Raw genomic sequence first — 72,089 nt, 5'->3', positions numbered from 1 at the left:
GTTTGTTGATGTCTTTTTTAAAATGTGGTGCCCAAAACTGGACACAATATTCCAGATGAGGTCTGACCAAAGAGGAGTAGAGGGAAATAATGACTTCACGTGATCTAGACTGTATGCTTCTGTTAATACATCCTAGAATTGCATTTGCCTTTTTTGCTGCTGCATCACACTGTTGACTCATATTCAGTCTGTGATCTATTAGTATACCCAAGTCTTTTTCACATGTGCTGTCACTTAGCCCTATTCCTCCCATTCTATATATGCTTTTTCCATTTTTATTGCCCAGATGTAGTACTTTGCATTTCTCCCTGTTAAAAACCATTCTGTTAGTTGCTGCCCACTTCTCCAGTTTATTTAAATCTTTTTGAATCCTCTCTCTCTCTTCTCTAGTATTAGCTATCCCTCCTAGCTTTGTGTCATCAGCAAATTTAATCAGTTTACCCTCAATTCCTTCATCTAAATCGTTGATAAATCATTGACTTGTATCATTCAGGCTGCTTCCTAACAGTGAATGGAGTGAATACATGCAAGGTGGATCAGTTGATTACCATTTGGATATATTGCAGCAGAAATGACAGCCAGCAGAGGTGGGGAGTTGTACCATTCAGTTTGCTTGCTAACAGTGAATGGAGGGAATACATGCAAGGTGGATCAGTTGATTACCTGTGTGAAGAGAAGATGAATGTTAATTCCTTGCCATGGATAACTGCCGTTTTCATAATGCTTAGCTTCTGTGATGCTTTGCTTATGGGATGCTTGCGTGCTGCACCCCACACTGCATCTGCACTCCAAGCTGCATTAATGATATTAAATTTATTCTGAAGTTTACACATCAAATTACTCAAACACATGTTAATTATTTGGATGTTACCATTACAGGTGATGATCATGTGGAGAAAATTTTTTTTTTCATGCCATATAAAAAACCAACGGATAGCAACTCTATTTTGGATGCTAAGTCATGCCATCCCCCACACATCTTACGTAATATCCCTGTAGGGGAATTAATTCGGATAAAAAGACATTGTTCCTCTGATGAAATTTATCTTTCTGAAAAAACTAAAACTATTAGTAGATTACAGCAAAGGGGATATACTAATCCACATTTAAATAGAGCGACATTGATTGTGGACAATATCAATAGAAATGATCTATTATTGGATCGATCTGGAACCGCAGACAATGATTCTTTTGTTACTTATTCCACCGAATATAGCCCTCAATATAGGAATATTATTCAAATTATACAAAAATATTTAGCCATATTAAATGAAAATGAAAAATTGTCTGAAGTTCTAAAGCGATCTCATATTCGCTTTGTAGCTAAAAAATCGCAAACTGTGGGAAACATTGTTTTGCCCAGTTTTTTTCCTGAACCAAGTGCATCCACACAACCCACATGGCTTTTGCATAAAGGTTTCTATAAATGTGGACATTTAACTTGCAAAACCTGTGAACATGCAGACTAAAACAAGCGCAATTTTTTTTCTTTTGTTACTAAAAAAAGTTTTTTGATTGGTAGTTATATTAATTGCAATACTACTGGTGTAATCTATTTGGTCGAGTGTGTTCATTGCATCTTACAATACGTGGGTTGCACCACTGGTCCATTAGAAAAGCATATTAGAAGACATATATCAGACACTAATAGTCTGCCTGCGTTAAATATTTCTGCGGTTTCCAAACATTTTAAATATATGCACAATGGAGATACTAGGTGTCTTAAATTCAAAGGTATAGAGAGGGTGAGAGGGTGTTCAGACCCATGAGAGGAGGAGATCACAAAAGAAAAATCCTCAGTAGGGAATCGTATTGGATCTTTAAACTAAATACTAGGGTCCCATTGGGTATGAATTCTAGACAAGATCTAATATTGCAATATTAATATATGCTTTTTCGGTGTCTCGTTTTTATTATAATATTTTTCCTGGTTGTATATATGCATGTTTATTCTATTATTATGTTTTCTGTCTATTTTTCTTTCTTTACCAGGAAGGGTTAATTTCTTGATGTGTGATTTGAAATTGACCTTCCACCTGATGCACTTTACTGCAAAGTATATACTGTAACTAAGATGACTTTGTGTATGTGTATACCATTATTAAGGCATAATTGCTGAAACGCTTTGGTTATAATTCTGCTTTTGGTGTTACCCACATTGTTTTTTCATGTTTTTAAGAAGTAAATAAAAAACTTTTTTTAATACATCAGTGGATTGTTTCATTGCTGGAGCACATCTTTTCTGCTGAGTGTTACTCTATGGGGCAATCCAGATCATTGCATTTTTTCTCAGGCATGTTTGGCTTGCAAAATCATAGCAGGCTGTGCTGTATGCATATATCGTCTGAGTTAATAAGTGGCTCAGGAATTGGTGTAGGAAGGAGGGGTTTGGGTTCCTGCAGAACTGGGCCGACTTCTCAGTTGGCTACAGGTTCTACGCTAGGGACGGGCTGCACCTCAATGGGGAGGGTGCAGCTGTGCTGGGGGAGAAAATGGCTAGAAGGTTGGAGGAGTGTTTAAACTAGGGACAGTGGGAAGGGTATTCCTTTTATAGGAGGGGAAGACTGTGCAGATAGAGACCTGGGCACAAATAATGAAATTGGGTGTGGGGTTAGAACAGTTAATAATTTAAGAAAGAATAGAGGTACAGAGAGATACATAAAGTACATGTATACTAATGCCAGAAGCCTCGCCAACAAGATGGAGGAATTGGAGTTAATGTTGTTGGAACATAATTATGAAATGGTGGGGATATCTGAGACATAGCTGGACGAGAGCCATGACTGGGCGGTTAATTTACAGGGCTTTAGTCTGCTCAGAAATGACCGAACAAATAAGCGAGGGGGGGGCGTGTGTTTATATGTAAAATCATCCTTAAAACTCATCCTTTGTGATAATATATATGAATCCAACGAAAATGTAGAGTCTCTGTGGGTGGAGATAAGGGGAGGGGGGAAAAATAATAAATTACTGATAGGGGTTTGTTATAAGTCTCCAAAAATAATGGAAGCAACAGAGAATATCCTCATAAAGCAAATAGATGAAGCTGCGACTCAAGGAGAAGTCATTAATATGGGGGACTTCAACTACCCTGAAATACATTGGGGAACCGAAACCTGCAGTTCCAGCAAAGGTAATAGGTTTTTGACAACTATGAGAGACAATTACCTTTCACAACTGGTTCAGGACCCAACAAGAGGGGGGGCACTGCTAGACCTAATATTAACCAACAGGCCAGACAGCATATCAAATATTAGGGTTGACGGTCACTTGGGTAATAGTGATCACAAATTAATAAGTTTTCATGTATCCTTTAATAAGATGTATAGTAGAGGGGTTACAAGGACACTAAAATTCAGGAAGGCAAATTTCCAACGGATGAGAGATGATCTTGGTGCAATTAACTGGGATGATATCCTGAGACATAAAAATACGCAAAGAAAATGGGAGACGTTTATTAGCATCCTGAATAGGACCTGTGCACAATATATACAGTATGGGAATAAACATGCTAGAAATAGGAGAAGACCACTATGGCTAAATAGAGCTGTAAGGGGAGCAATAAGAGATAAAAAATAAAGCATTTAGAGAAATAAAGCAAGTAGGTAGTGATGAGGCATTAAATAAATAAATACAGAAAATTAAATAAATTCTGTAAAAAGCAAATCAAAACAGCAAAGATTGAGACAGAAAGACTCATTGCCAGAGAAAGTAAAAACAATCCCAAAATATTCTTTAACTACATAAATAGTAAGAAGCTAAAAAATGATAGTGTTGGTCCCCTTAAAAATAGTCTGGGTGAAATGGTGGATGAGGATGAGGAAAAAGCCAATATGCTAAATGACTTTTTTTCAACAGTATTTTACAAGAAAATCCCATGACGGATAACATGATCAGGGATAAAAATTCTCCATTAAATGTCACCTGCTTAACCCAGCAGGAAGTACGGCGGCATCTAAAAATCACTAAAATTGACAAATCCCCTGGCCCGGATGGGATACACCCCTGAGTACTGCAGGAGTTAAGCACAGTCATAGATAGACCATTATTTTTAATCTTTAAAGATTCCATAATAACAGGGTCTGTACCACAGGACTGGCGTATAGCAAATGTGGTGTCAATATGCAAAAAGGGGACAAAAACTGAACTTGGAAATTATAGGCCAGTAAGTTTAACCTCAACTGTGGGTAAAATGACTATGGAACTCTCTGCCATATGATGTTGTAATGAGTGATTCCCTAATAAAATTTAAGAAGGGACTGGATACCTTTCTTGAAACGTATAATATTACAGGTTCTGCTGGTGCAGAGAAGAGCGACCAAGGTTATTAGGGAACTAGGGGGTCTGCAATACCAAGACAGGTTATTACACTTGGGGTTATTTAGTTTGGAATATTGAAGGCTTAGGGGTGATCTTATTACAATGTATAAATATATGCGGGGACAATACAAAGACCTTTCTAATGATCTTTTTACTCTTAGACCTGTGACGGGGACAAGGTGGCATCCTCTACGTCTGGAGGAAAGAAGGTTTAAGCATACTCACAGACGCGGATTCTTTACTGTTAGAGCAGTGAGACTATGGAACTCTCTGCCATATGATGCTGTAATGAGTGATTCCCTAATAAAATTTAAGAAGGGACTGGATACCTTTCTTGAAACGTATAATATTACAGGTTATATACACTAGTTTCCTTAATATTGCGTTGATCAAGGGAGCTAGTCTGATTGCCGTATGTGGAGTCGGGAAGGAATTTTTTTCCCCAATGTGAAGCTTACTGTTTGCCACATAGGTGTTTTTGCCTTCCTCTGGATCAACACGTTAGGGCCGGTTAGGATAGCATATGGGTTGAACTAGGTGGACTTAAAGTCTTCCTTCAACCTTAATAACTATGTTACTATGTTACTATGTTACTTGCCAATGTAAGCCTATGGGTGTGAGGAAAACTCGCCACACGCACCACCAACAAATAGGCACACATTTTCCTGAAGCCAGGAAATTGCATCAGCCAAGAACAGGAAGCATGGCATGCAGATTGTCCTGGCAAACTCTAAAAATTCAGGGACATGCCTCCACAGATCAACAATCACTGGGTAAGGCTCCTCAAAACGTTGAGACAAGACGCAAAGTAAAAGAACTCACTCAGTTGTTTAAGGTTAGCCTGTCACACATGTTTTTCACAAACCATGACAAGCAAGACACTAGCAGGAAATATATTTGAAAGCTTTGAGGAGTACAATTCTTGTTGTCCCAATGTATAGTATGTCCTTCTTCATTAGGTTTTTATTAATTTCAGACCATTGAACCAGTTAATTTAATGGGATAGTACATAGGGAAAATAAGTGAAAAATATAAAGCCATAAGGGTGTCATATGGATAAATGGCTGAGAGAAAATTGCATCATCGCACTACAAGCGTATTACACACGGATGACCGTAACGAGAACACTTGTGCGACTCTCGAGAGTGAGAATTGAACCATTTTCTTTATATCCTTAGGTCACATGCACACATTGAGTATGTGGTGAGTTTTTTACCCTAGTATTTGTAAGCCATAACCAGGAGTGGGTGAAAAATGCAGAAGTGGTGCAAATGTTTCTATGATGCTTTTCCTCTGACCGTTCCACTCCTGGTCTTGGCTTACACATACTGAGGTAAAATACTGACCAAATACTCAATGTGTGCACATGGCCTTAGTGTGATTCCAGTCTAATCCAGAAAAAAGGTCGTGGGTTTGGTTGGTGAGAATATGGTTATTTTTTTTTTAGCACACTGGGCACATTATTAAGGGGGTAGTCAACTCCTTTAAACCCTTCTGAATTTCATGTGTACTGCACTTCAGAATTAATGGTGTTTAACAATAAAAAAAATAATGATTAATCAGACATTTATACCTCAAAAGCAATATGTTTGATTAAGTATTGTTGTAAGTCTGAAATGATGATCTGCACTTTTGGGACATATTAAGTATTTATGAAAACGCTGTTCACATATAGTGGAGTAAGTTATTTGTATATTATAAAGAAGCAAGTTATAGCTCTTCCTAGAAGCCTAGAAGTGTTCTTAAGCCCACACTGGTATTGTGAAAATTTCATTCTACAGAATATCACAATTATAGATAAACTCTCTGTAGGTGGAAATCATTTTCCAGTTTATATATATCAGGTCCCTGAAAGAAACTTTCTTTTGAATTAAGTGAAATGAAAAACAAAAGAGTGAGGCATATGAAAAGCTCATCCATAATACTGACATGCACAGCAATTCGCAAAGATAAAATTACTATCCCATTAAATCACAAACGTTGGTGTTCTTCATTTTCTTAAGTTATGCATACAAAGCTGTAAATGCATCCTGTACAGTATTACTATTCAGAACTGGCAAGGTACAAGTGGACTTTCTGGTGCTAATTTGGAATGTCACTTTCTAATATCATTACACAGGGTTTAATCAGATGCATTCATAGTAACCATGGTGCCCTATAGCAGAGGTCCTAATGGACCTCTTCCCTGTCATGATCCAGGATGGGGTTTCGCTTTGGCCCGTCCTGTTCAGACTGGGGGTTAATTCTTCCCCTCTCTCTGGCAGAGGGCAGCTTTTTAATGCTCACTGGACCTAGGTCCGGTGTCAGTTATACTCCTGCCCTCAGCTGAGTTAGTTGTCCTTGTGCGTACGTGTGCCTTGTGCCTGATATCTTGCTTGCTTGTTTGGTTTTGATCCGGTTCTGTCCCTGTTACGAGTTCTGCCTGCCCCTCTTGTACTGCGCTACCTCTCGTGCATGACTCTCTGCTTGTGACCAGACTTCTCTCTGCTCGTCCCCTTGGTACCACGTCACCCTATTGTGTATGACCTTTGGCTTTGTCTGACTACCCGTCTGTTTGTCCCTCCTGTGCCTCGTTTGCCCGTACTGTTGCGACCTCCGTTTTGCCTGACTCTGAGTTGTTGTATGGTGTCCTGTCATATCTGAAAGCAGGACGCTAAGCCCCACCCCCTTGCAGTCACCTGACCATAGGTCCTGTGCCGGCTTGCTAACTTCAGTGTCCGCAGGTCCTGTGCCTCTTTACTTTCCGGCGCTGACTGGACCCTGACACTAATAGTTTGAAACACGCATTGTCACCTCTGTTGCCCTGCTCCACAGGTATCTTTTAGCACTGTTTCTGTACTCAGGACACGCGCACTGGCTCTGTGAGCGAGTGTAGTGCGGTGTCTCTGACATTCCCCAAAAAACAATAATTAATACTTGACTGGGTCACAGAAGAGCATATCTCACAACTTTTCAGCCCTTACAAAGTAATTTTGCTCATATAGAATAATGATCCCATGCACTAAAATACATCCTTCATGACCCACATAAGGTATGATGCCAACAAAATTGCCCTCAAACACAGCATGATACCCCCAAAGTGAATTCTTCCATAATACCCTCCACAATCACAATATGATGACCTCACAGTAACAGTAAAGGTGTTGATGGATTTACATTTCAAAGACCTGCATATTCATATATGCGGCGTGTTTGGAGGAGGTGGGTTGATGTTACAGGCAGATTCCCTTTAAGTGATCAATGGGGGTTGTAGGGCAAGAACCCAAACTGATCTGCAGGCAATTAAAGTGTTTGCCATATATTAAAAGATTTCCTGAAAGTTTTGTTACTCTGAACCAGAATAACAGAAAAGCAGCACTAAACCTATAACCTTCCTGTCCCCCAAGAAAAGAATAATAAAATATTAGGAAATCTTAATTTGTCTCATATTACAATTCAAATTTAGAAACATATGGAAAAAATCTTCATGGATGGTCCCTATTCTACATCCCTCAGTTCTGCATCTGACTGTTAGGCTACGTGCACACGCTGCAGAATGGGGTGCGGATTTGGCCACTCGGATTTTGTAATCTGTAATTTGTAATCGGATTTTGTAATCTAATTTTGTATCTGCGGATTATCTTGCGGTTTGGCCCTGCGGTTTCATCATCTCCACAATGGTGGAGATAGGAAACCGCTGCGGATTCCGCAGAAAGAATTGACATGTCCGCACCGTCTGCACTGCGGTTTTGTATTCCCTTAGGGTATAATGGTACTGTACACCGCAGCAAAAACTGCTGTGGATCTGCAGCGGCCAAATCCGCTGTGGAACCGCAGCAGAATCCGCAGCGTGTGCACACACCCTTAGACAACTGACTGCAGCAGAAGTCTTCTCCCCTTCTCTGTTGGAAGTAGAACAAGAATAGAATTAGCCCTGCTCTTTAGCTAAGCCCCACTTTTTCTAGCATTCCTCAAAAAAAGAGATCAGAACAAAATTATACACTAAGTTCTCTCCAGTGTTTTTGCAAGACTTTTTGTATCGGGAATATGCAGAAAATCCTGTAAACTGGCAAAGAGCACACATTATTTCTTGTCCACTTTTATCATTCATTTCCAGGTTAAGAGTTTGTTTAAATGATTCCATAGTTAATGTATTATATGTGTGAAGATACTGTACGTAGGCAGGCAGCAGAGTGCGTATGCAAATAAAGCATATATACAATGTACACAATATAAACATATATAATATACCCTTTTCTGAATACGGCACTTGTCTTATAACAACAATGCAAAAATTCAAGGATCAATACAAATAATGACATAAGATAGATGGATAGATATGGGATAGATAGATAGATAGATAGATTTAACAGTTTCTTGGGCATGGTGACAAAATGACATTCAAAGCTTACATCAATATTTGGGGAAGAATTGTAAAAGAGAAGAGGTTGCTTGAAAGCAAAAATAAGAAGAGGGCAATCTAACTTAACCCCTTCCTGACATGCATCATACATATACTGCTTTGCGGGAGCTGCGTTCCTGCAAACCGCAGTATAGGTACAGTACTGCGATCGCGCGGCCTCACACTAAGAGCTGCGGCAATCGGGTGCGGGTGTCAGCTCTGCGCTAGAGCTGACACCCTACAGCAATGTCCACGATTGGTGCTAGCACCGATCGCGGGCGTTTAACCCCTCTGATGTAGCTGTCAATAGCTCCAGCGACATCGAGGAGATCACAAAGAGAGAGGGGGCTCCCTGTGTGCTCTCATCAGAATAACGCAATGCGATCGCGTTGTTCTGATGGTCTCCATGGAGACCATGGCTCCAAGATGGCCGCGGGGTCCTTCTGGGTCCTGCAGTGAAGGTGGCTTGTCAACGCCTGCTGACAGGAGATGCTGACATGCCTCATTCCCTGCCTATCAGATGCTGATGTGATACTTTGCTGTGCAGAAGCTTTGCAGAGCATCAGATCAGCGATCAGATTCCATATAGTGATGTCCCATCCTGGGACAATATAAAAAAAATTAAAAAAAAATAATTTTAAAGTGTAAAACTATTTTAAAAAAATCCCCAAATAAATTACAAAAAAGAAACAAATATTATCCAATAAATATATTTATGTAGAAAAAATAAACAGTAAAAGTACACATACTTGGTAACACCTCGTCCGTAACAGCCCGCTCTATAAAACTGTCCTGCAACTTAACCCCTTCAGTGAATGCCGTAAAAAAAGACACGAGGCAAAAAACAATGCTTTTTCATCATGACGCTGAAAAAAGAGTGCAATAAACTGCACTCAAAAAGATAAAAGTAAATAAAAATGGTACCACTGAAAATGTCATCTCGTCCCGCAAAAGACAAGCTGCCATACAGCTCTGTCAGCAGAAAAATAAAAAACTTATAGCTCTCAGAATAAAGCGATGCAAAAATAATTATTTTTTATATAAAAGTTTTTATTGCCTAAAAGCGCCAAAAGATAGAAAAAAATGTAAATTAGGTATTGCTGTAGAATCCCTTATTTTACCATACGTGGAACGACAAAAAACCCCACAAAAAACAATTTCTGAATTGCAAGGGTTTTTTTTCGTCCCGGAAAAATCAAGCCATAATATGACACTTTTGGCTAAAATATGAAAAAATAAATAATAGCTCTCAAAATATTGGGATGTGAAAACTAGTTTGCAATAAAAAGCATATTTTAGTGTGTGACAACAGCCAAACATAAAAACGCAATTTAAATCTGGTATCGCTGTATTCACAGAGACCCAAAGAATAAAGTTGCCTTATACCGCCCGAGGAACAGTATAAAAAAAATAAAACCAATTCTTCACCTGCTGTTGATTTGTTTCATTCTGCCTCCTAAAGATCGCAGTAAGGCTAGGCGCACATTTATCCTGCGCACTGCGGTGAGCGCTTACCCCGGGGTTTCCATGTAAATCTCTGAAATACGCAATTCAGACGTAACTTCTACCAGAAGATTCCCAATAATGGGACAAAGGGAGGCACTATGGACACCATAGGACCTTGATCTGGCAGTGTCCGTCTTTTTAGGATTGCATAAAAGTGCCGTCGGCAACAGTTTTGTGCACTTCCAAAAAGGACAATGCGGCACAGAGGCCAGACGGAGTCCAGAGTAACTCTGCTGCCTCATTATAGTGAATGGATCCCTCTGGGTTTCCTCTGAATCATGTCACTCAGAGATTTAGATGGAAACCACAAAGTAAGTGCTCACTATAGTGCACCAGATAAATGTGATCCCAAACATTATGCAAAATGTTTCCAATAAAGACTTCAACTCAATCGCCCAAAAAAGCAAGTCCCCAGTCAGGTCTGTAATCTGTTAGCAGAAATATGGGGGCTTCCATGTTACTGGTAGTAAAAAGGTACTGGAAAAGCAAAATGGCACTCACCCTCCAAAAGAAATTCAGCAAATCCAAATGCCCCCTCCCTTCTGAGCCCCAGTGTGTCTGTACTACCTATAGCGCCCATATGTTTGGCATTTCTGTAGTGATGAGAGCCTGCCTAATTTTTGGGTGCATGTCTCCAGAAGCACGGGCTGGGCTTAATGTACTGGTGACTGCATTGTACTGGTCACTACAACGTAGTGGTCACTACAACAGGAGTTTGCAATTTTCAGCCAGCAGCATCCACTACTGCTTGTTTCTGGAAAACACCAATGGAGTCAAAACCGTCACTACACCTGTAGATAAATTCCCAAAGGGCTATCATTTCCAAAATGGGGTCACTTGAGGGGGAATTCTGCTTTTCTAGCTATTAGGGGCTCGGTATGTGGAGTCCGCAACCTATTCTAGGAAAATCTGCATTCCAGGAGGCAAATAGCACTCTGTCCCTCCTGAGTCTCTCCATATGGCTAAGCTGTAATGTACAGCCATTTGGGGTATTTCTACATTCAGCTGAAATTGTGGGACAAATTTTTTTGCCATTTTTACCATTTTCCCAGTGTGAAAATGTAAAATTTGGAGCTAACACACAATTTTGGAGGTAAAAGTGTAAATTATTTTTTCTACACTGCCCAATGGTATAAAATTCTGTGGCACACCTATGGTGTCAAGATGATCACTGCACCTTTAGATGAATTCATTGAGAGGTTCTGCTGTTCTGGCACCTCAGAGGCTCTGCTAGTGTGACATGGCACCTTCAAACCAAAGCAGCAAAATCTGCACTACTTCCCTTCTGAACTTTGCACTGTGCCTCAAAAGTAGTTTTTGACCACATATGGGGTATCGATGAACTCAGGAGAAATTGCACAACAAATTTTGAGGTCCGTTTTGTCATGTTACCCTTGTGAAAATACAAAATTTTGGGCTAAAAAACCTTTTTGTGGGAAAAATGGGATTTTTTTTATTTTCACAGCTCAACATTATAAAATTCTGTGAAGCACCTTGGGGTTCAAGGTGCTCAATACACATCTAAATAAGTTCCCTGAGGGGTCTAGTTTCCAAAATCGTGTCACTTGTGGAGGGTTTACACTGTTTAGGCACATCAGGGGCTCTCCAAATGTGACATGATGTCCGCTAATTTTACATTCAAAAAGTCAAATGGCGCTTCTTCCCTTCTGAGCCCTGTTGTGCACCCAAACAATTGTTTTCCCCCACATATGGGGTATTGACATGCTCAGGAGAAATTGCACAGCAAATTGTATGGTGCAATTTCTCCAGTTGCCCTTCTGAAAATGCAAAGTTTGGCGCTAAAAATAATTTTTGTGGCAAAGATGTGATTTTTTATATTTTCAAGGCTCAACATTATAAACTTCTGTAAAGCACCTGGGGGTTCAAGGTGCTCAATGCACATCTAGATAAGTTCCCAGAGGGGTCTAGTTTTGAAAATGGTGTCACTTGTGGGGGGGTTTCTACTGTTTAGGCACATCAGAGGCTCTCCAAATGTGACATGGCGTTTGCTAATTATTCCAGCAAATTTTACATTCAAAAAGTCAAATGGCACTCCTTCTCATCCAAGCCCTGTTGACTGTTGTGCACCCAAACAGTGGTTTTCTCCCACATATGGAGTATCGACGTACTCAAGAGAAATTGCACAACAAATTTTATGGTGCAATTTCTACAGTTAACCTTACGACAATATAAAAATTGGGTCTAAAGGAAAATTTTTGTGAAAAAAAGTAAATTGTTTATTTTTTCCTTCCATATTACATAAATTCCTGTGAAGCACCTGAAGTGTTAATAAACTTCTTGAACGTGGTTTTGAGTACCTTGAGGGATGCATATTTTAGAATGCTGTCACTTTTGGGTATTTTCTGTCATATAGGCCCCCTAAAGTCGCTTCAAATGTGATGGGTTCCATAAAAAAATGATTTTGTAAATTTTGTTGTAAAATAGAGAAATTACTGGTCAACTTTTAACCTTTAGAACGTCCTAATAAGAAAAAATTACGTTTCAAAAATTGTGCTGATGTAAAGTAGACATGCACGAAATGTTATTTATTAACTATTTTGTGTGACATGACTGATTTAAGGGCATAAAAATTAAAAGTTTGAAAATTGCAAAATTTTCTAAATTTTTGCCAAATTTCTGTTTTTTCACAAATAATCGCAAGTCATATAAAATAAATTTTACCACTATCATGAAGTACAATATGTCACAAAAAACAATCTCAGAATCAGTGGGATCCATTGAAGCGTTCCAGAGTTATGACCTCATAAAGTGTCATTGGACAAAATTGAAAAAACTGGCCTGGTCAAGAAGGTGAAAACAGGTTTGTGTTTAGTAGCTATGTGGGAACATTTCGGTTACAAAAGTATGAACCTTTTTCAAGCCTTTTTTTTCACACTTTTGAACTGAAACGTGAGCAATTGTTTTTCATCTTTTTATGGTGTGCTGCCTCCATTATTTTCTGGACTGTGTTGAAGAGTTGGTATATACCTGGTAGGCCTGGTGCCCTGTTATGCTGGTGCTGCTTTTGTCCTTTTCTTTTTTATAGATAGATACTGTAGATAAATAGATATGATATATACAGGGTGGGCCTTTTCTATGGATACACCTAAATAAAATAGGAATGGTTGGTGATATTAACTTCCTGTGTGTGGCACATTAGTATATGGAAGGGGGGGACTTTTCAAGATGGGTGGTGACCATGGCGGCCATTTTGAAGTTGGCCATTTTGTATCCAACTTTATTTTTTTCAATGAGAAGTTTATGACCACTTACAAAATGTGTTCAAAGTGCTGCCCATTGTGTTGGATTGTCAATGCAACCCTCTTCTCCCACTCTTGACTTGAACACATTTTATAAGTGGTCAAAAACTTGTAAATAACTGATGAAAGAATAAAGTTGCGTTAAAACCAAGCACACCATTGTTTTTCTTGTGAAATTTTCAATACGTTTGATGTGTCACATTACCCTCTTCCCATTGGTAATAGATAGATAAATAGATACTGTAGATAGATAGATAGATAGATAGATATACTAGAGATAAAAGATAATAGAGACTGAAAATAGATACACTGCAATGTGATTTGTAGAGCATACTGTACATTATGTTCTATATAATAACATCATCCATAAAGATTAGCTGTTAAATTAAAAATAAGTTTTGACGTGATTCTGACATGTCAGATGTTTGTGTCAGCAGGTGTCTGGTTGCTGAGACTGCATAGATCTGTGTAGTGAAGGGGTTCAAGAGCTTTGCTGAATTTTACTCCACTTGGGTTGTTGGATTACCTGAAAATGGCCCCCACTAATCAAACCATGTTACAAGGCGAAAGTTTATTAAAATGAAAGTCGCTCTTTATGTTAGATTGCCATCTTCTTTTTGCTTTCAAGCAATCTCTCTTCTTTTAGAATTCTTCCCCAAATATTGTTGTAAACTTTGAATTTCATCTTGTCACCATGCCCAAGAAAGTGTTAAATTATTTATATGATAGAATATTTTGCCTTATCTAACAGTGAAATGTAATACCTAATTGTGGTGTAATCCCTTTAATTCTTAATTTTATATGTTTCCTTTATTCCCTAAAAAGAGACCACAAATTATTAATCTTATAACTAGTGTTGAGCATTCCGATACCGCAAATATCGGGTATCGGCCGATATTCGGGGTATCGGAATTCCGATACTGAGTTCCGATACTTTTAGCATATCGAATACCGGAATCGGAAGTTCCCATAATGCTATGAGCCAGTTTGATTTGATTCAGCCAATGACAATCCTCAGAAGTGTGGGCACATCCTGTTAGGCATGTAGGCATGTTAAGTAATGGCATGGCTGTGATTGGCTGCTGAAATTATGTCATGATGCACTATAAAAGCCGCCGCCGCCGCCGCCATTTCAGGTTCACTCTGCTGTGAATTCAGTTAGGGACAGGCTGCTGTTCAAGACTCTGAGGGACAGTTAGAGATAGCAATTTTCCAAATCATATTGTGCTTTACCCAGGCTACATAATCAACCACTGTAGCTTTCTTTTGCCTTGCAGCAGTGTTCACAGCTGTCTGCAAGGTCTGTGTGAGTGCAGCTCACGCTGTGTAGTGTGTCTTGCAGCCATGTCTGGTTGTAGGCCGCTCAGCGTGCGTCACTGCCTCATACATATTTTTCTTTTATTGCTGCTCATTTTTCATTCTCCTATTAGTGTGCATCCATCCGTATCCATATACGTTGGTTGCAAACACTATAGGAGTAGACAGCGGAGTCTCTCTGCAGCCTTTCAGTGCTAGTGCCCAGTTTTCTGCACTGTTCACGGCTGTCTGAGAGGTCTCTGTGTGTGAGTGCAGCTCACGCTGTAGTGTGTCCTGCAGCTACGTCTGGTTGTAGGCCGCTCAGTGTGCGTCACTGCCTCATACATATTTTTCTTTTATTGCAGCTCATTTTTCATTCTCCTATTAGTGTGCATCCATCCGTATCCATCTACATTCGTTGGCTGCAAACACTATATAGGAGTAGATAGAGGAGCCTTTTTTCTGGTTTGTGCCCTTCAGCTGCAGCCAGATTAGTATTACCCTATTTTTTGGAGCCTCATCTTTTGCATTGTAGGTTACCTTCCTGCATTGTAATAGCTCCAAAAAGTTTGTGATACTATTGCTTTCAAATCTTTGGTCACATCCTTTTTGTTTTGTTTTTTTGAAAAGAAAAAACAAAATAAAGTTCACCAAACACTCCATTTGACAGTTGTGTAGCCCACATTAGCTCATATTAAAGTGTAGTCCACACACTTTATAAAATTAGTGTTTCTTATACCTGTTAGCAGCTGTTCAGGAATAAGCACACTAAGCCCCCCTTTGTACTTTTCTGCCTATTTTTATCAGTCTACCAAGATGAAGAAGGCAGGGAGTAAGGCACGTGGGCGTGGGCGTGGAGTTTCAGCAGGGAGAGGACGTGGGGATTCTGCAGGGAGAGGACGTGGGGATTCTGTGCCTGCTGCGGGCACCAGTGAGTCAACATCCTCCAGTTTTACCAGGCAACAGTCCTTTATGCGCAGCTTTGTAGGACCTCGCCGTACCCCACTGCTGCGGGAGGAACAAATTGAAGCCGTTGTCGGATGGATGGCAGCTAACGTATCGACTTCATTGACTTCCACATCCTCTCAGGGCCAGAGCACTGAAAAGCAACCATCTGTCTCTTCACCACCTGCCAAATTGCCCAGGCAGTCAGAGAGCCCTGTACAGGAGCCATCACAGTCTCTACTTCTGTTCTCTGAATCTGTTGGCTTGGAAAGAGGGGGCCAGCCAAGCAGCATTCAAGAATGTGAAGAAGAGGGAGTATGCAGTGATGCGCAACTGCTTTGTCCCTCTGAATCTGAAGAGGCGGGTGGGCCAGTGCCTATGGTCAGCACACCTCAGTACGCATCAGATGATGACGAGACTCAGGTGCCACTTTCTGGTGCGTACGGTGCTGGCGAGACTACCCAGGAGAAGCAGGTGTTTGAAGATGGGAGTGTAGATGATGAGGTCCTTGACCCATCATGGCGTGAGGAACAGGAAGGTGGTGGGAGCAGCTCTGTGGAAGAGATTCCCCGAATGGCCAAAACAGGAGGGAGAGGGATGGGGCAGACTTGGTTGCCTGTAGCCTCCACTTCGGCACCCGTTAGGAGCATTCCTCTTTCAAAAGCCAAAACGGGCGCTCCCAAGACTTGCAGTGTGTGGTCCTTTTTTGACACAGTTGCAGATGACATTTGCTTTGTCAAATGCAAGCTGTGTCATCAGAAAGTCAAAAGAGGGAAAAGTGTCAGCAACCTCAATACCACAAATATGTGGAAACATGTGCGGACCAAGCACGTGGTGGAGTTACAAAGACACACTGAAGACTTAGGCCAACCTACAGCACCACCTCTTCAGCTCGTGTTGTAGCTTCTTCCTCCAGCTCACACACAGCTGGTTCGGCTTCCTCACAGGATTGCCATAGAAGAACCTCTTGCACTGTTGTCCAGAAACCTAGTGGCATTCCACCCACAGCACCACGTTCCCGTTCATCTTCACACTCCCAGGCCACTCTACAGCCATCGGTAGCACAGGCATGGGAGAAAAGGCAGCCATACTCGGCAAACCTTCCCCGAGTACAGGCTCTGAATGCTGGTATTGCCAAATTACTGGCCCTTGAAATGCTCTCATTCAGGCTGGTGGAGACTGACACCTTCCGGAACTTCATGGCATTGGCAGTCCCACAATACACCATGCCCAGCCGCTTTTATTTCAGCAGGCAAGCCGTCCCTTCCCTGCAAAAGCATGTGGTGGGAAAAATTAAACATGCGCTACTAAACGCCGTCAGTAGCAAGGTCCACCTGACCACCGATGCGTGGACCAGTACCCATGGACAGGGACGATACCTTTCCCTCACTGCCCATTGGGTCAATGTTGTGGAGCTGGGTACAGATCTTGAGAGTGGCGCTGTACGTGTTCTGCCAACTCCATGGATTGCAGGAATCCAGTCTGTACACATTGACTCCTCCTCATACTCCAGTTCCTCAGAATTAGCACTGCAGGAGCCTGTTACGACCGATGTGAGCACAGCTGTGGCCAAATGTCAACAGGCCGTACTGAAATTAATTTCTTTGGGGAATCAAAGCCACACAGCGCAGGAGCTCTGGAATGCCATCAAGCAGGAGAACGATGTGTGGTTTCTGCCAGCGAATCTTCAGCCAGGCTTGGTAGTGTGTGACAATGGCCGAAATCTGGTGGCAGCTCTGGGCCTAGGCAACCTCACTCACATCCCATGTCTGGCACATGTGCTCAACTTGGTCATGCAGAGCTTTCTGAGGGACTATCCGGATCTTGATGCACTGCTGCACAAGGTCCGCATAGAGTGCGCTCACTTGCGGCGTTCCAGCACGGCAAGATCGCGCATTGCAGCTCTGCAGCGCCGATTACGCCTTCCGGAACATCGCATCATATGTGACCTACCCACCAGGTGGAATTCAACGTTACATAAGTTGGAGCGGTTGTGTGAGCAGCAGGCAGCAGTCATGGAGTACCAGCTGTATCAGGCGCAATCAAGTCGCACTGTGCGCCGGTCACACTTCAGCACCACTGAGTGGGCCTCTATGAAGGACATCTGCCTCGTCTTGTGTGCCTTCGATGATTCCATGTGGATGGCGAGAGCAGATGATGCACTAGTCAGCATGACTGTCCCCCTTAACTGCCTGCTTCAAAAAACACTGCAAGCACTAATGGAGGAGGTTTTGGAAGAGGTGGAGGATGAGGAGTCACAAATGCCATCTGCTTCTGGACAGTCTGCGCTACGTGGTTCCTCACAAAGGCCTAGGCAAGGGATACTTTGTGAGGAGGATGAGGATTAGTCAATGGAGGAGGAAGACATCACTCCAGAGGAGGGAGGTACACAATGCTCTAGTCAGTATGTACAGCGAGGGTGTGGTGATGCAGAGCAGGCAGAGATGACACCTCAAGCAGGGGACAGCGTTTCTTGAGCAGTTGGGAGTCTGCAGCACATGGTTGATTTCATGCTGCAGTGCCTGAGAAACGACCGCCGCATCGCCCACATTCTCAAAATGGCTGATTTTTGGGTGTACACCCTCCTAGATCCTCGCTACCAGGACAACTTACTAAGCCTCATAACACCATTGAACCGAGAGCGTAAAATGCGAGAGTACCAAGACACACTGGTGCAGTCCATCATGTTCTCCATTCCAACTGACAGCAGTGCTGCTAGTGCTTTACAAAGCAGCTCTGTGCGTCGAGGCAGTGGAGGAAACTCTGCACAAAGAGGGAGCAGAGGCAGCGCCTCAGCACAAGGCAAGACCAGTATGGCCCAAATGTGGCAAAGTTTTGTGTGCCCGCCACAAATATCTACACCATCACAGACGGCTCCAGTCAGCAGGAGACAACGTTTCCGTCAGATGGTGACAGACTACATGTCTTGCCCTGTCAGTGTACTCCCAGACGGCTCTTCCCCCTTCAAGTTTTGGGTCTCTAAGCTGGATACATGGCCAGAGCTTAGCCAGTATGCATTGGAGGTGCTGGCTTGCCCTGCTGCCAGTGTATTATCGGAACGCGTCTTTAGTGCCGCAGGTGGTGTACTAACAGACCGTCGCACGCGACTTTCCTCCGATAACGTTGACAGGCTTACTTTTCTGAAAATGTACAAGGCCTGGATCTTGCCAGAATTTGCCAGTCCTCTTCCAGAATAAATAATTGTTTGGCAACAGTATCCAGGTCTCCTGTTGTGTTCATGTTTCTACCACCTGAACTGTAATCCTTGGGCTTCGACACAGCCAGTTGTTGCTCAGAAGTGCCATCTGCACAGAGAAAAACACTAGCTCCTGTGTTAGTGGGGTTCAGTAATGCCAGCTGCTCCCCTGCTGTGTGGATAGCAATGTCTTCTGCTGCCTCCACATTCACACTACTACTGATTTCAACTAGGCCTCTGACTCCACTCTGTTTCTAGTATTTCACCTGGCCTCCAACCCCACCAGTTGCTGCTGAGAAGTGGCGTCTGCACAATCAACACTTGTTCCTGTGTTACTGGGGTTCAGTAACGTCAGCTGATTCCCTGATGTGTGTCCAGCAATGTCTCCTGCAGCAACTGGCAGTGTTGGAGGCCAGGGGAAATACTAGAGACAGAGGAGCCAGAGGCCTAAGTCGAGCACGGTTACAATCAGTAGTAGTCTACAACCTATATAAAACTTGCTTCAATTAGGCCTCAGCCTGCTCCATGATTGATCCTGGGCTTCAACACAGCCAGTTGTTGCTCGGAAGTGCCATCTGCACAGAGAAAAACACATGCTCCAGTGTTAGTGGGGTTCAGTAATGCCTGCTGCTCCCCTGCTGTGTGGACGGCAAAGTCTCCTCCTGCCTCCACATTCAAACTACATCACATATAAAACTTGCTGCAATTAGGCCTCAGCCTACTCCATGATTGACCCTGGGCTCCAACACAGCCAGTTGTTGCTCGAAAGTGTCGTCTGCACAGAGAAAAACACATGCTCCAGTGTTAGTGGGGATCAGTAACACCAGCTGCTCCCCTGCTGTGTGGACGGCAAAGTTGTTGCTGCCTCCACATTCAAACTACCTCAGATTTTCAACTTGCTCCAAGTAGGCCTCAGCCTGCTCCATGATTGATCCTGGGCTTCAACACAGGCAGTTGTTGCTCGGAAGTGCCGCCTGCACAGAGAACAACACTAGCTCCTGTGTTAGTGGGGTTCAGTAATGCCAGCTGCTCCCCTGCTGTGTGGACGGCAAAGTCTCCTGCTGCCTCCACATTCAAACTACCTCAGATGTTACACTTGCTCCAAGTAGGCCTCAGCCTGCTCCATGCTTGATCCTGGGCTTCAACACAGCCAGTTGTTGCTCGGAAGTGCCGTCTGCACAGAGAAAAACACTAGCTCCTGTGTTGGTGGGGTTCAGTAATGCCAGCTGCTCCCCTGCTGTGTGGATGGCAAAGTCTCCTGCTGCCTCCACATTCAAACTACCTCAGATTTTACACTTGCTCCAAGTAGGCCTCAGCCTGCTCCATGCTTGATCCTGGGCTCCAACATTGCCAGCTGTTGCTCAGAAGTGTCGTCCGCACAGAAAAAAACACTAGTTCCTGTGTTAGTGGGGTTCAGTAACGTCAGCTGCTCCCCTGCTGTGTGGACGGCAAAGTCTCCTGCTGCCTCCACATTCAAACTACATCCGATTTTCAACTTGCTCCAAGTAGGCCTCAGCCTGCTCCATGCTTGATGCTGGGCTCCAACACAGCCAGTTGTTGCTCAGAAGTGCCGTCCGCACAGAAAAAAACGCTAGCTCCAGTGTTAGTGGGGTTCAGTAATGCCAGCTGCTCCCCTGCTGTGTGGATGGCAATGTCTCCTGCTGCCTCCACATTCAGACTACTACTGATTTTTAACCGTGCTCCAATTAGGCCTCTGGCTCCACTGTCTCTAGTATTTACCCTGGCCTCCAACACCGCAAGTTGCTGCTCAAAACTGCGGTCTGCACAATCAACACTTGTTCCTGTGTTACTGGGGTTCAGTCACGTCAGTTGAACCCCTGATGTGTGTCCGGCAATGTCTCCTGCTCTGTCCACATTCCCACTACTAGTAGTGGGAATGTGGACAGAGCAGGAGACATTGCCGATAGGACAATAGGACAAGCACCCCCTGTAAGGACGGTGGGTTTCGGTAACTGCGGCCGGCTCACGGCCTTGCAACTTTGTTTTTCATGGGTACCTTCTGCTACCCATCTGGATTCCAGCATCGTCAGCTGGTTCTCGGCAGTGCTTTTGGCCTAGGTGCCTCCTTCTCGGTATCCGAGTTCCAGCAACGTCTGCTGGTCCATGGTAGTGCTTTGTAGCACAGGTACCTCCTGCTTAGTAACCGTGTTCCAGCACCGTCAGCTGGTCCACGATTGTACCATTGGCTCTTGTTCCTTCAGCTGCCACTCTGGGTTCCATCACCGTCAGCCGGTTCTCGGTAGTTCCATTGACTTTTGTGGCTTCTGATACCCATCCTGGTTCCAGCACCGCCAGCTGGTTCTCGGCACTGCCTTTGGCCTAGGTGCCTCCTTCTCGGTATCCGAGTTCCAGCAACGTCTGCTGGTCCTTGGTAGTGTTTTGTAGCACAGGTACCTCCTGCTTAGTAACCGTGTTCCAGCACCGTCAGCTGGTCCACCGTTGTGCCATTGGCTCTTGTTCCTTCTGCTGCCCCTCTGGGTTCCAGCACCATCAGCTGGTCCTTGCTAGTTCCATTGACTCTTGTAGCTTCTGCTACCCATCCGGGTTCCAGCATCGTCAGCTGGTTCTCGGCAGTGCCTTTGGCCTAGGTGACTCCTTCTCGGTATCCGAGTTCCAGCAACGTCTGCTGGTCCTTGGTAGTGCTTTCTAGCACAGGTACCTCCTGCTTAGTAACCGTGTTCCAGCACTGTCAGCTGGTCCACAGTTGTGCCATTGGCTCTTGTTCCTTCTGCTGCCCCTCCAGGTTCCATCACCGTCAGCTAGTTCTCGGTAGTTCCATTGACTTTTGTGGCTTCTGATACCCATCCTGGTTCCAGCACCGCCAGCTGGTTCTCGGCACTGCCTTTGGCCTAGGTGCCTCCTTCTCGGTATCCGAGTTCCAGCAACGTCTGCTGGTCCTTGGTAGTGTTTTGTAGCACAGGTACCTCCTGCTTAGTAACCGTGTTCCAGCACCGTCAGCTGGTCCACGGTTATGCCATTGGCTCTTGTTCCTTCTGCTGCCCCTCTGGGTTCCAGCACCATCAGCTGGTCCTTGCTAGTTCCATTGACTCTTGTAGCTTCTGCTACCCATCCGGGTTCCAGCATCGTCAGCTGGTCCACAGTTGTGCCATTGGCTCTTGTTCCTTCTGCTGCCCCTCCAGGTTCCAGCACCGTCAGCTGGGCCTCGCTAGTTCCATTTGCTCTTGTTCCTTCTGCTACCCATCCGGGTTCCAGTACCATCAGCTGGTTCTCGACAGTTCCTCAGCCTTCTTGAACCTTCTGCTACTTTTCCAAGTTTAAGCTTGTGGAAATGGTTTTTGGTTCTCACTCTGGATCTCCCTGACGATGACCCTGAAGACGACGACCCTGAAGACCACACCGAAGAAGAACAAAAAGATGACCCTGAAGAAGATGACCAAGAGGACAAAGAACATGAAGACAACCACCAAGATGCAGAACAACAAGAGACAGAAGACCAAGAAGCAGAAGAACAAAAAGCAGAAGAACCAAAAGCAGAAGAACATTAAGCATAAGACTAAAAATCAGAGCAAAAGATATTATCTACATTTTAAGCAGAAGAAGACTAAGCAGTGTATGGGGGTGAGTCCGTTCCTCCTCGTGGTGCCTCTTGAAAATGCCTGCTGCTGCAGGCCAAACTGAGCACGGACAAATCCTGTTGTAAATCTTTTGTGACAGGCAGAACGGAAGGTGTAATCTTCAAACTTTTATAGATAACAACTACAGGAATGCCTGTCACAAATAAGAATATGATGAAGAAGAAGAATAGGAAGAAGATGAAGACGTAGAATATGAAGAAGAATAATCGTTGAATAAGAAGAATATGAATAATGTACAAAAAAAGAATAATAGGAAGAAGGTGAATAAGAAGAAGAAGATGAATAAGGTGAAGAAGAAGTTGATGAAAAAGATGCTGCTGCAGCTGCTGCTGAATATCATGAAGGAGAAAGTGTGGGAGAAGTAAAAAAGAAGGTGAAGAGCATGGAAGTAGTGAAACATACATATCTGACAAAATATAAAAAAGGTTAACATTGTCAATATCTTTGTAACTCCGAATGTCTTTAAAAAAAAAATTTATTCCTGCTATTCCATTTGATTGGGCTAAACCTCTATGCCTTTAATGTCTCCTCCACCTCCCCCAATACATTCTACATTATTCTTAGTTGTTTTTCTTCATGTAGAATTAACCTACAAGGAAAGAAAGGGTTTTTTTTAATTCCGATATTTCTGTCCCATTGACTTGAATGGGACTTCCGGTATCGGAATCGGCGATACCCGATACTTTTTGGATATCGGCCGATCCAATCCGATCCGATATTTCTCAATATCGGCTGGTATCGCTCAACACTACTTATAACACATTAGAACCTTTTAAAGGTGAAACATGCATCTAAAATTTAGGTTCTCTTAATTCACTGTTGCTCACGTTTTTTCTTTTTCTTTTTACAGTCTGGTTAACAAATTACCAAGTTGTATTTTTAAAGCAATTGTATAATGAACAGTAACTGTAAAGTTCACAGGTACAAAGGCGTAATTAAATGTAATGTACCTATTCTGTTCATTTTCATCAATTCTGAACATTGATTTTGTACAATTGAGCAGGAACTGAGAAAACCTGCTGCTCCATTCTGCAGTCACAAATTATTATTAGTCTTTGTAAAACAGATCTTGTTTTCTTAAATCCTTACATAGTAACACTTTAATGCATGTTCGAAATGGCGTTGACAGCAAAGGGAAAGAAATACCGTAAATCAGACAATATATTGAACCTAAACTGTTGCACTGCCATATTTTACAACTAAATTTGTCTTTTTTTCAAAATTTTAATAAACATATTTTTTTCCAGTTCTTTCAACTTTCAAAACATAATTTTCAAAATCATTTTATTTTTACTTAAGAAGATTTTTTTTTCTCCAAGGAAAATGATGAAATTGAAGATAATGGCAGTGGCAATATTGGCGTTTTCTTCTTCCGGTTTTCTTTCTTTATTGTAGTTTTCAGCTATAAGCATTCCCACATAGACTAATATTATACATGGTAGCTGGGGAAGTCTGGTATACATTTTGGACTACGTTACATCTTTTTACCGCTGTTAGGGGAAAGAGTGATCAGAAACCTGCAATGGCTTATTTCACTTTCCTCATATGGTAGAGTTGGGAGAAATAGCTGGTGAGTGAAAATAAATTTTACTAAACTTATAGACACCTGTTGAACTGATTTTTTTTAACTCAATTGCACGAATTAATCTACCAAATTTTTCTTATTGTGTTATTAAAAATGTTGCTTTGATTAGCAGCAGGCATGCAAAAATACTACAAAGCAAATTGCTTTATGGCATTCTCTGGTAAATTGAACCGACTGGTAGGCTGATGACTTGTGTTAGGCAAAGGGGTTCTTCCTCTGTACTGAATGGATCCCAAGCTGTGTCGCCCTCTGCGGTCTCCCATTCAGCCGCAGTGGGTGCTGCTCAGCAAAGACGTCAGTCCCAGCATCTTGCTCAGACTTGTGCTGTTCGCTTGGTTACCACTGGCTCTCCAGCCAAAGTTATAGTAACTAGCAATAGGCAGTGGCAAACAGATATTCCTGGGCCTAAGTTCAGAAATCACTCTATTGAGCATGCTCATGAGGTGACCTCGCATTAGTGGTTGGTCATCAGCTGCTTGGGTGACGTGGCAGTTCTGGATTGGTCCACAAGCAAGGTCCTGTCTGATTGGACTTGAACAGGAACGTATAAATGGTCCTCTGGAGCATACGTCGGCGCGCTAAGATCGTATGTGTTTGGTGTGTTGGTGGATACGTTACCACCTTGTGTGCACGTGTGCCACTAATAACACTGCGATTGTGTTTCTAGACAAGCAGTGTAGGGTGGGAACGCCCGCTTAAACTTAGCATCTGCACCGAGTGTCCTCAGGCGTGCGTACTAAAGCACACCATGTGTAAGAGCAGGTTCAACCACCAGAATAGACTTCCTGGGGGATAGCTATCGGGATCCCAACTAGCGGGTTTACCACTATGCTCCTGTGATGTCTAACAGGGCACAGCTTAGAGTGCTCTCAATTGTTGTACTGCTCTGTGGAGTAACAGAGTCAGGTACTTTGCACTCTGATCACACCAAGTCATGTTTAACTCGGTGTGTTTACGGTGCTTGCTCACAGCTCCACTCCACAATTGTTCACATTAGCTGCAGTTTTGCATCTCTGCACGGTGGACCCCTTAATGTTATATTTTATTTGGTGCGTTCTGCAAACACTAACAGTATCTTAGCACCAGGGATTGGCTAGCAATGGCAGACGAGAAACAGCTACTGTGGAAAATCCAGCAGCTGGAGAACAGGTTTTCTGTGTTAGAGCGTGCAACCTCAGCTGTGGATTGATCCGCAGTAGTGGCGCAGGCAACCAGTGAAGCCACTACTAGGGTTTCAGCTGAGACTCCTGTTCTGCTCACTTTCTGCTTTTGACCTGCTAGGGCTCCAGGTTACTCATGATGCCCCACTCCAACTCCTAGCCTTGATGCAGTGCTCTATTTAGACCAGCCAGTTTGCTATCCGGTTTCGGACGTTAGCTTCCAAGCTGGACTGGCCAGATAAGATCTTTTGGAGGGGCCTTACAGACCATGCTAAGGATGATTTGGTCACTAGGGAGATTCCAACTACACTGGAGGATTAAATATCTATATCCACTCGTATAGACCTTAGGTATGCCGAACGAAGGTTGGAACGAGCCCAGTGTAGGCAAAAGATTTGGTTGGCACCTAGTTTTACCAATCCTTTGTGGTCTCCAACTCTGACTAATATACCAAGGGAGCCTCTGGTGGGTCATCAGCCAGAGGCCAAATCTCATCCTGTTCATCCTCCTCCAGCTTGCCAGTGTAGTGGGCAGGCTTGCCATTTCACCAACAGGTCCCCCAGGCATCAGGGAGAACGTCCATCTATAGTAGCTATTGGAGGGGGAGCTCCAGATTCATCGAAGGCATCATCCAAACTAATGCTTAAGGTGACACTGACCTAAGGGTCGACATCACTCCCTGTTGAGGTTTGCGTGGATTTCAGGGCAGAGGATAATTTTATGTCCTCCTCCCTTGCCCAATGGCACGCAATACCTCTAGTGATGCTCTTTAAGCCTGTCATGATCCGAGTGGTTAATGGTTCTGCATTATCCTCTCAAATCACCCATCAGACCATTCCGCTCACCCTTGAGTTTTCTCCAAAACTCCAGGAGATAATCTCTTTGCTGGTCATCCCCAAGGGTATTGACGAGGTATTGCTGGGTATGGCTTGGTTGCGCCACCATTCTCCTCATATTGATTGGGCTACTGGGAGTATACTGGGATGGAGTAGGTCATGCGAGGGACAGTGTCTCAGGACCAAAGTTTTGGTTGGATCATCTAATGTTCCTGCAGATCTAACTTTGCTTCCCAAGCACTACTGGCAGTATGTGGACGTGTTCTCTAAGAAGGCCACAGAGACTTTTCCTCTCCATCGCCCCTATGATAGCCCAATAGACCTCATACTGGGGGAAGAGCCTCACGGGCATGTTTACCCTTTGTCCCTTCAGGCGATGTCAGAGTATGTAAAGGAGAATCTGGAGAGGGGATTTATTAGGAAGTCAGTGTCTCCACCTGGGGCTGGGTTCTTCTTCCAGTGTCATTTTGAGGCAGAATTTTTTTTCTGAATAAATTTTTATCAGCAAATAAAATAATTAAATACATATTATACATTCGTTTATGCTGCAGAGCAGGTTCTGCCAGCGCCTGCCTGCTGAATGTGATTTTTTTTTCAATTCATATAATATTCAGAAGCTATACACATGAATACCTAAGCAGATCACCACATGAAGACCCCCCCACAGCCCCTCCACCCCTGAAACACGAGAATCTCATTAACTGAACAATGAAAAGAAGAATAAATAGCAACCACAAGACAGATTTGATCAGCCAAGGTATCATTTTAAGGCCGGGATCACACATGCGAGAAACATGGCCGAGTCTCACATGTTAATACCCGGCACTGTGCCGGCACTCGGATCGGAGCGTGCGGCCGCATAGCAATACATGGAGCCACACACCGACCCGACACTGTTTGTAGGTTACTGTGCACAATTCTGCTGACAGGTTCCCTTTAAGGGACCTCAGTATGCCTTTGAGCTATATAAAAAAAGTAAACTTTAAATTACATATGACAGACACAAACAGTATGCAATGACACAAGTAAGATAAAGACATGAAAAATGGGTCTTGTTTTCAGAGAAAAATATTTTTTTCAATAACATCCCTGTAGTACGGCTGCACCAAAATATGTATTCTGTCAATGAAGAGAAATTTGAGCAATGTAAGTGTATATAAATGACAATATATCTAAAAAATTACAGAAGGGTATTGCTGTAAAACATGGAAAATGGCTTCATACATCTCTTAAGCCAGATTAAGATGGAGTAACGCCCTATGCTTAAGTGAACAAAACAGATAGAAGGAAAGATACTGTTCTTTAAATACATTTATAAAGCAAGTGGCTTGTTTGTAATGACAGCAGATCTATTGTGTGATGAATGGAGTGACTGGTAATGAAAACTGATTGGCCCAATGTGTCCAGTTATTACATAGTATAAAGGAACAACTGCTTAGTCTAGAATTCACATGGAGATTGATTTTCTTATTTTCACAATTTGTTTCAAATTCTGCTTGCTGAATAGTACATTATGGAATTTAAAGTCAGGTGCTTCTTTAAAAAAAAGTAGACGTTACCCTAGAGACTTAAAAAGCGATGGACACACTTTTAAATTTACTTAAGCACATATTTAAGTGCAATGTTATAAAGTATTCTAATTTACTGAGAAAATGACTTTCGGGTTTTCATTGGCTGTAAGCAATAATCATCAACATTAACAGAAATAAACACTTGAAATAGATCACTCTGCTTGTAATGACTCTATATAATGAGTTTCACTTTTTGTATCGAAGAACTGAAATTAAATGAACTTTTTGATGATATTCTAATTTTCTGAGAAGCACCTGTACATTCACACACAATATTAGATATAAGTTACAGTATAATGCGATACACACTAGAGGTTGGAAGACTTGCCACTGAAGTGGGAGTCGGTACCACAGCCGAAGTGGTTTCAGTAGTCATCTTCCACCTTGAGAAGAAAAGAGAACAAGTAGAGGAATACAGCACAGCATGTGAAACAGAAAGGGATTCAGAAAAGCAGGGACTGTACCCAAGACAATATAGAATACTTGTAAGCGAGTTGGGCCAATAAAATTTTACCTTTATTCGTTCTATTAAAATTACTAATCATAAACAAGAAAAATTTCTTCTTTAAAAAAGTGCAAACGTGCAAATACAAACAATGCAAATGAAGAATAGAATGCGCAACACCGCAATGTAAATCATCATACCACCAAAAAGACCATACGTCTCCTGTCAGCAAATCTGAATTTTTCATGGTATAATTTCAAATCCTATATGTGTCTTATAGACCTTTACGGTTACCTATATTTTCCAAATTCTAGGATAGATAGTTTACACACTTAGGATTTTATTATTCTTCCCCAATATTCATGGGTATCACATTTATAACCGCAGCTTTTCCGCAGTGAAAAATCTGCAGCAACTGCACTGCGGATTGTAAATCCCATAAACTTCCATTGTACTGAACACTGTCTGCGGAACTGCTGCGGATCCGCAGAGGCCAAATCCGCTGCGGATCTGCAGCAGAATCCGCAGCATGTGCAAATACCCTCAAACAGGAAAAAATGCTTACGTGTAACAGTAATTTCAAATTCCACCTGCAAATAATCGGCTAATTCTTCTCTATGGGAGGGGTATGTTCCATCTCTCTCCCGAAATTCTTTACCAAATAATGTCTACTGCTACTAGTGGAAAAAATGGCATTATTACTAGAGATGAGCGACTTTGCCTTTTTTCGGGTCGAGTCGGGTTTCATGAAACCGACTTTCTCAAAAGTCGGGTCGAACGAAATCGGCCGATTATCATGAAAAGTCGAAGGCCGACTTGAACACGAAACCCAATGCAAGTCAATGGGGAACCAAGGTCGGCGGGAGTGGAGGACAGGAAACACACCTACAGTGCCCATTTTAACGCCAAAAACATCTATTCTTATCACTTAAGCTTGTCAACCTTAATTTACTTTATAACAATAGTTAGGCATTGAAAACTGGGGGTTATTTGGCTAAAGTTGTGGGGGGTTAGGGCTGGCTCCAGATTTTCATGGGCCTTGGGCCAAAGAGTATCACTGGGCTCTTTTAACACATGCCACAATTCATGATCCTCTGATACGGCAGAGAAATAGCGGTATAGTACAATGAAAAGTACTTCACTTCTTACATCTCATGACTGATATCCATTTTAAATTCTCCAATAGCTCCAAAAGCGGACAGTATATTACTCCATACAGTATTATGGGCACCGCATAGTGCGCTATACAGAGTTATGAGGCCCATATATTTCTCCATACAGAATCATTGGTCCCATATAATGTTTGAAACAGTATATGATGAGCTCCACATAATGCTACAGTATATGTTGGTCCCCATGGATGAAGCTCCACTGTCTTATGGGCCCAAATAATGCTCCATATATAATGGGCCCCATTTCTAATGTTCCAGTGCATAATGGGCCCTGTAAATGCTGCTCCAGTGTCTGATGTCCACCTTTGGAATGCTCCAGTGTATGGTGGGCCTCATATGTCATTCTCCAGAGTATAGTGCTCCCCAAAAATAGCTGTCCCAACATTGAAAACAATTAAATAAGTCTCCTCGCTGTGGAATCCCTGTACTAGTCTGGACTCCTCGTCGTCCCCATCTTCCATCTCACTGCACTTGGACTGTTTAGGCAGAGGGCATACAGACATGATGTCATCACGCTCTCTGACCAGAATGTCACAGTCAAGAAACGCGGAAGACGTCATGGCGGTGGAGCAGGGAGAGGTAAGTATTTCAACTTTGCAAGTGCTGTAATCCTGAGCAAGCAGGGGTGGCCCACTCATTAGTGATGGCAGTGGCACAGGGCCCCTCTAATAGTACGGTGGTGTGTGGCGGTGTGTCTGACGGCGGGTGGGGTGCCTCCCACCGGCAGAGACACTTTTGCGTACTATGAGGGGCCCTGTGCCAGTGCCGTCATCCATGAGTATGCCCCCCCACCAGCTCAAGGAATCTGCCCTTTCATCTGCACCTTCCTTTTTGTCACCGTGTAAGGTGGTATAGTATGCGGGAAGGGGAACCTGAGTTTCATCAGGGTCAGATTCTGGCTGTGTAGAGTGCGAGGGGAATCTAGTGGTCTGGGTCAATGTACCAGCAGAATCATCTAGCAGTGGCTGGGCATCAGTGCACTTGTGGCGCCCCCAGGAGTACAGTCGCCACAGTGGCATTACCTTCCTCCTAGGGAGTGTGATGTCATGCTTGGGAGCAACAAAAGATCTCTCTAGCAGTTAAACCAACACACAACACAGTTCCCACTCCAGGCCAGCAGGCAGACCTCTGAACCTGACTGCTGAGGAGCTGCTCTCTGTGGTGGGGAGGAGGTAAGTTAGGGCAGTCTGTGAAGGGAAGGGGAAGTGTGTGGACGTGAGAAGGGGATCTGGAGGATGAGCAGAGTTAAGGCTCACTCCTAGCTAGAGCACATGGTCAGGATTCCGGTCTCCGAGTTTGTAGGGACACTGACGGTCCTGCAGCAGAAACCGGAGGAAGTAGCAGCTGTAAATGCTCTGTTCCCAACTAAGGCTCGGAGGCCCCAGCAGCGACGTGTGTGAGCCAGAAGGAAAAGTCTATGGCTGCCTGCCATACGAGAAAGTTCCAAAAGAGAGTCAACGGGGAACTTCAGTGAACTCAGTACTGCGAGTATCTCAGATAAGCGCTAGAACGGAGGCCACACTACCTATCTCCAGAGAGAGAATTCCAAATTTGCTTCCAGGCTGACCAACTCCTTCTACACCTGTACTCTGGGTCCTGGACGGCACTTACCAAGTACAGGCAAAGGACCTGCACGACTGTGTCTGTCATCTTTCTCCTGCGCCTGGCGCATGGCTCTGATACATCCTGCACTGCACACCATCTACCAACTCTTTCATCTGCCCTGCGACTACGGTCCTACCTGTGCAGGGCTTCTACATCTTAGCTACACCACAACATCTGTCCCAGAGAAGCGACACTGCAGCGCGGGTTATTCACCCCTTTGCATGGATGCCCAGGCCACGGAATGTGTCATCAACACCAATGTGACACATTCCTCTGAGACACCGGCCCGTTACTGATTAGCCCCACTGCCCTGGCTGGCCACCCACACTCCATGTCAGATTCATCTTGGACTGGGGAATTCACAATTTGACTTGATAACCCAGGCATGGTATGATAGAAAGAGCTGCATGGACTAATGTGAAGTGTGGCCTGCTGCATCATTCACTTTTGGTGGGGGTGAAGGACACAAGGAAAGGGGTTCTTCCTGACCAGGAGCCAGCACTTGACGACTCAGTGCTTGCATTTTTTGAAACTTCAGAAGAGGAGGGCATATTAGCTGGAGTCTGTTTTGGCAATGTAAGCCAAAACCAGTTCCTGATGCTCCGGCTTTAAAAGCGGTTAACCTACTCCCAGAAAAAATAGCCTTCCAGGCGATCCGGAGCCAGACCATGACACAGGCTCAACACCTCCTGCCTTAGCTGCTATTGTGCTTTTGCCACTACCAGCAGATGCACCACCACCATCAGCACCAGCTGGGCCCCCTACACCCACGGCCTCTTCCACCAAACTTCAAAATGTTGCAGAACATGAACCCAAAATAACATCAGATATATGGTACTGTATCAGAAGCGTACAGCTCTATACAGTCAAAGGATGATTGTCAATCTCCCTATATATACCATCAGTCACACAGAGACGCTCACAGGCTCAGTATGGACTAGACAAGAATATAAAAAGTAGAAAAAGTGTACAGTATCATCAGATAGCAGGTATATATAGTATAGTTTAAACATTCTAAATCTCCGTAGATATTTCAGGAGGCAGACACAGACTCTCTCAGGCTCAATATGGATTATAACACAATATAAAAAGCCGTAAAACGGTAATGGATCTGAAGAGTACAGCTGGACACAGTGTAGGGGTCATTGTTTTCAATCTCAGTATTTATTTCCACAGTAAGAAAATAACTCTCACTTGGTCAGTTTGGATTAGACCAGGATATAAAAAGCAGTAAATGGGTAATGTATCACAAGCATGGAGCTGTATACACTAGTGTTGGGGTAATTTTTAAATGTACCTCTAAATTGCAGGAGTAACCCACAGACTGTCACACGCACAGGATAAGTCACACCACAATATAATAAGAAGATCCGCAAGAAATAATCACACATGTGGGACAATGTTCCAGGTGTCAATGATACACTTAGAGTGGTGGGTGGAGGAGGACTTCCTGGCAGAAAGGGTACAGTATTACCAGATGCCAGGTATATATAGCATAGTTTAAACATTAAAAATGTACGTCTATTATATTCAGGAGTAGTGTTGAGCCACCCCGCTAGTGTTCCAGTTTGTTTTGGCTGGTCGAACACGAGGCAAGTTCGTCGAATGTTTGTTGAATGTTCGAGGAACAACGTCGAACACCATTGAAAACAATGGCAGGCAAACACAAACACATACAAACACATAGAAAACAATTACAAAACACCTTAAAAGGTGTCCCAAAGCAGACAAAATGCTCAGAAGACACAAATAACATATTGAAAAGGGCATCTACATATAGAAAAGAGGTGGAGGAGTAAAAGGAGGAGGAGGAGACACAGATATAGGCATGTCATGCCCTTATGAAGTCAAGAAAGGCTGGAATAAAAATGTTAAATACCAAAAAACAGTAAAAATCTGAAATTGAAGATGATCATATACCGTCAGACTTCCCACCATAAATTAGGCCAACTCCTGATCGGGCGGAGTTATTCCCACGAACCTCCGAACAGCGTCCATGAAGGCAAAGTGTTTGGTTTCCGGGGGCAGTATGGTTGCAAAGCTGAACCTTAAAGGAATGTCCAGAAGGGCACCACCAGGAGTGGAGCCTGTGGCTTAATTCGACTCCACCCAGGAAACCTCAACCATGCCAGCTACAGAAAAGATTGACAGATTGCAAGCTTTATTGATTCTGTGGGTGGTGGTGGATGTCCGTTTTTAGTTGTGCTAGCGATTTGTCAGCTTAATTCCGTTAATGAACGAGACTCCGGCATGCCCCCGTGGTACGCGTCAAGCTTACTAGAGGGACACGGGAGGCTCTGGCACGCGAGATCGATCAATAACAGGTCTGTCATGCCCTTACATGTCCGGGGCTGCATGCGCGCTACACTGAAAGGTCCAGTGTGTGTCACTTACAGGTGCAGATAAACCGCTGAACCCCGTTAGTGATGGGGATCTGGGATTACAATTCTTCCCCGCGAACGAGGATTTCCCAGTAAGTGCGGGTCAACCGGAATTCTGGAATTAGGCCCAACCGGCATTCCAGAAAAAATGAAAAAATTAAGTGTCCAAACCACAGGTGCTGTAGCTTGCTTAACAGCTGGGCTCCTATGCTGAGTAGCACGCAGTTCTTTCATAAACAGGCGGCATAGCTTGGTTCACTGGTGGGCTCCTCTGCTGAGTAGCAGACAGTGCTACAAGGCCCAAAAGGATTTTCTGGACAAGATGTGGTAAAAAATAATTTGAAACACACACAGTGTAGCTCCTTGACAGGTGTACTACACCGCTTGCTACCACACACCGCTACTATGACATGAAACAGTCTATTAACATTGAAAACCATTATTAATGTGAAAATGAAGTTACGCTTTTGTGAACGAACCGTTCTCGAACGGAGCCTCAAACAGCCGAATTTTAAGCAAAGTGTTCGAGTTCGACGAACGGCTCGAACAACGCCCAAAACAGCTGGAAGATTGTACAAGATTGTACAAAGTTGAGAAAGGGTACAGTATCACCGGATAACAGGTATATATAGCAGAGTTTAAACATTAAACATCTGCGTGTACATTTCCGGAGTCCGACAAAGACACTCACAGCCTCAGTATGGATTAGACAAGAATCTAAAAAGTAGAAAAAGGGTTATGCATTCCAAGCATACAGTACCCCAGTATACACTGTTGGGGTATTTTTCAGTCTTCATATATATTTCAGTCTCAGTAAGACAATCCAGACTCTCCGCAAGAGGAAACGAGATGGATACAAGTACAGAAGGAAAGTCGACTGATTGCCGAAATGTTAGAATTACTCATCACGGTAAAAACTCCCAGGAGAATTCTCAGAGGCGATGCTGACCCTCAATTACTTTGTTTGTGGAGACAGCGAAAACAGTTCTTGTGAAGAAAGGTTTGCTGTATCGCAGTACAGTGGAACCCATCACCGTTACTCATCTCCATCAAATTGTGATCACAGGGACAGATGTAGACATTGTCCTCACTGCCTATCATGATCTGTCAGGTAACTTTGGAGTGCAAAAGACACAAGCCACAGGCCGTAGGCGATTCTATTGGATTGGCATGAGAGGACACATTTAAAAATGTGGGCAGGAATGTCACACGTCTGTGAGTCGGAAAACCGTGAAAGCTGATGATAAACCACCACTGCATCTCATTGTGAGTCGACGTCCATAACAAATGGAAGCCATTGATCATCTGAAGATAGAGCCCAGCAGGAGAGGGCATAGCTACATCTTATCCACCATCTATCATTTCACCAAATTTGTATTAGCAGTCCCAGTGAAGTATTTAACAGGCCAGACTACACAGTGGTGGCGCAAGGAGAGGTAAGTATTGCAAGTGCTGGTGCTCTGAGCAAGCAGGGGGGCCCACTCATGGGCGGCGGTACTGGCACAGGGCCCCTCATAGTATGATGATGTGTCTGACGGCGGGTGTGCACCCCACCATCAGAGACACTTGATTCTACTATGAGAGACCTTGTGCCAGTGCCGTTGCCAAAGAGTGTGCCCACCCACCTACCCCGGCCCTGTGGGGGGAGGCAGCCCAGTTAGGGAGGTGGAAAAAATGGCATATGTTGATGTTGGACATTCAGCAGCTGCAAATGGAGTAATTGGAGAAGTCCACGGAAGAGGAGGACAAAAGCAAGCCTTTTTTCTGGCAACCTACGTGTCAGCAGGAGAGGGTGGGACAAAATCCTTTGAAACCCATGAATGGTTCATTTTAATGAAGGTTAGATCATCCACATTTTGGGTCGACAGACGGGTCCTTTTTTCTGTCAGGATTGATCCAGCAGCACTGAAGACTCGTTCAGATAACACACTAGCAGCAGGGCAAGCGAGCTCCTGTAAGGCATATTGTGCCAATTCAGGCCAGGTGTCAAGTTTACTGGCCCAATAGTCAAAGGGGAATGACCGGTGAGGGAGAACATCGATATGGGAGGAGAAGTAGTTTGTTACCATAGTTGACAACTGCTGTCTCCTGTCACTTTCGATCGATGCAGTATTACCAGTCGAGTGAGTGGTGCTTGAAAAATCAGTCCACAACATGGTCATGAAACCCCTGTGTCCAACGCCACTTCGGCTGTGTGCACCACGAACACCTCTTCCATGTTGCCCCCTACTGCTTGTTGGAAAAACATCACCGCCGCTGTGTGCTGGGAATGCTTCAAACAAACGGTTTACCAGAGTTGCTTGTTTGTTAGCCAATATTAGCTCTAGGTTCTCCTGTGGCATAATGTTTTGGAATTTGCCTTTATAGCGTGGATCCAGGATGCTGGCCAACCAGTAGTTGTCATCGTTCATCATTTTGGCAATGCGGGGGTCCCTTTTTAGGATCTGCAAGGCATAATCACACATGTGGGCCAATGTTCCAGGTGTCAATGATGCACTGCGAGTGCTGGGTGGAGGAGCACTTTCTGGCAAATCAACATCCCTCCAGTCACGCACAAACCCTGTACCTGACCTTGCCACGCCAACATTTTTTCTTCCCCCCTGAGAAGCATCCTCCTCCCCAAAATAATCATCCCCATCATCCTCCTCCTCCTCTTCTTTCTCCACCTCGTCCACGAGGCTTCCCTGAGCAGACAATGGCTGACTCATCAAGGCTTCCCTCCTCCTCTTCCTCCTCGGCTGCAGACGCCTGCTCCTTAATGTGCGACAAAGTTTGCATGAGCAGACGCATAAGTGGGATGCTCATGCTTATGATGGCGTCGTCTGCGCTTACCAGCCGTGTGCATTGCTCAAAACACTGAAGGACTTTACAGAGGTCTTTCAGCTTCGACCACTGCACAACAGACAACTCCATGTCTGCCTGAAAACTGCCTGCCCGTGTATCCTCCCACAAATGAATTACAGCCTGCCTCTGTTCGCACAGCCTCTGAACCATGTGCAGGGTGGAGTTCCACCTTGTTGCAACGTCGATAATTAGGCAGTGCTTTGGAAGGTGGAGCAATCGCTGCAGTTTCTGCATACGACTGGAGTGTACGGGTGACCGGCGGATGTGCGAGCACAGTCTTTGCACCTTATTGAGCAGGGATTTTAACTCAGGATAATTATTGAGGAAGCACTGCACCACCAGGTTCAAGGTGTGAGCCAGGCAAGGTATGTGTCTGAGTTTTGAAAGGGCTATGGCTGCCACAAAATTTCGGCCGCTATCACTAACTACCTTGCCTGCCTCAAGATGTAGACTGCCCAGCCATGACTCAGTTTGTCGCTGCAAGTAGTCGGCCAGTACTTCCGCGGTGTGTCTGTTGTCGCCCAAACACACCATCTTCAACACAGCCTGCTGACGCTTACCACTAGCTGTTCGATAGTGGGACACCTCGTGTGCAACACTAGCAGCCGCGGATGGAGTGCTCGTGCGACTGCGCTCTGTGGACGAGCTTTCGCTTCTGGAGGAGGAGGGTCGAACGCCTACAGCCAACTGTTTCCTATACCGTGGGCTAGGCAGCACTGTCCCACCGCCGCTGTCCCCTGTGGACCCTGCATCCACCACATTAACCCAGTGCGCAGTGATGGACACGTAACGGCCCTGGCCATGCCTACTGGACCATGCATTTGTTGTGAGGTGCACCTTTCCACTCACTGATTGCTTGAGTGCATGGACAATGCGGTCTTTCACATGCAGGTGGAGGGCTGGGATGGCTTTTCGCGAAAAGAAGTGCTGACTGGGTAGGTCATAGCGTGGTACTGCGTAGGCCATGAGCTCACGGAAAGCTTTGCTTTCAACCAACCGGTAGGGCATCTGTTGTGAGCTCATTTTCTCGTTCACCTTTGATGTCCGATAAACTCCCTCTGCTGGTGAAAGGAGGTGGTGAAACTGATTTGGATGGGAGAAACCTGTCACCTGAACAGGTGGATTGCGATTAGACATCCGGAATCTCTGAGTGGATATAAGGCAGCCGACGCCCTGTAGGGTTGCTGGTGATTTCTCTGCTCTGAGCTCTGGCCTCGAGTTCAGTTCCTGTCTTCTAAAGCTAAGTTTTGCGCTGTTTTTCTTCCATGAGATTTTGTCTGATTTGCTTAGTTTTGTGTTCTGCCAGCCCAGGCTGGGGCTCTTCTGAATTTCCATTTTTATCCCTGATCGGTTAAATCTCTTTTGCTCTGTCTTCAGAATATATCGGAGTGCTGATATAGGGATTTTGAAGTCTAGTGACTTCAGGGCCGTTTTTCCTATCAGACGTGTTGGGACATTTTTGGTAGGGTTTTTGTGGATTGTAGCCAGCTTCTTTTCTGTCCTTTCCTATCTAGTTAGTTGGGCTCCATCGTTTGCTCTGCCTGTCTTTCTGTCTGTGTTTGTGTTTTCATCTGTTTTCACAGGCAATACATGTTGGGGGTTGTCTATTGCTTTGGGGTCTGCTCTGGGGCAGTTTAGATTTCCCCTTTCTTTCTTTAGGCTTATTTAGTTCTCCGGCTGTGAAGAGGCATCTAGGACCACCGTAGGAACGCTCCACGGCTACTGTTAGTTGTTGTGAATAGGATCAGGGGTCTGCAATCTGCTAGCTATCAACCTCTCCAGTTTTCTGGACTTAGCTTGCATTTTTGTTTTTTCCTCCTCCAGTGACTCATTCATAACAGAATCACCAGCCATACCGCAGATTCTAGGGTACTCAATAGCAGGAAAGAATTGTAAAAAAAAAAAAAAATGTGTCAGAATTTTTTTTTTTAATGTATATTTTTTCCTCTTTTTCTCTGGGGCCATAGGAGGAATTTTTTCTTAATGGTGATTAAGCAATTGTCTGATCGTGTGGAGCAGCTCGCTGCTGAAGTGCAGGGAATTTCCGCCTATCTTGCTAATTCACATGCTGCTGAACCAAAGATCCCTACTCCTGATGTGTTTTTTGGGGATCGGTCTAAATTTTTGAATTTTAAGAATAATTGTAAATTATTTCTTGCCTTGAAGCCTAGCTCATCGGGGAGCTCTGCGCAGCAGGTTAAAATTGTCATCTCTTTGCTGCGCAGCGATCCCCAGGATTGGGCGTTTTCTTTGACACCTGATGATCCTATTCTAACTAATGTGGACGCATTTTTTCAAGCCTTGGGGTTGTTGTATGATGAACCTAATGCTATTGATCAAGCTGAAAAAGCCCTGTTGGCATTGAGCCAGGGTCAGGATTCTGCAGAATTGTACTGTCAAAAATTCCGAAAGTGGGCGGTCCTTACTACCTGGAATGATGGTGCCTTGGCAGCTCTCTTTCAGAAGGGTTTGTCAGAAACCGCAAAAGATACTATGGTGGGATTCCTGTTCCCTCTGGTCTTGACGATTATATGTCATTAGCCATTCAGGTTGATCGACGTTTACGTGAACGCAAAATTACACGAGAAATGTTGCCACCTGTTGAACAAATGTCTGAACCTATGCAATGTGATAGAGTTTTGTCTAGGGCGCAACGTCAGGAGCTCAGAAGGTGTAATAAGCTGTGTTTTTTCTGTGGAGATGCCTCTCATAATTTTTCTGTCTGCCCTAAACGAGAGAAATGTTTTGCACACACATTTGCTGTGGGTGGTGTACAACCTAAGTTTCTTCTGGCAATTACTCTGATCTACTCCCTGTCCACATTTTCCGCTAAGGCTTTTGTGGATTCAGGAGCGGCTCTGAACCTGATGGACTTGGATTTTTCTAAACGTTGTGGGTTTCCTATGACACCTCTGCGGATGCCTATCCCTTTGAGGGGTATTGATGCTACTCCTTTGGCGAAGAATAAACCTCAGTTTTGGACCCAGGTGGTAATGCGGGTCGCCCCAGACCATCAAGAAAATTGCAGATTTTTGGTGTTGCATATTTTGCATGATACCATTGTTCTGGGGTTTCCCTGGTTGCAAATCCATAATCCAGTTTTGGATTGAAAATCTGTGTCTGTGGTGAGTTGGGGTTGTCAGTGTGCTCTTAGTGACACTCCTGTTTTCTCCGGGAGTTGGAAGTTTCGCCCCCAGCAGTTCGCCCCCAGCATTTCGCCCCCAGCAGTTCGCCCCCAGCAGTTCGCCCCCAGGTACACTTCGCCCCCCGAACATTTCGCCCCCAGCATTTCGCCCCCAGGTTGTTTCGCCCCCGCACATTTCGCCCCCGCACATTTCGTCCCCAGCAGTTCGCCCCCGCACATTTCGCCCCCAGCAGTTCGCCCCCGGATGTTTCGCCCCCGGATGTTTCGCCCCCAGCAGTTCGCCCCCGGATGTTTCGCCCCCGGATGTTTCGCCCCCGGATGTTTCGCCCCCAGCAGTTCGCCCCCGGATGTTTCGCCCCCAGCAGTTCACCCCCGGATGTTTCGTCCCCAGCAGTTCGCCCCCGGATGTTTCGTCCCCGGATGTTTCGCCCCCGGATGTTTCGCCCCCAGCAGTTCGCCCCCGGATGTTTCGCCCCCAGCAGTTCGCCCCCGGATGTTTCGCCCCCAGCAGTTCGCCCCGGGATGTTTCGCCCCCAGCAGTTCGCCCCCGGATGTTTCGCCCCCAGCAGTTCGCCCCCAGCAGTTCGCCCCCGGATGTTTCGCCCCCAGCAGTTCGCCCCCGGATGTTTCGCCCCCAGCAGTTCGCCTCCAGCAGTTCACTCCCGGATGTTTCGCCCCCAGCAGTTCGCCCCCAGCAGTTCGTACCCGGATGTTTCGCCCCCAGCAGTTCGCCCCTGGATGTTTCGCCCCCAGCAGTTCGCCCCCGGATGTTTCGCCCCCGGATGTTTCGCCCCCAGCAGTTCGCCCCCGGATGTTTCGCCCCCAGCAGTTCGCCCCCAGCAGTTCGTACCCGGATGTTTCGCCCCCAGCAGTTTGCCCCCGGATGTTTCGCCCCCAGCAGTTCGCCCCTGGATGTTTCACCCCCGGATGTTTCGCCCCCTGTCAGTTCGCCCCCAGCAGTTCATCCCTGAATGTTTTGCCTCTAGCAATTTGCTCCTGGATCTTTCGCATCCGGGAAAAACCTGCCTGAACTGAACATTGGCAGGTTTGCTTATCACTAATAATACACCATATGAGCCTAAGATGTACAATTATGATCAAATTAGTTTTTTTTATTCTCAAACTTTGTTTTCTAGATGAGTAATTTTACAAACAGACAGGAAAATAGTAGGATTTCATTGGTTACTAAGGAGGTCGTGCCCCCTTGGGAGCAGAACGGTTCCTGGCTCCCTATGATACATTCAGGGCTGCTTGTTCACAGCCCTCTGTAAAACTCCCCTTCACCCTCTGCTCATGTGCTCTGTCCTGGACAAGAGGAGGGCTCCCCCCTGCCTGTGTAAAGCCGTTACAGGATGGAACACATAGGGGGGGCTTTGCAGAGGGCTGTAAACCAGCAGCCCTTTATACATCATAGGGAATATATTGTTAGCTGCATGCTCCTGTGCAGCCACGCCCTCTAGAATCCATCCACAAGTACTGCTACTAAGGAGAAACAACCTCCTTAGCAACCACTGAAATCCTGCAGCACATGGAGCTTTAACTTGGATGAGACTTTTCACATAGAAGTGAAGCTGCTGGAAGGTCTCCTTTGGAAATGAATATCATGGGCACAGGTACTATAACATAACATGTTTTTTGCAGAGTTATGCTTTAACTGTATATATCAAAACTGTTTTAACAAGAAACATAAAAAGGTATAGAGGGGAAGGATTAGAGAAAAAGAGAAAATACAAATTGCAGGTTATAATGCTTGAATTATTTTACAGCTGAAAACACTGCTCTCAAAACATACAATATGTGACCATGAACTAAAAATCAAAGCTGTAGGCAATGCCTCTCAGATAATCCATCAAGCTTCTATTATCGAAATCTTGCACGATACGTTTAACCCTTGCTGAAATTGCAGCATACTTTTTGTTTCTTGCAGCGATGGGATTTCCTGCTATTATCTGAATAATTTCAAAACTATGGAGCTCTTGCTGATGTTTCAGACAGTTAATGAACCGGTATATATTTTGGAAAAGAGTACCACATGTTTCTCGAAAGCTACGGTGCCATCCTTCAACATCATTATTTGTTCGCTGTTGATCATTCAATGTTCGTTCATACACATTCCAGAATTGAACTGGAAACAAAGGTGCTTGACGTCCTCTGTAGAGTTGAGCGATACCGTCCGATACTTCAAAGTATCGGATCGGAATGGATCGGCCGATCTTTAAAAAAAGTATCGGTATCGCCGATTCCGATACCGGAAGTCCCATTCAAGTCTATGGGACTTCCGGTATCGGAATAAGAAAAACCCTGTTTTTGCCTTGTACAGCCTCTCTGGGGTCTGTACGGGTCTTTCGGGGGGCTGTGCCGGCCTGCCAGGGGGTCTGTGCAGGCTCCGGTGGTCTGTGCCGGCCTGCCGGGGGGCTGTGCCGGCCTGCCGGTGGTCTGTGCAGGCTCCGGTGGGCTGTGCCGGCCTGCCGGGGGGCTGTGCCGGCCTGCCGGTGGTCTGTGCAGGCTCCGGGGGGCTGTGCCGGCCTGCCGGGGGGCTGTGCCGGCCTGCCGGTGGTCTGTGCAGGCTTCGGGGGTCTGTGCAGGCATCGTCCGATGGGACTACAAGTCCCATCGGGCGATGCCTGCTACCATGACAGTGATTGACACATTAGCCAATGATGGGACAGTAGTAGTCCCATCATCCGGCTAATGTGTTAAATGTTAAAAAAAAAATAAAAAAAAATAAAAAAATACTACATACATACTACATGCATGCTACATACATACTACATGCTACATACATACTACATGCTACATACATACTACATGCTACATACATACTACATGCATGCTACATACATACTACATACATACTGCATGCTACATACATACTACATACATACTACATACATACTACATACATACTACATGCATGCTACATGCATGCTACATACATGCTACATACATGCTACATACATACTACATGCTACATACATACCACATACATACTACATACATACTACATGCATGCTACATACATACTACATACATACTACATACATACTACATGCATGCTACATGCATGCTACATACATACTACATGCTACATACATACCACATACATACTACATACATACTACATGCTACATACATACTACATATATACTACATGCATGCTACATACATACTACATGCTACATACATACCACATACATACTACATACATGCTACATGCTACATACATACTACATATATACTACATGCATGCTACATACATACTGCATGCTACATGCATACTACATACATACTACATGCTACATACATACCACATATATACTACATACATACAATACATTCATACAATACATACATAGACATACAGTACATATAACATAGAGTAACATACTTACCAATACTTGTCACATTGTTCCCCGAAGCCATTGTCTTTTCCGGAATAAATATTAACATAACAAACCACAAAAATACTCACCCACGATCCGAAGCAGTCCACGAGTGTGTCCCACGACGATCTTGGGTAGAGAACTGCAGCATCAGCTGTTGCTGCCGTTCTCTACGGGCTGCAGGAATCCAATGACGGAAGGTAGGTATCCTTCCGCACTGTATTCCTCCGCCACTTAAAAAAAAAAAGTCCCTAGTCTCACTTTATGCCATTGCTGTGTGGGAAATTCCCACGCAGCAATGGCATAAAGTGAGACTAGGGACTTTTTTTTTTTAAGTGGCGGAGGAATACAGTGCGGAAGGATACCTACCTTCCGTCATTCGATTCCTGCAGCCCGTAGAGAACGGCAGCATCATCTGATGCTGCAGTTCTCTACCCAAGATCGTCGTGGGACACACTCGTGGACTGCTTCGGATCGTGGGTGAGTATTTTTGTGGTTTGTTATGTTAATATTTATTCCGGAAAAGACAATGGCTTCGGGGAACAATGTGACAAGTATTGGTAAGTATGTTACTCTATGTTATATGTACTGTATGTCTATGTATGTATTGTATGGATGTATTGTATGTATGTAGTATATATGTGGTATGTATGTAGCATGTAGTATGTATGTAGTATGTATGTAGCATGCATGTAGCATGCAGTATGTATGTAGCATGCATGTAGTATATATGTAGTATGTATGTAGCATGCATGTAGTATATATGTAGTATGTATGTAGCATGTAGCATGTATGTAGTATGTATGTAGTATGTATGTGGTATGTATGTAGCATGTAGTATGTACAGTATGTAGCATGCATGTAGCATGCATGTAGTATGTATGTAGCATGCATGTAGTATGTATGTAGCATGCATGTAGTATGTATGTAGTATGTATGTAGCATGCATGTAGTATGTATGTAGTATGTATGTAGTATGTATGTAGCATGTATGTAGTATGTATGTGGTATGTATGTAGCATGTAGTATGTATGTAGCATGCATGTAGTATATATGTAGTATGTATGTAGCATGTAGTATGTATGTAGTATGTATGTAGTATGTATGTGGTATGTATGTAGCATGTAGTATGTATGTAGCATGCATGTAGCATGCATGTAGTATGTATGTAGCATGCATGTAGTATGTATGTAGCATGCATGTAGTATGTATGTAGTATGTATGTAGCATGCATGTAGTATGTATGTAGTATGTATGTAGTATATATGTAGCATGTAGCATGTATGTAGTATGTATGTGGTATGTATGTAGCATGTAGTATGTATGTAGCATGCATGTAGTATATATGTAGTATGTATGTAGTATGTATGTGGTATGTATGTAGCATGTAGTATGTATGTAGCATGCATGTAGCATGCATGTAGTATGTATGTAGCATGCATGTAGTATGTATGTATGTAGTATGTATGTAGCATGCATGTAGTATGTATGTAGTATGTATGTAGTATGTATGTAGTATGTATGTAGCATGCAGTATGTATGTAGCATGTATGTAGCATGTATGTAGTATGTATGTAGTATATATGTAGTATGTATGTAGCATGTAGTATGTATGTAGCATGCATGTAGTATATATGTAGTATGTATGTAGCATGTAGTATGTATGTAGCATGCATGTAGTATATATGTAGTATGTATGTAGCATGTAGTATGTATGTTGCATGCATGTAGTATATATGTAGTATGTATGTAGCATGTTGTATGTATGTAGTATGTATGTAGTATTTTTTTATTTTTTTTTTTAACATTTAACACATTAGCCGGATGATGGGACTACTACTGTCCCATCATTGGCTAATGTGTCAATCACTGTCATGGTAGCAGGCATCGCCAGATGGGACTTGTAGTCCCATCGGACGATGCTTGCACAGACCCCCGGACATCAGCACAGCCCCCCGGCAGGCCGGCACAGCCCCCCGGCAGGCCGGTACAGACCCCCACAGGGTGCACAGACCACCAGCAGGCCGGCACAGCCCCCCGGCAGGCCGGTACAGACCCCCACAGGGTGCACAGACCACCGGCAGGCCGGCACAGCCCCCCGGCAGGCCGGTACAGACCCCCACAGGGTGCACAGACCACCGGCAGGCCGGCACAGCCCCCCGGCAGGCCGGTACAGACCCCCACAGGGTGCACAGACCACCGGCAGGCCGGCACAGCCCCCCGGCAGGCCGGTACCGACCCCGGGCAGTCCACACAGCCCCCCGGCAGGCCGGCAGAGACCCCCGGAAGGCCCGAAATGACGGCGCATCATGATGCGCACACACCGCGCATCATGATGACGTCAGGCCGTCAATCAACTTTGAACTTCCGATTCCGATGCCGAATTCCGATATTGAAAAAATATCGGAAGTCGGTATCGGAATTCCGATACAGCAAGTATCGGCCGATACCCGATACTTGCGGTATCGGAATGCTCAACACTAGTCCTCTGCGATTCATTCGACCGATATAGCTGTCTTCAAAATAGTTGGCAATAGGTATTGCTTCTTGTGGAAAGTCAGGATCTTCCACCAATTCTTCAAATGATTGCACAACATTCTGTGGTGGTAGAAAGGCCAGGGCAGGTATCATGCGTATCCAACGGGCAAATTCATGGTCACCTTGGTATTGCATCTTGAGTCCTTCATTTTGAACTTTACGCCAAACCGACTGTGATAGGTGGAAAAAGCAACCAGTCTTCACAAGGTTGGGGAATTCACTTTCAAATGCCTGTATTGCAGCTAGTTCACAATCCAACATCAGGTTTTCTGGCTGCAGTCCAGGCTGCAAGTTCTTCAGCTCTTGCAGCAACCTCTGGTATGTAGAACGGCTCTTGTCTGTCAGCAAGGTGAACACTACAGGAACAACAAGGTCGCTGTGGACTACATGGATTGTGTAAAGTTGCTTAAACAAGGCTGGTGTAGTGAAAAACATGCCATCAGCAAACCACTCTTTACTTTGTGCCAGTAGATGGAGATTGTCTCTTGTTCCAAATATCAACATACGGCTGTGTCCATTTCCTAATTTAAAATGAAAGTATTAGTAGAGGAAATAACAGAAAAAGTGTAACAAGCAGCAGACAGAGTTTTGGGATAAATTCACAAAAAAAATATCCTAATCAGAAGACTCTGTTCATATCTCACATTAAATACTCACATTTTGCTCCAGATTTTCTGATTTCATAATAAAAAACTGAAGCAAAATCTAGTGTGAAGGGGTCAACCAATAGTTTTTTACAACATATATTGTCCCAGTGGAAAATTATATATTTTTGTTTAAAATTAAAATTACTTCCAAACTTGAAATAGGTCACATTTTTAGGGTACCTTTAGACCCTTCAACTAGACGGCCGTTCAGCACGGCCGATCGCCACTATGCTGAACGGGCCGTCTAGTTGACAGCCGCATCCAGACGCGGCATGCGGCTGGACGTCTGAATGAACGACTGGGCGGTCCGCCCGCCTGAATGGGGCATTCCATTCAGGCGGATGGGCACGCTAGTCGTCGGGTGGGCAGCGCGGACGTTCGTGACGTCCGCGCTGCCTATGCTGTCTAATTGAGAGGATTGTGCAGGACGCAAAAAACGCCAATAAAATCACCAGTGTGCTTTTGGCCTAAGGCATAACTGAATGGTCCATTAGGCTGGGGTCATATGCAGCATTAATGTGTAAATCCCATCCACATGCTGATGAAAAAATTTTGTTTACAAAAAAAAACATGCAGTGCAGCATGTCAATGTATGCTGCCATTATACAAACAAAATTCCAGCCATTCAGACAAGGGGCTGAAATCCTGCACTAAAACCTGCACCTAAATCCATAGAGTTAAGTGAAGATTTTGATACAGAATTAGGGTACCACAATAGTGGCCACAATTGCAGGCACAAATAGATTCCTGTGGGATCTCCAATTGCTACCGCAATTACAGCCGCTGCGGAGATGCTGCTCCGCAATCCCCTTCCGTCAGTGGGCACGAGGCCTCAGGCTTTATCCAGACAAGCTGGATTTACAGGCGTATTCCGTGCTGTGTTTCCTGCCTGAAACCCGCCCTTTCATGTCTATGGTGCGGGTTACGGGCGGATTCCGGCCGGGGCCGGAAAACGCCCCACCGGAAAATAGCTTCAAAGCTATTTTCCGGCGGATCCCGGAAGGAATGGGAATGGGCAAGAGGGAAACCTCCCAAAAAATGCCTGCAAACCACGCCAAATACGCTCGGTTTAGGCCATAGCAGGGCATGGCCACGCCCATAGCAGAGCTTGGCCACGTCCCCTATTTGCAGAAGCGTTTTGCCAAAGCGCTTGCAAAGTGCTTAAAAAGTGCTTGGAAGCAGCAGGCAAAACGCATCTGCAAATCATGGTGTATCTCACCTGAGCTCCGGAGTTCAGCCCGACCTGTCCACAGATCTGCAGGACTGAACTACGAGAGCCGAGGAATCAGCCGGCGATGGCAGTTCAGTCCGTGCATGCCACAGACAGGCGAGGCTGAACTCCGGGGCAGCATCCAGGACAGGTATGGCCAGTACAATGCTGCATATTTGGAATTAGTGTTGGCCGGTCCGATCACTGAAGATCGTAATTTATTACGATTTTCAGGCTGATCGTTATTTTAAATTACGATCCGATTTGTAGCCAGATCATGGTGATGATCTGAATTAGAAATCGGAATCCTCCGTAATCTGAAAACACTGTCCGGGCATACACTCCCGAACAGTGTGCGCATATATATATATATATATATATATATATATATACACACACACACACACTATACAGGTGTACAGCGTGTGTGCATATTTAGCTTTAGTAAATGGCTCCAGGCAGCGCTGTTAAAAAATAAATAAACCCAGTTACTCACCTCTTTCTCCAGTGTCCAGTACTGGCTCCGGCTCCTAGCCCAGCAGTGCAGGGAATCCTGAAATCCAGGCGGCGCATCGCCGCCTCTGTGCCTGCCGTACTATAACTACAGTGGAGAGTGATCCCAGGACCGCTCACTAGACGGTCCTGGGAAAGCACCACATCACGTCACAGAACAGCCCGGCACATGTGCAGAGGTGGTGATGCACAACCCAGAATGCATAGCATTGGGATTTCGGAATTCCCTGCACCGCCGGAGACAGCGCTGGACACCGGAGAGAGAGTTGAATAACTGGGTTTGTTTATTTTTTAACAGCGCAGCTTGGGGCCATTATATATATGCAAGAAAGCTGGAAGAAGAGTGGCTCAACTGAGATTGTTGCTGAGGACTCAGTGTGCTGCTAGAGCAGGGGTTGGCTTCCGCCCGTACTTAACATGCATCCATGAAGAAAGACCTCCGCGCTCATGAAGTCCTATACAAATCCTTTATTGCATTTCAAAGTTCCAAAAGTGCCAGACCACCATCACCCACCCACATATATACATATATATACACACACACTGTTCGGGCGTACAGTGTACATATATATATATATATATATCTACATCTAGCTCTGGAGATTGGATCTGAATTAATTCCAATCTTTCGGTATGATCAGCCCGATCTGATCCTATCTTTCCAGTGATCGGCCAACACTAGTTGGAATCAGTAGGCCTCACTACATTATATTACCCTCAAAGTTTCCCTTGAAGGCAAAAATCACATAGTATTTTATATCAGCACCTTATAGTGTAGCATTTTTCACATTTGTGCAAAATAAACTTTGCAATAATTATGCATAATGGAATTGTTTTAATACAATGTTAAATGGTTAAGTAGCTTACCAGAGTCATGCAGAAGGAACTGCTGCTGGACACCATCAATACTGATCTCCTGGAACTCGAGGGGGATAACAAGTTGATCAAGGGTTTGAGGTAACCTTGGGATATTGCCAAGTTGCCTTGCTAATCGTATTGTCCTCTTCAGTGATGCTTTCCTTGGGAGAAGTGCTGCAACATTAGAATGGGCTCCTGAAACGACGTCTGTGAGAATCTGTTGTGGTGTCTCCTGTGTTGTCCTTGCCCTGGTCACAGCCTCATTAACAAGTCGGATTGCTTCAGGTCTTGCAGCTTGTGCTGCGTGATTGTGAAGATTGACTACTTTCACAACTTCGCCAGATTCTTCATTGGTCCAAACACGTCCCTTGCAAGTCGACCGTTTTTCACATACCCAGATGGAATGAACATCGTCAGCGGTTCGTTTGGAAAATAAGTAAATGTGATTCTCATGGACCAACTTGCTCCTTCCACATTTGGACAGAACTGAATTCATAGTTGTAGAAAGTGAATTGCTGTGGAAGCTGACTGATTTTTTGTGGCAGTACACTTCTCTCTTTGTGGAGATTTCAGACACTGCTATATTCTGATATACAGATGGAATAAAAGCTAGTCTAATGTAACTTGCAGGACATGTGACCTGCTACTTGTTACATCTGCAACAAAACTTGCAACAAAGCAGGTCAGTGCTGGGTCAGGTAAAAGTTTAAAATTGTTTAGATTTTAGGCCTCTTGCACACTGTAATTTTAGAGTGGTTTCACACTTGTGTTTGTGGCCGCCAGAGGTCGATCCGCTCTGGATCTGACATCCAGCTGACCCCAGGGCAATGCTGGCTGAATGCTGGCATTCCGCTTGCATTGCCCATAGAAGTGAACGGCTGGCTTCCGCGATCTGCAGACGCCCGTTCGCTTTCGTAATGCTGCATTCCGCTATCAGTGTCAGAACAAAAAGAAGAGCATTTTCTTCTTTTCATTCCGCTGCAGGTTAGCGGAATGCGGCATTACAGAAGCGAACGGGCGGCCTGTAGTGCATATGTAGCGGAAGTGTGAAAGCACCCTTATGCTGCCACTGTTTTAGAACTCCAAAGCACGTGCTTTACTGGCATTTTTCAGATGGCTTTTGTGAGCGCTCTCGGTAATGACCCATAAGATACAGGCTATTGATGAACGCTAAGTGCTCAAAAATAGCTCCTGTAATAAAATAAAAAGAGCTGGCCGAAACAACACCTCGCTTTTCTAGCCATTGACTTATCTACTATATAATTGTCTAAGGGTCACTTTCTTCTTTCTGTCTGTAACGTTTTATTCGTATATTCATTGGTCGCGGCGTCTGTCTGTCATGTAAATCCAAGTCGCTGATTGGTCTTGGCAAAACGCCCACGACCAATCAGCGACGGTCACAGTCTGCCATAAAAATGGCCGCTGCTTCACTGCCCTGCACTCACCGCTGACCGCTCACACAGGGTTAATGCCAGCGTTAACGGATCGCGGTGTACCGCACTCCGTTAACGCTGCTATTAACCCTGTGTGACCAACTTTTCGCTATTGATGGTGCCTATGCAGCATCAATTTTGAAAAGATGTAATGCTAAAAATAATAATGAGAAAAACAAAAAGTTATTCTCACCCCCTCCAACGTCGCGCTGTCCTCCGCGCCTCTCTCCAATGCACACCGTCCAGGACCTGCAATGATGTCACGGTCATGTGACCGCGACATCATCGCAGGTCCTACGCTCAGAACGGAAGCCACCGCCAGCACTGCAGAGAGGCGCGAGGACTTCAGGGCCCGTGGCTGAGGTGAGTATATCTTTATTATTTTTTTTTAAACACGAATATAGTGCCCACATTCCTAGACTACGTGGACAGTGCAATATACTACGTGACCAGTGCAATATACTACGTTGGCTGGCCAATATACTATGTGCGCTGTGTAATTTACTATGTGCGCTGTGCAATTTACTATGTGGACTGTGCAATTTACTACGTGCGCTGTCCAAAATACTACGTCGGCTGTCCTATATACTACGTGGCCTGTACAATGTACTACGTGGACTGTCCAATATACTACATAACCTGTGCCACATACCACGTGGCTGTGCCTTCTAGAATACCCGATACATTAGAATCAGGCCACCATGTAGTATATTCAAAATTGGCAATCTTCTTAGCGATTTTCCAGTGCTTAGCACTTGGGAAAGTGGCTACTGTGAAAGCGGTCTTAGGGCTAAAACACAAGGCCAAAATTCCCTGCCTAATTTGGGGCCGAAACACCTGGGGGCAAAAAGCAGGGGGCGAAACATCCGGGGGCGAACTGCTGTGGGTGAACTGCTGGGGACAAAACATCCGGGGGTGAACTGCTGGGGGCAAAACATCTGGGGGCGAACTGCTTGGGATGAAACATCCGGGGGCGAACTGCTGGGGGCGAAACATCCGGGGGCGAACTGCTGGGGGCGAAACATCCGGGGGTGAAACATCCGGGGGCGAACTGCTGGGGGTGAAACATCCGGGGGCGAACTGCTGGGGGTGAACTGCTGGGGGCGAAACATCCGGGGGAGAACTGCTGGGGGCGAACTGCTGGGGGCGAAACATCCGGAGGCGAACTGCTGGGGGCAAAACATCCGGGGGCAAACTGCTGGTGGCAAAACATCCGGGGGCGAACTGCTGGGGGCGAAACATCCGGGGGCGAACTGCTGGGGGTGAAACATCCGGGGGCGAACTGCTGGGGGTGAATCATCCGGGGGCGAAACATCCGGGGGCGAACTGCTGGGGGCGAAACATCCGGGGGCGAACTGCTGGGGGCGAAACATCTGGGTACGAACTGCTGGGGGCGAACTGCTGGGGGCAAAACATCCGGGGGTGAACTGCTGGAGGCAAACTGCTGGGGGCGAAACATCCGGGGGCGAACTGCTGGGGGTGAAACATCCGGGGGCGAAACATCCGGGGGCGAAACATCCGGGGGCGAACTGCTGGGGATGAAACATCCGGGGGCGAACTGCTGGGGGCGAAACATCCGGGGGCGAACTGCTGGGGGCGAAACATCCGGGGGCGAAACATCCGGGGGCGAAACATCCGGGGGCGAACTGCTGGGGGCGAAACATCCGGCGGCGAACTGCTGGGGGCGAAACATCCTGGGGCGAACTGCTGGGGGCGAAACATCCGGGGGCGAAACATCCGGGGGCGAAACATCCGGGGGCGAACTGCTGGGGGCGAAATGTGCGGGGGCGAAATGTGCGGGGGCGAAACAACCTGGGGGCGAAATGCTGGGGGCGAAATATTCGGGGGCGAAGTGTACTGGGGGCGAACTGCTGGGGGCGAACTGCTGGGGGCGAAATGCTGGGGGCGAACTGCTGGGGGCGAAACTTCCTAAAACCGTTTTCTCCACCTCTCCCCAGTCGCATGATGTTCCTGACTATTTGGCTGATTTTTATGATGTATTTAGTGAGAATAAGTCTGTGTCTTTGCCTCCTCATAGGAGTTATGACTGTGCAATTGAGCTGAGCTCTGGGTGTAAATTTCCCAAGGGTCGACTTTTCAAATTTTCTCTACCTGAGCATGAGGCTATGCGATCTTATATTAAGGAGTCGTTGGAGAAGGGTCATATTAGACCATCCGCTTCACCCTTGGGTGCTTACTTTTTTTTCGTGGCCAAGAAAGATGGTTCATTAAGGCCTTGTATTGACTATCGTTCCCTCAACAAAATTACTGTTAAATATCAGTATCCGTTACCCCTGATTTCTGATCTATTCTCCAGAGTTAAAGGTGATTGCTGGTTTACCAAGCTTGACCTCAGGGGGGCGTATAATCTTATTCGCATTAAGCATGGGGATGAATGGAAGATGGCGTTTAATACTCCGGAGGGACATTTTGAGGACCTGGTGATGCCTTTTGGGCTCACTAATGCCCCTTCTGTCTTCCAGTGCTTCATGAATGATATTTTCCGGGACTTTGTGGATAAATTTTTGATCATCTATCTGGATGATATTTTGATCTTTTCCAGAGATTGGGACTCTCATGTGGAACATGTTCGGACTGTGTTCCGGATTTTGAGGGAGAATTCCCTGTATGTTAAGGGGTTGAAATGCTTTTTTGGTGTACAGAGGATTTCATTTCTGGGATTTTTTTTGTCTCTGTCAACTATTGAAATGGACCCGGCCATTTATTGTACAGGCCATTTATGATTGGGTTCAGCCCACTTCTTTGAAGGCCCTCCAGAAGTTTTTGGGTTTTGCTAATTTTTATCGTAAATTTATAGCTAATTTTTCTAGTATTGCCAAACCATTGACTGATTTGACTAAGAAGGGTGCTGATGTGCTGAATTGGTCTCCAGAGGCTGTTTCTTCCTTTCAGGAGCTGAAGCGGAGGTTCACTTCTGCTCCGGTTTTGCGGCAACCTGATGTCTCACTCCCGTTTCAGGTAGAGGTGGACGCTTCTGAGATTGTTGCAGGAGCTGTTTTGTCCCAAAAAGATCCAGTAACATCTAAAATGAATCCCTGTGCTTTCTTTTCCCGAAAGTTCTCCCCATCTGAACGCAACTATGATGTGGGGAATCGGGAACTGTTAGCCATGAAATGGGCACTTGAGGAGTGGAGACATTGGTTGGAGGGAGCTAGACATCAAGTCGTGGTCCTCACTGACCACAAGAATTTGATTTACCTTGAGTCGGCCAAACGCTTGAATCCTATACAGGCTAGGTGGGCCTTGTTTTTCACACGTTTTGATTTTGTGGTCTCTTTTCTTCCGGGCACTAAGAATGTCAAGGCAGACGCCCTCTCTAGGAGTTTCTTTGCTGATTCTCCTATTGTGACCAAGCCTGCTACCATCTTAGGTGAGGGGGTAGTTCTTTCTGCCATCTTGCCCGATTTGAGACGTGCTCTGGAAGAGTTTCAGGAGGACAAACCTGAGCGTTGTCCCAGTGGAAAGTTGTATGTTCCTGACCAGTGGAGGAAGAGAGTAATGTCTGAAGTTCATTGCTCCGCATTGGCTGGTCATCCAGGTATTTTTGGTACTAGAGATTTGGTGAGTCAGTCTTTTTGGTGGCCCGCCTTATCTCGTGATGTCAGGAATTTTGTGCAGTCCTGTGGGACTTGCTCCCGGTCTAAACCTTGTTCTTGCTCTAGTGGGTTGTTGATGCCTTTGCCGGTGCCCAGGAGGCCATGGACCCATATTTCAATGGATTTTATTTCTGATCTGCCTGTCTCTCAGAGAATGACTGTTATCTGGGTGATTTGTGATAGATTTTCTAAGATGGTCCATCTTGTACCACTCCCTAAGTTGCCATCTTCCTCAGAGTTGGTGCCCTTGTTTTTGCAACAGGTGGTTCGCTTGCATGGGATTCCTGAGAACATTGTATCTGACAGAGGAGTTCAGTTTGTCTCTAGATTTTGGAGGACTTCTTGTTCCAAGCTGGGAATTCAGTTGTCCTTCTCCTCTGCGTTTCACCCTCAGACCAATGGGCAGATGGAGAGAACAAACCAGACTTTGGAGTCTTATTTTAGATGTTTTATCTCTGCTGATCAGGATGATTGGGTCTCATTTTTGCCCTTGGCCGAATTTGCTTTAAATAATAGAGCTAGTTCTGCCACTTTGATGTCACCTTTTTTTTGTAACTTTGGGTTTCATCCTCGATTCTCTTCAGGGCAGGTGGAGTCTTCTGCCTGCCCAGGTGTTGACACTGTGGTGGAGAGAATGCACCAGATTTGGGACCAAGTGGTGGATAAGTTGTCTCTCTCCCAGGAAAAGGCCCAGCAGTTTTCCAACCGGCATAGGACCATTGGTCCCCGGTTTAAGGTGGGTGATATGGTTTGGTTGTCATCAAAGAATATCTCTATGAAGGTGGCTTCTCCAAAGTTTAAACCTAGATTTATTGGACCTTACAAGATTTTGGAGATTCTTAATCCGGTCTCTTTTCGATTGGCTCTTCCTGTTACATTTAAGATCCATAACGTGTTTCATAAGTCTCTGTTGAAGAGGTTTGTTGAGCCAGTAGTTCCTATGGTGGCACCTCCTGACCCTGTATTGGTTGAAGGTAATGTGGAATATAAGGTTGAGAAGATACTGGATTCTCATCTGGCTAGACGGAGACTCCAGTATTTGGTTAAGAGGAAGGGTTATGGCCAGGAGGATAATTCTTGGGCTTCTGCATTTGATATTCATGCCGAAAGATTGGTCCGTGCTTTTCATCGGGCCCATCCTGATCGGCCTGGTGGCGTGGATGAGGGTTCGGTGACCCCTCCTCAAGGGGGAGGTACTGTTGTGAGCTCATTTTCTCATTCACCTTTGATGTCCGATGAACTCCCTCTGCTGGTGAAAGGAGGTGGTGAAACTGATTTGGATGGGAGAAACCTGTCTCCTGAACAGGTGGATTGCGATTGGACATCCGGAATCTCTGAGTGGATATAAGGCAGCCGACGCCCTGTAGGGTTGCTGGTGATTTCTCTGCTCTGAGCTCCGGCCTCCAGTTCAGTTCCTGTCTTCTAAAGCTAAGTTTTGCTCTGTTATTGTTCCATGAGATTTTGTCTGATTTGCTTAGTTTTGTGTTCTGCCAGCCCCGGCTGGGGCTCTTCTGAATTTCCATTTTTGTCCCTGATCGGTTAAATCTCTTTTGCTCTGTCTTCAGAATATATCGGAGTGCTGATATAGGGATTTTGAAGTCTAGTGACTTCAGGGCCGTTTTTCTTATCAGACGTGTTGGGACATTTTTGGTAGGGTTTTTGCGGATTGCAGCCAGCTTCTTTTCTGTCCTTTCCTATCTAGTTAGTTGGGCCCCATTGTTTGCTCTGCCTGTCTTTCTGTCTGTGTTTGTGTTTTCATCTGTTTTCACAGGCAATGCATGTTGGGGGCTGTCTATTGCTTTGGGGTCTGCTCTGGGGCAGTTTAGATTTCCCCTTTCTTTCTTTAGGCTTATTTAGTTCTCCCACTGTGAAGAGGTGTCTAGGACCACTGTAGGAACGCTCCACGGCTACTGTTAGTTGTGTGAGTAGGATCAGGGGTCTGCAATCCGCTAGCTACCAACCTCTCTGGTTTTCTGGACTTAGCTTGCATTTTTGTTTCTTCCTCCTCCGGTGACTCATTCACAACAGGCATCATCTCTAACGAGATTAATTTGGCAATGTGGCCGTTCAAAGCCAGTGTACGCGGATGAGAGGATGAGTACTTTCTTGTCCTACTCAGAGTCTCTGGTAGGGTGAGCTGTTATGAACGGGTCGCTGAGGAGGAGAATAAAAAACAACACAAGCTAAGTCTCAGAAAGCCAAAGAGGTTGGTAACTATGCAGACTGCAGACCCCTGATCCTAACACGCAACTAGCAGCAGTCGTGGAGTGTTCCTACGGTGGTCCTAGACGCCTCATCACAACCGGAGAGCTAAATAAGCCTAAAGCAGGAAAAGAGGAAAACTAACTGCCCCAGAGCAGACCCCAAAGGAAAGACAGCCCCCCACATGTATTGACGGTGAAACAAGATGAAAACACAAACAAAGGCAGGAAAATAGGCTGAGCAAAGATGGGGACAAACTAACTAGAAAGGTCAGGAAAGGAAAGACACTGTCTGTAATCTGCCAAAAATCCCTACCAAAATGTCCAACACAACTGATAGCAAAATTAACCCTGAAGTCACTAGACTTCTCCCACTATATCAGCACTCTGAAATATTCTGAGACAGAGCAAAAAGAGGCCAATCTAATAAGGGACAAAAAAAAGGCAATTTGGCAAATACAGATAAATAAGAGTGGAAATTCAACACAGCCCAGCCGGGCTGGCTGACCACACAAAAAACTGAATTGACCAACAAGAGCAAATGTGAACATTAGCAAAAACAAACTTAACTTCAGAAGACTGGAACAGAGCTGAGTCCAAGACCTGAGAAGCAGACTGAATCACCAGCACCAGGATAGGGCGTCGGCTGTCTTATATCCAGTCTGATACTCCAGAGATGCTATCGTTATCTTCCTCACCAGGTGGCAGATCACTACCAATTAAACCAACCTCACTACCTCTTGTCACCACCAGAGGGAGAACAGAAGGAGAACTCTCAACTGGTGGAGCAGAAAATGAGCTGATAACAGTACCCTCCCTTGAGGAGGGGTCACCGAAACCTCATCCATGCCACCAGGCCGATCAGGATGGGCCCAGTGAAAAGCACGAACCAATTTATTGGCATGAATATCAGAGGCAGAGACCCAAGAATCATCCTCCTGGCCATAACCCTTCCATCTGACCAAATACTGGAGTCTCCGTCTAACCAAACGAGAATCCAATATTTTCTCTACCTCATATTCCATATTGCCTTTAACCAACACAGGGTCAGGAGGTGCCGCCACAGGAACTACTGGCTCAACAAACCTCTTCAACAGTGATTTGTGAAATACGTTATGGATTTTGAACGTAACTGGAAGAGCCAATCGAAAAGAAACAGGATTAAGAATCTCCAAAATCCTATAAGGTCCAATAAATCTTGGCTTAAATTTTGGAGATGCAACCTTCATATGTATATTCTTAGATGGCAACCAAACCATATCACCCACTTTAAACCGGGGACCAATGGTCCTATGTCGGTTGGAAAAACGCTGGGCCTTTTCCTGAGAGAGTGACAACTTATCCACCACTTGGTCCCATATCTGCTGCATTCTCACAACCACAGTGTCCACACCTGGGCAGGACGAAGATTCCACTTGCCCTGAAGAGAATCGAGGATGAAACCCAAAATTACAGAAAAAGGGTGACATCAAAGTGGCAGAACTAGCTCTATTGTTCTGCGCAAATTCGGCCAAGGGCAAAAATGAGACCCAATCATCTTGATCAGCAGATATAAAACATCTTAAATAAGACTCCAGGGTCTGGTTTGTTCTCTCAGTCTGCCCATTGGTCTAGGGATGAAACGCGGAGGAGAACGATAACTGAATTCCCAGATTGGAACAAAAGGCTTTCCAAAATCTGGAAACAAACTGGACCCCTCTATCGGACACAATGTTCTCAGGAATCCCGTGTAACTGAACCACCTGTTGTAAAAACAAGGGCACCAACTCAGCGGAAGATGGCAACTTTGGGAGTGGTACAAGATGGACCATCTATCACAAATTACCCAGATAACAGTCATTCTCTGAGAGACAGGAAGATCAGAAATAAAATCAAATGAGATATGGGTCCATGGCCTCTTGGGTACCGGCAGGGGCATCAGCAACCCACTAGAACGAGAACAGGGTTTAGACCGAGAACAAGTCCCACAGGACTGTACAAAATTCCTGACATCACGAGATAAGGCAGGCCACCAAAATGACTGACTCACCAAATCTCTGGTACCAAAAATACCTGGATGACCAGCCAATGCGGAGCAATGGACTTCAGACATCACTCTCTTTCTCCACTGGTCAGGAACATTCAATCTTCCCATTGGGCAACGCTCAGGTTTATCCTCCTGAAAATCCTCCAGGGCGTGTCTCAAATCGGGCGAAATGGCAGAAAGAACTACCCCCTCACCTAGGATAGTAGTAGGCTCAGTCACATTAAGAGAATCAGCAAAGAAACTCCTAGAAAGGGCGTCTGCCTTAACATTCTTAGTGCCCGGAAGAAAAGAGACCACAAAATTAAAACGCGTGAAAAATAAGGCCCATCTAGCCTGTCTAGGATTCAAGCGTTTGGCCGACTCCAGATAAGTCAGATTCTTGTGATCGGTGAGGACCACAAATTGATGTCTAGCTCCCTCCAACCAATGTCTCCACTCCTCAAATGCCCATTTCATGGCCAACAATTCCTGATTCCCCACGTCATAGTTGCGTTCAGATGGGGAGAACTTTCGAGAAAAGAAGGCACAGGGATTCATCTTAGAAGTCACAGGATCTTTTTGGGACAAAACAGCTCCTGCACCAATCTCAGAAGCGTCTACCTCCACTTGAAATGGAAGTGAGACATCAGGTTGCCGTAAAACTGGAGATGAAGTAAATCTCCGCTTAAGCTCCTGAAATGGTGAGACAGTCTCAGGAGACCAATTCTGACCAAGAAGGGCGCTGATGTGCTGACCAGTCAGCGGTTTGACAATACTAGAAAAATTACCTATAAATTTACGATAGAAATTAGCAAAACCCAAAAACTTCCGAAGAGCCTTCAAAGAAGTAGGCTGAACCCAATCATGAATGGTCTGTACCTTGGCCGGGTTCATTTCAGTAGTCGATGGAGATAAGATAAATCCCAAAAATGAAATCCTCTGTACACCAAAGAGACATTTCGATCCCTTAACAAACAGGGAATTCTCCCTCAAAATCCAGAACACAGTCTGGACATGTTCCACATGGGAATCCCAATCACTAGAAAAGATCAAAATATCTTCCAGATAGATGATCAAAAACTTATCCACAAAGTTTCGGAAAATATCATTCATAAAGGACTGGAAGACAGAAGGGGCATTGGAGAGCCCAAAAGGCATCACCAGGTACTCAAAATGTCCCTCCGGAGTATTAAACGCCGTCTTCCATTCATCCCCATGCTTGATGCGAATAAGATTATACGCCCCCCTGAGGTCAAGCTTAGTAAACCAGCAGGCACTCTTAACTCTGGAGAATAAATCAGACATCAGAGGTAACGGGTACTGATATTTAACCGTCATCTTGTTAAGGGAACGATAATCAATACACGATCTTAATGAACCATCTTTCTCGGCCACAAAAAAAACCCCAACACCTCAAGGTGACGAGGATGGTCTAATATGACCCTTCTCCAACGACTCCTTAATATGGGATCGCATAGCATCCTGTTCGGGTACAGATAAGTTGAAAAGCCGACCCATGGGAAATTTACACCCAGGCATCAACTCAATTGCACAGTCATAACTCCTATGAGGAGGCAAAGATGCAGACTTACTCTCACTAAATACATCAGAGAATTCAGCCAGATAATCAGGAATATCAAGAGACTGAGGAGAGGTGGAGAAAACAGGAGCGTCCCTAAGAACACACTGACAACCCCAACTCACCACAGACACAGATCTCCAATCGAAAACTGGGTTATGAGTTTGCAACCAGGGGAAACCCAGAACAATAGTATCATGCAAATTATGCAGCACCAAAAATTTACAATTTTCTTGGTGGTCTGGGGCAACTCGCATTATCACCTGGGTCCAAAACTGAGGTTTATTCTCTGCCAAAGGAGTAGCATTAATACCCCTCAAAGGAATAGGCGTCCGCAGAGGCGTCATGGAAAAACCACAACGTTTAGCAAAGTCCAAATCCATCAGATTCAGGGCTGCGCCTGAATCCACAAAAGGCTTAGTGGAAAACGTGGACAAGGAGCAGATCAGAGTAATTGCCAAAAGGAACTTAGGTTGTACACTGCAAACAGCAAATGTGTGTGCAAAATGTTTCTCTCGTTTAGGGCAGACAGAAATAGTATGAGAGGCGTCTCCACAGAAAAAACACAGCTTATTACGCCTTCTAAACTCCTGACTTGTCGCCCTAGACAGAACACCATCACATTGCATAGGTTCTGACATTTGTTCAATAGGTGGCAGCGCCTCCCGTGTAGTTTTTCGTTCACGTAAACGCCGATCAACTTGAATGGCTAATGACATAGAGCCATCCAGACCAGAGGGAACAGGAAATCCCGCCATAACATCTTTTACGGTCTCTGATAAACCTTTCCGAAAGAGGGCTGCCAATGCACTATCATTCCATGTAGTAAGGACCGCCCACTTTTGGAATTTGACAGTATAACTCTGCAGGATCCTGACCCTGGTTTAATGCCAACAGGGTTCTCTCAGCTTGATCAACGGCATTAGGTTCATCATACAACAACCCCAAGGCCTAAAAAAATCCATCCACATTAGTCAGAATAGGATTTTCAGGTGTCAGAGAAAACGCCCAATCCTGGGGATCGCCGCGCTGCAAGGAGATGACAATTTTAACCTGCTGCACAGAGCTCCCCAATGAGTTAGGCTTCAAGGCAAGAAATAATTTCCAATTATTCTTAAAATTCAGAAATTTAGACCGATCCCCAAAAAACACATCAGGAGTAGGGATCTTAGGTTCAGCAGGATGTGACTGAATGAGGTAGGTGGAAATTCCCTGGACTTCAGCAGCAAGTTGCTCCACACGATCAGACAATTGTTTAATCTCCATTAGGAAAAAAAAAAATCCTCCTGCGGCCCCAGAAAAAAAAGAGGAAAAAATAAATAAAAAAAAAAATGTTGACACTTTTTTTTTTTAATAACTTTTTCCTGCTTTTGAGTACCCTAGAATCTGCGGTTTGGCTGGTGATTCTGTTATGAACAGGTCACCGAGGAGGAAAATAAAAAACAACACAAGCTAAGTCTCAGAAAACCAAAGAGGTTGGTAACTATGCAGACTGCAGACCCCTGATCCTAACACGCAACTAGCAGCAGTCGTGGGGCGTTCCTACAGTGGTCTGTTGTGAGTTCATTTTCCCCTTCACTACTGAGGCCCGAGGAACTCCCTCTTCTGGTAAAGAAAGGTAGTGAGCCTGATTATCAAACACCTGAGTCTGATGATGATGACTGGCTGAGTGGAGTTACTGACTGGATATAAGGCTGCCGACGCCCTTCTGCCCTGCGGGTGATTTCTCTTTGGGATCCTTGGAGACCAGTCTGAATTCCTGCTCCTCTAAAGCTAAGTTTTCTGCTCGGCCTTTTGCATTTGTGCTTAGACTTTGTTTTGCTTTGTTTTTCTGGATTTCTGCCATTCCCTGCTGGGGTGTGCTGAATTCCTTTAGCTCTGTCTTCTGAAAATACCTGAGTGCTGATTTAGTTTTTGAAGCCTAGCTGCTTCAGGGTCTTTTTCATATCAGCTTGTTGGCTTATGTCTTTGATAGGGTTTTGGCAGATTGCAGACAGCAACCTTCCTTTCCTGTTCTGTTTAGCTAGCTTGGGCCCCATCGTTTGCTCAGCCTATCTTTCTATCTGTGTGAGTGTTTTTTCATCTTGCTTCACCGTCATTATATGTTGGGGGCTGCCTTTTACTTTGGGGTCTGCTCTGGGGCAGTTTAGATTTCCTTTTCTGTCTTTAGGCTATTTAGCGCTCTGGCTGTGATCGAGGGGTCTAGGGCATCGTTGGAACCCCCCACGGCTACTGCTAGTTGTGTTGATAGGTTCAGGGGTCTGCAATCTGATAGTTGCCAACTTCTCTGGTTTTCTGGACGTAGCTTCTATTTTTGTGTCTGCCTCCTACGGTGACTCAATCATAACAGAATCACCCGCCATACCGCAGATCCTAGGGTACTCAATAGCAGGAAAGAATTGTAAAAAAAAAAAAAAAGTGTGTATATTTTTTCCTCTATATCTCTGAGGCCGTAGGGGGAATTTTTTTTTCTCTCAATGGAGATAAAGCAATTGTCTGATCGTGTGGAGCAGCTCGCTGCGGAAGTGCGGGGAATTTCCGCCTACCTTGCTCATTCACATGCTGCTGAACCAAAGATTCCTACACCTGATGTATTTTTTGGGGATCGGTCTAAATTTTTGAATTTCAAAAATAATTGTAAATTATTTTTTGCCTTGAAGCCTAACTCGTCAGGGAGCTCCGCGCAGCAGGTTAAAATTGTCATCTCTTTGCTGCGTGGCGATCCCCAGGATTGGGCGTTTTCTTTGAAACCAGATGATCCTATTCTGACTAATGTGAATGCATTTTTTCAGGCCTTGGGGTTGTTGTATGACGAACCTAATGCCATTGATCAGGCTGAAAAGACCCTGCTGGCATTGAACCAAGGTCGTGATTCTGCAGAATTGTACTGTCAAAAATTCCGAAAGTGGGCAGTACTTACTACCTGTAATGATAATGCCTTGGCTGCTCTCTTTCAGAAGGGGTTGTCAGAAGCCATAAAAGATACTATGGTGGGATTTCCTGTTCCCTCTGGTCTTGACGATTCTATGTCATTAGCCATTCAGGTTGATCGGCGTTTGCGCGAACGCAAAGCTGCACGAGAAATGTTGCCACCTGTTGAACAAATGTCTGAACCTATGCAATGTGATAGAGTTTTTTCCAGAGCAGCATAAGGAGTTCAGAAGGCGTAATAAGTTGTGTTTTTTCTGTGGAGATGCCTCGCATATTATTTCTGTCTGTCCTAAATGAGAGAAACGCTTTGCACACACGTTTTCTGTTAGTGGTGTTCAACCTAAGTTTCTTCTGGCTATTACTCTGATCTGCTCCCTGTCCACATTTTCCGCCAAGGCTTTTGTGGATTCGGGAGCAGCCCTAAACCTAATGGACTTGGATTTTGCTAAACGTTGTGGATTTCCGATGACACCTCTGCAGACGCCTATCCCTTTGAGGGGGATTGATGCTACTCCTTTGGCTAAAAATAAACCTCAGTTTTGGACCCAGGTGGTAATGCGGGTCACCCCAGACCATCAAGAAAATTGCAGATTTTTGGTGTTGCATAATCTGCATGATACTATTGTTCTGGGGTTTCCCTGGTTACAAATTCATAATCCAGTTTTGGATTGGAAATCTGTGTCTGTGGTGAGTTGGGGTTGTCGGTGTGCCTTTAGTGAGGCTCTGGTGTTTTCCACCTCTCCTCAGTCGCATGATGTTCCTGATTATTTGGCGGACTTTTATGATGTATTTAGTGAGAATGAGTCTGTGTCTCTGCCTCCTCATAGGAGTTATGACTGTGCTATTGAACTGAGCCCGGGGTGTAAATTTCCCAAGGGTCGGCTCTTCAATCTATCTGTACCCGAGCACGAGGCTATGCGATCCTATATTAAGGAGGCATTGGAGAAGGGTCATATTAGACCATCCTCGTCACCCTTAGGTGCCAGGTTTTTTTTGTAGCCAAAAAGGATGGATCATTAAGACCTTGTATTGATTATCATGCCCTCAACAAAATTACTGTTAAATATCAGTATCCGTTACCCCTGATTTCTGATCTATTCTCCAGAGTTAAAGGTGCTTGCTGGTTTACCAAGCTTGACCTCAGGGGGGCGTATAATCTTATTCGCATTAAGCATGGGGATGAATGGAAGACGGCGTTTAATACTCCGGAGGGACATTTTGAGTACCTGGTGATGCCTTTTGGGCTCACTAATGCCCCATCTGTCTTCCAGTGCTTCATGAACGATATTTTCCGAGATTTTGTCGATAAATTTTTGATTATCTATCTGGATGATATTTTGATCTTCTCCAAGGATTGGGATTCTCATGTGGAACATATTTGGACTGTGTTCCGGATCTTGAGGGAGAATTCCCTGTATGTCAAAGGATCTAAATGCCTTTTTGGAGTACAGAGGATTTCTTTTTTGGGATTTATTTTGTCCCCGTCAACTATTGAAATGGACCCGGCCAAGGTACAGGCCATTTACGATTGGGTTCAGCCCACTTCTTTGAAGGCCCTCCAGAAGTTTTTGGGTTTTGCTAATTTTTATCGGAAATTTATAGCAAAATTTTCTAGTATTGCCAAGCCATTGACTGATTTGACTAAGAAGGGTGCTGATTAGAGTTGAGCGACTTTTGTTTTTTTAGGGTCGCGTTTCGTTTCGTGAAACCCGACTTTTCCAAAAGTCGGGTCGAGCAAGATCGTCCGATTATAGGGAAAAGTCGGGGTCGTCCCGAAACACGAAACCCAATGTAAGTCAATGGGGAATAAAAGTCGGCAGTTAGAGGAGGACAGGAAACACACCTACAGTGCCCATTTGAATGCCAAAAGCATCAATTCTTCTTACTTAAGCTTGTCAACCTTAATTAACTTCATAATACAAGTTACGCACTGAAAAATGGGGGTTATTTGGCTACAGTTTTGTGGGGGAGGGCTGGCTCCAGGTTTTCATGTGCCCTGGGCGAAAGAGCGCCCCTTTAACACATACCACAACTCATCATGCTCCGATACAGCAGAGAAATAGCGGTATAGTACAATGAAAAATACTTCACTTTTTACATCTCATGACGAGGCCCATCTATTTCTCCATACAGAATCATAAGAATGGAAAAAAATCTTTCCAAACTGGAAGAATATATTGCAGATATAAAACGCAGTAAATTCACAAGAGACAAACGCGACTTTGAATTGAACCAGGTTTATTCCTGGAAGAAAAGCCGTCCTTTTCAAGAAGGTAAAAAACGATATCAGCATGGTTTTTCAGGCTTTCACCATAGAGATCTCAGGGTCAGCTTCACTAGGTCTCATGATTCAACAGTGTCTTCCAGTTCTAATATGAACACGTCAGAAGAGTTCTTGGATGCTTCCTTCAACACTAATCATTCTGAGGATATTCGTAGTGATGGAATTATTGTAAGGAGATGAAAAAACGACGGAGAAGAGCGGGGAGGAAACATAAAAAGAAATTACCACTTCAGAAACAGGAGGAGATATCAACATGCCCTGTAATAAATCTTTCAAGCTATATCCTATCAGAAGCTCATATGACTCTCTTGAGCAAAGGCTTGGGATTCAGTCCAGTCAACAAATTTGATATTTATCAGACTCTTCTAGATGTGAATAAGTTTGCCAGAAATTTAACTTTGAAATGTCATTTTGACCACCAGTCCACCTCTTCAGAGACTTTGTCACTGTCTGGATCTACCAATATTCCGGAGTTAATTTTTCCCTATGGAAATTTTTCTTTTAAAGATCTTATAGGTTATTCCACTCTTAGAGACTTACAATCACATTCCTTACCAAAAAATAGGATTCTAAATGATCTCTTTAAAATGCCCAATCCAGGGTTTTATCCAGTTCAGTCTAGACCTGCCATTCTAGATATACAGTATTTCAAGAACTAATAGAGAAAGATTTAGTGGAGCTTGATAAAATAACAGAAATGACATATGACAATTTAACAGCACAAGAGAGAGTAGCAATGAAAGAGTTAAAAGATAATGCTGACATTTTGGTGAGACAGGCAGATAAAGGGGGTGGAGTAGTCGTGCTTAATGCTGGTCTGTATTATTCAGAAAATCTGCGCATTTTGAATGATTCTGCTACCTATTCTAAGATTTCTAGTGATCCCACGTCTAAATTTCAGTGTGATTTGTCAAAATTATTAAGTGATGGTTTAGTCACAGGGGCCATAACACAGAAAATCTACGATTATATTAATATCAAGAACCCTGTGATTCCTATTTATCATGCGTTTCCTAAAATCCACAAGGATTTGTTCCCCCCCCCTTTTAGAACTATAATTTCGGGGATAGGGTCTTTTTCAGAGAAATTGGCAGAGTGGGTTGATCATTACCTACAACCTTTGGTTATTGATCTTCCAGGATATATCAGAGATACCAAAATGTTTTTCTCTGCCCTGGATGATTATCACTGGTCACCAGAATATTCATGGATTACTTGTGATGTGGTGGGTTTATATCCGTCCATACCACATAATGTGATTATCTCTAGTCTCACATTCTTTTTGGACAAATATAGCACATATGCGATAGAAATTCAATCTTTCATTGTGGATGCAGTCTCTTTTCTTCTCTCACATAATTATTTTTCATTTGATGGAATTTTTTTCTTACAAAAACAAGGAGTAAGTATGGGGGGCAAATGTTCCCCAGCTTTAGCTAATATTACAGTAGCTGTTTGGGAAGAGAAATATATCTTATGTAACAATAATCCCTTTTCACAAAATATACAACTATATGGTCGCTTTATAGATGACCTGATTTTGATCTGGAAGGGAGACATCTCAGGGATTAGTGATTTCATTAGCTATATCAATATGAACGAGTTTAATCTTTCATTCACATTTACAGTGTCAGATTTTTCTATTAATTATCTGGATGTGACTTTGTCTGTGAATCCTGACAGCCAAAAGGTCTGCGTTTTTCCTTTCAGAAAACCCACAGATACAAACTCAATTTTACAAGCTTATTCTTGTCATCCCAAGCACGTGGTTAAAAACATTCCAGTGGGAGAATTAATTAGGTTAAAAAGAAATTGCAGCTCACCTATAACATTTGCCAAAGAATCAAACAAAACCCTCTCTAGACTTAAGGACAGAGGACATGCTAATTGGATGCTAAGGAAAGCTGATGATATTGTCAGCAGGATCGATAGACTCACCCTGCTGAATGAATCTCCTTTGAGCCTTGTACACACTGGAATTACTGGTAACAAGAAAAAGAATCGCACACGGGCCTCCTGCAATAATCATGACCGTCCTATAGTTAGTTTTTCTACTATGTACAGTCCACAATTCAATAAGATAACGGACATTGTCAAAAAATATTTACCTATTTTACACAATGATAATAAACTTGGTCAAATTCTGGACAATACCCAGATACGATACATAGCCAGGAAAGCTCCTGCTTTGAGCGATATCTTATCCCCCAGTCTTTTTATCAGCAATAGGAGAACTAAAAATAATACTTGGTTGTCATATAAAGGCTTTTCCAAATGTGGACATCATCCCTGTAAAGTCTGCAATTATGTGGTTAAAACCAGCAGATTTACTTCTAGTGTTACTAGCATATCATACCCTATTCAGTCTCACATAAATTGTAATTCAGAAGGAGTAATATATGTTGTTGAATGTGTTTTTTGTAACCTACAATATGTAGGCTGTACAATAGGACCTCTTAAAAAGAGAATTAGGAAACATTTGTCAGAAGCTACCAGCAACAATTATAATATCTCAGCAGTTTCTTATCATTGTAAAACTGTTCATGGAGGTAAAACTGATAGTCTCAAAATTATAGCAATAGAGAAAGTCTATAGATCTACTAGGGGAGGTGATTTCAGGAGAAAATTATTAAATCGTGAATCCTTCTGGATTTTTAAATTAAATACAAGAGTACCATTAGGTCTGAACAAACGACTTGATTTAATATTGCAATTAGATTGATATTTTCTTCTGTATATTTACATTTACTTAGTCCTATTTAATTCTGGTTATTTTGATAATTTTTACGATTGTTACTTTGTTTATTAATATTATATCAATTAATGAAGGTTTTTTCTTTTTTTTTTGCGTTTATTTTTTTTTTTACATTTTTATTTTATTTTCTTGCCATTCATTATATTCTTACGATATCTTTTCATTAGTTTTTATATTTTTTTCTGTTTTTCCGACAAGTCTTTGTTTACATTGTTTCATTTACTAATGGTAAAAGGGTTAATGTATATTTCAGCTCCACATTAGGCTGAGTGTTTTGCAAGAGTTAATTGGTAGGGATACTCCCTATTTTCATTAATTCTTTTGTCCAACACCTGTGATTTAGCAGTCTTTGTATTATTTGTAGTCGTCAGTATTGGTCTAGTGTGAACCATGAGTAAGACCTTCTAGGTCGAAACGAGTTGGTTGGAGACCACCAGAGACCCCATCTGCCTGTATGTCCTTATTCATTCTTTTTTCTGTCCGATTTTAAGAATTTCCAATAAATGATGAATTTTTAACTGAAGTCCAGTGCTGGAGATTCCATCCTTTATTTTGATACAGAATCATTGGTCCCATATAATGTTTGAAACAGTATATGATGAGCTCCACATAATGCTACAGTATATGTTGGTCCCCATGGATGAAGCTCCACTGTCTTATGGGCCCAAATAATGCTCCAAACATAATGGGCCCCATTTCTAATGCTCTAGTGTATAATGGGCCCTGTAAATGCTGCTCCAGTGTCTGATGTCCACCTTTGGAATGTTCCAGTGTATGGTGGGCCCCATCTATCATTCTCCAGAGTATAGTGCTCCCCAAAAATTGCTGTCCCAACATTGAAAACAATCAAATAAGTCTCCTCGCTAGAGAATCCCTGTACTTGTCTGGACTCCTCGTCGTCCCCATCTTCCATCTCACTGCACAGTATTTCAACTTTGCAAGTGCTGTGATCCTGAGCAAGCAGGGGGGGCCCACTCGTTGGCGACGGTACTGGCACAGGGCCCCTGATAGTACGGTGGTGTGTCTGATAGCGGGTGGGCCGAAACTGCACTTTCATCTGCAGCTTCCTCTTTGTCACCGTGTAAGATGGAACTGTATATGGGAAGGGTAACCTGAGTTTCATCAGGGTCAGATTCAGGCCGTGTAGCGTGCGAGGGGAATGTAATGGTCTGGGTCAATGTACCAGCAGATTCATCGAGCAGTGGCTGGGCATCAGTGCACTTGTGTCGCCCCCAGGAGTACGGTCGCCAGAGTGGCATTACCTTCCTCCTAGGGAGTGTGATGTCATGCTTGGGAGCAACAAACGATCTCTCTAGCAGGTTAACTGATTGGGCGGCGTTATTCCCACGAGTCATGACCCTCCAAACAGCGTTCATGAAGGCAAAGTGTTTGTTTTACGTGGGCAGTATGGTTGCAAAGCTGAACCTTAAAGGAATGTCCAGAAGGGCACCACCAGGAGTGGAGCCTACGGTTAAATTCGACTCCACCTGGGAAACCTCAACCATGCCAGCTACAGAACAGATGCACACATTGCAAGCTTAATTCCGTTAACGAACGAGACTCCGTCATGCCCCGCGGTCCGAGTCCGGCTTACTAGAGGGACATGTGAGGCTCTGGCACATGAGATTGGTCAATAACTGGTGTGTCATGCCCTTACATGTCCGTGGCTGCATGTGCGCTACACTGAAAAGGCCAGCGTTTGTCGCTTACAGGTGCAGATAACCCGCTGAACAACGTTAGTGATGGGGATCACTGATTACAATTATTACCCGCGAACAATGATTTCCCAGTAAGTGCAAGTCAACCGCAGTTCTGGAATTAGGCCTAACCGTCATTCCTGAAAAAATGAAAAGCTTACGTGTGCAAACCACAGGTGCTGTAGCTTGCTTAACAGCTTGCCAGCCGTTCTCACTCCCAGTATGGATTACACATGATTGCACAAAGATGAGAAAGGGTACCGTATCCCCAGATAACATGTATGGATAGCGTACACATTCAAAATATATGTCTATACATCAGGAGGCAGGCTCAAACGGTGTCAGGCCCAGTATGGATTGCACGTGATTGCACAAAGGTTAGAAAGGGTACCGTATCCCCGGATAACATGTATGGATAGCGTACACATTCAAAATATATGTCTATACATCAGCAGGCAGGCTCAGACGGTGTTAGGCCCAGTATGGATTGCACGTGATTGCACAAAGGTTAGAAAGGGTACCGTATCCCCGGATAACATGTATGGATAGCGTACACATTCAAAATATATGTCTATACATCAGGAGGCAGGCTCAAACGGTGTCAGGCCCAGTATGGATTGCACGTGATTGCACAAAGGTTAGAAAGGGTACCGTATCCCCGGATAACATGTATGGATAGCGTACACATTCAAAATATATGTCTATACATCAGCAGGCAGGCTCAGACGGTGTTAGGCCCAGTATGGATTGCACGTGATTGCACAAAGGTTAGAAAGGGTACCGTATCCCCGGATAACATGTATGGATAGCGTACACATTCAAAATATATGTCTATACATCAGGAGGCAGGCTCAGACGGTGTTAGGCCCAGTATGGATTGCACGTGACTGCACAAAGGTTAGAAAGGGTACCGTATCCCCGGATAACATGTATGGATAGCATAGTGTACACATTCAAAATATATGTCTATACATCAGGAGGCAGGCTCAGACGGTGTTAGGCCCAGTATGGATTGCACGTGATTGCACAAAGGTTAGAAAGGGTACCGTATCCCCGGATAACATGTATGGATAGCGTACACATTCAAAATATATGTCTATACATCAGGAGGCAGGCTCAGACGGTGTTAGGCCCAGTATGGATTGCACGTGATTGCACAAAGGTTAGAAAGGGTACCGTATCCCCGGATAACATGTATGGATAGCGTACACATTCAAAATATATGTCTATACATCAGGAGGCAGGCTCAGACGGTGTTAGGCCCAGTATGGATTGCACATGATTGCACAAAGGTTAGAAAGGGTACCGTATCCCCGGATAACATGTATGGATAGCGTACACATTCAAAATATATGTCTATACATCAGGAGGCAGGCTCAGACGGTGTTAGGCCCAGTATGGATTGCACGTGATTGCACAAAGGTTAGAAAGGGTACCGTATCCCCGGATAACATGTATGGATAGCGTACACATTCAAAATATAGGTCTATACATCAGGAGGCAGGCTCAGACGGTGTTAGGCCCAGTATGGATTGCACGTGATTGCACAAAGGTTAGAAAGGGTACCGTATCCCCGGATAACATGTATGGATAGCGTACACATTCAAAATATATGTCTTTACATCAGGAGGCAGGCTCAGACGGTGTTAGGCCCAGTATGGATTGCACATGATTGTACAAAGGTTAGAAAGGGTACCGTATCCCCGGATAACATGTATGGATAGCGTACACATTCAAAATATATGTCTATACATCAGGAGGCAGGCTCAGACGGTGTTAGGCCCAGTATGGATTGCACGTGATTGCACAAAGGTTAGAAAGGGTACCGTATCCCCGGATAACATGTATGGATAGCATAGTGTACACATTCAAAATATATGTCTATATATCAGGAGGCAGGCTCAGACGGTGTTAGGCCCAGTATGGATTGCACGTGATTGCACAAAGGTTAGAAAGGGTACCATATCCCCGGATAACATGTATGGATAGCATAGTGTACACATTCAAAATATATGTCTATACATCAGGAGGCAGGCTCAGGCGGTGTTAGGCCCAGTATGGATTGCACGTGATTGCACAAAGGTTAGAAAGGGTACCGTATCCCCAAATAACATGTATGGATAGCGTACACATTCAAAATATTTGTCTATACATCAGGAGGCAGGCTCAGACGGTGTTAGGCCCAGTATGGATTGCACGTGACTGCACAAAGGTTAGAAAGGGTACCGTATCCCCGGATAACATGTATGGATAGCATAGTGTACACATTCAAAATATATGTCTATACATCAGGAGGCAGGCTCAGACGGTGTTAGGCCCAGTATGGATTGCACGTGATTGCACAAAGGTTAGAAAGGGTACCGTATCCCCGGATAACATGTATGGATAGCGTACACATTCAAAATATATGTCTATACATCAGGAGGCAGGCTCAGACGGTGTTAGGCCCAGTATGGATTGCACGTGATTGCACAAAGGTTAGAAAGGGTACCGTATCCCCGGATAACATGTATGGATAGCGTACACATTCAAAATTTATGTCTATACATCAGGAGGCAGGCTCAGACGGTGTTAGGCCCAGTATGGATTGCACATGATTGCACAAAGGTTAGAAAGGGTACCGTATCCCCGGATAACATGTATGGATAGCGTACACATTCAAAATATATGTCTTTACATCAGGAGGCAGGCTCAGACGGTGTTAGGCCCAGTATGGATTGCACATGATTGTACAAAGGTTAGAAAGGGTACCGTATCCCCGGATAACATGTATGGATAGCGTACACATTCAAAATATATGTCTATACATCAGGAGGCAGGCTCAGACGGTGTTAGGCCCAGTATGGATTGCACGTGATTGCACAAAGGTTAGAAAGGGTACCGTATCCCCGGATAACATGTATGGATAGCATAGTGTACACATTCAAAATATATGTCTATATATCAGGAGGCAGGCTCAGACGGTGTTAGGCCCAGTATGGATTGCACGTGATTGCACAAAGGTTAGAAAGGGTACCGTATCCCCGGATAACATGTATGGATAGCATAGTGTACACATTCAAAATATATGTTTATACATCAGGAGGCAGGCTCAGGCGGTGTTAGGCCCAGTATGGATTGCACGTGATTGCACAAAGGTTAGAAAGGGTACCATATCCCCGAATAACATGTAT

This window comes from Dendrobates tinctorius, unplaced genomic scaffold (genome assembly GCF_039654945.1).
Source record: "Dendrobates tinctorius isolate UK_male_01 unplaced genomic scaffold, ASM3965494v1 ptg000156l, whole genome shotgun sequence".
Taxonomy (NCBI): domain Eukaryota; kingdom Metazoa; phylum Chordata; class Amphibia; order Anura; family Dendrobatidae; genus Dendrobates; species Dendrobates tinctorius.
This window is presented reverse-complemented; position numbering follows the sequence as displayed.